Below are 72,089 nucleotides of genomic sequence, written 5' to 3' on the forward strand. Positions count from 1 at the left end.
AACAGCTTCCTTATATATCATCCAGTATATACTCATCAGGTTGTACATTAAGTCCCTAGGGCTTATTTATCTCATAACAGGAGGTTCTTACCTTTTGATTATATTCTTTCAATTCCCCCTCACCCAACCCTCTGTCTCTGATAATCGAAAGTCTTACCTGTTTTTTCTATGAGTTACCTTTTTTGGTTTATGTGATTTTTTTTTCATATTCCATATATAAACGAGACAGTAAGTATCTGTCTTTCTCTGTCTGACGTATTTCACTTGGTGGAATGCTGTCACGGTCCATCCCATGTCTTCTGATACTGAAAGATGAATTCTTCTACCCTGCATAGGGTTTCTCACGTGGCACTAGTGATAAAGAGCCCACTTGCCAATGCAGGAGAGGTAAGACACATGGGTTTGATCCCTGGGTCGGGAAGATCCCCTGAAGGAGGGCATGGCAACCCACTCTAATGTTCTTGCCTGGAGAATCCCATGGATAGAGGAGCCTGGAGGGCTGCAGTCCACGGGGTCACAAGGAGTCAGACACGACTGAACGATTTAGCACACAGCACACTACATGGTCTCTCAATGAATACTCTGTGATGGCTCTCTTAGGTCACAGCTCTTTATTGACATTGTGATAGCAAAAGTGAATTGGTGATTCTATACCTACCTCTTAATACAGTTTGATATGAAATAAGGTTATAGAGGTATGACTGTAAAAAGCTCATGGGGTTCAATAAATTGCATTATGTCTGTCACATTTGAGTGAGAAAACACAGCAGTGGAAGGAAATATGATAGAGCAAAATTGTATCAATGCAAATTTGCTCATATTTTTGTGAAGAAAAGGCTGTGTTTTCACTAGGGTACTGGCACTTCCTGTGTTCAACATGTAACACAAAACCTAATAATCAGGGAATACCATCAAAGTTATTTGCAAGTGTTTCATCTCATGGATACTAACCTAAAAAAGCTAAAGACGGCCCTAGACAATTGCACTATTTTTTTGCCTTTTGATGATGAGATAACTGCCATGATACCACAAGGCTGCCTGGGCATGTCTGAAAAAAACTTTCAATCTGTATTTTTCCCAAGGAGTATAGGTTCATTTCTTATTTTTTGAGTACTTATAAAAACGCTTAAAAGCTCACAACTCTATATTCCTTTGCATGCTTTTATTCATTCATTTCTGCATCCATTACGCCAATTGCACTGTAATAGAATCAGGGACTTCCAGCAATGCAAGAGGAATTGGATAGGTACATACATGAGAAAATTACTGGGCCATTTGTCTTGCATTTGACCAGACATGGTGACTTTTGTTTTGAGCTTTGTAACTCATTTATTTTGGGACCATGATTAGCAACATAAATTAGACTTTTACAGATATAATTTGGAAGAATGATTTTCTTTGACACACTTTTATTGTAGGTTTAAAATATGTTGATAAATTAATCTATTTTCATATATGATACTTCAAGATCAATAAAAATGTTCATTGGGGGAAGTTCCCTGGCAGTTCAGTGGTCAGGACTCCACACTTTCACTGCCATAGCCCTGGGCTAAATTCCTGGTCAGAGAAATAAGATCCTGCAACCCTTGCAGCAAAAAATTAAAAATTAAAAAAGATTCATTGTACACAGTTGAGTAATTCAATAGCTTAGGCTTTAGAAGAACTGGTTCCTGATTCAGACTTTTATATTTTCTTAATATTTCTGTGCTTTGATATATTCCTCTGAAAACTGACTATAATCACAATATGTTTATTTTCTGGATATCTTGAGACTTTGTTGAAGTCACTATTTAAATGTAAAATGACAGTGGTTTTCTTGCTATTATTATGGCTTAAATGGATTATTAAATGTTTTTTATTGACTTTATACTTTCTCTAAAAATTGATGGTTTGGTATGTTTAGCATTCAACTTTTTGGGTTGTCTTTTACTTAATGTAGAATTTCCTGAAATATAAAGTATTAATAAGTCACTGATGGACTTAAACAATGGTACTGGTAACCGAGCAACATACTAATATTTTCCCTTTCAATTTCATTTTTCTTTTGTTACTAAAATAGTTAATATCAATTTATGTATCAAAAAAGAAAAAGAATAATTTTCTTTTATTGATTTCTGGTTTGATTCTACTGTGGTCAGGGAACATACTTTCTATGACTTGTGTCATTGGTTTTATGGCCCAGAATATGATCTTAGTAACTATTCTGTTTGTAATTAAAAGAAATATATATTCTGTTATTACTGGGTGTTGTGTTTTACAGATGTCAATTAGATGTTAATTGACAGTGTTGTTTATATTTTTAAATCTCTGTCTTTGTTTGCTAGAGCTTCAGTAACATTGTACCACAAACTATCTTTTTACTTTAGATGTACACTCAACTAAATTTTAAGTGCACATTACAGTATTATGGACTATAGGTATAAAATTGTAGTTTTTAGTGTACAAGTCTTTCACATCCTAGGTTAAGTTTCTTACCAAGAATTTGATTCTTTTTGATGTTATTGCAAATGGGATTGTCTTTTTAATTTCCTTTTTGTATAGTTTATTGTTAGTGTACAGAAATGCAACTGATTTTTATATGATGGTTTTGTGTCCTGTAACTTTATTGAATTTTTAAATGAACTCTTTAACAATTTGTTTGTGGAGTCTTTAGGATTTTCTACACTTAAGAATGTCATCTGGAAACAGATAATTCTATTTCTTTCTTTACGATCTGTCTGACTTGTTTTGTTTTACTTTAGAGTTGGGCACAACTGAGCGACTTCACTTTCACTTTTCACTTTCATGCATTGGAGAAGGAAATGGCAACCCACTCCAGTGTTCTTGCCTGGAGAATCTCAGGGACGAGGGAGCCTGGTGGGCTGCAGTCTATAGGGTAGCACAGAGTCAGACATGACTGAAGCAACTTAGCAGCAGCAGCCGCAGTATAATTGGAATATATATGGCATATGTATACACTAATAAAACTCTAATTTAAAATTGAATAGAAATGATGAGAGTAGACATCCTTGCCTTGTTCTTGATTTTATGGGAAAAGTTTTCAGTTTTTCATCATTGAGTAGGATGTTAGCTGCGGGCTTTACATATCACCTAATCACCTCCCAAAGGTCCACCTACTAATACTTGATCTCACAGTGTAAGATTTCAGCATATGAATCCAAGGGGGACACAAACTTTCTTTTGTCGTATCTTCCACTTGGAGAGTGCACTGATAAGGCTGAGGACGAGCATCACTCCTGCCTCCTTCTTGCAGGAAAAATCTCAGTTTTGTGCTCTCCCCAAAACTTGCAGAGCCTTCCTGGCTGCAGAAAGATCCCTAGCTGTCCTCGTTGTCTGGACCACACCAGTTCTAAGTACCCTGTGTGAGTTGAGACAGAATGCAACCCTATTGGAAAGCACAGTGAAGGTCTGCAGAGCTGACTCCATCCTCTATTACTCCCCAGAAAGGAGCAGCAATCTCTCAGAGCTGAGTTGGCCAGCTTGGGGGAAGGAATGATGTGGGTAAAGTAAAATTGCTCTTTGTATTTTCTCAGTTGGCTAATCTCATATTGGTACTCATCTGACATTCTGCAACTTCCTAAGTGGATTCTGAACATCTCCTAAAGGGATTGCATCACTTATATTGTTGTTAAATCTGTGTTTCTGTGGGTGAGTGAGGGCTTCCTATCCTATCATCTTGTTGACCTCACTCCCCTTCCCACTCCCCACAACTTCAGTACTCTTCCTAAGCTATGTATAAAGGAATAGATTCAATCAGGGCAACTGTCAATCTAGCATATACAGGCTCCAATTAACCACAAAACCAAGAAGATATTTTAAAATAGCCTTAAAGGGTTGCATGTTTATTCTCTGAGCAGGTTTTTCAAATTAGAAATTAACATTTGAGAGAAAACAAACAGAGGGTTGTGGCAAACCAAGGCTAAAAAATCTCACATTAGCACATGGTCATGTGGATTCTTTTTTCAGGAAAAACATTTGAGATTCCACAGATTGTCAGTGGAAAAACGAAAACAGAATTCCCGTTCATTTCCAAGTAAGGCAAAGTCTGCATAAAACTTATGTGTTTCTGCCCTGTTCTCTCATAAGCCAAAACCGTTTCCCTGGTAAGGCACGCCTAGTGCACAGTAGAGAAGATATGGACAAATCACAGAAATGTTTGATTTTAGCCTCAACACTACCATTACCAGTCCTGGTATCTGGAGCCTCAGTTTCCTCGTCTATAAAATGTGATGATGATAATCCCTTCTCTACTGCTTTCACAGAATTTTTGTGAAGATTAAGTGAGATAATATATGAGAAACTGTAAGATACAAAATATACAAGGAACGTTTATTATTTTAACTTTATTATTTTTGTTCAATTGCTTTTGTCTTGTAAACATCACTTACAAAAATCATAAGCTCAGATGGTAAAGAATCTGCCTGCAGTGCGGGAAACCTGGCTTCAGTCTCTGGATCGGGAAGATCCCCTGGAGAAGGAAATGGCAACCCACTCCAGTATTCTTGGCTGGAAAATCCCATGGACAGAGAAGCCTGGTGGGATACAGTCCATGGGGTCTCAAAGATTAGGACACAACTGAGTGACTAACGTATACAGTATTAAATATGGACAATACCTAGAGGTGTGCTGCTCTGAAGGGAAAAACTACTGACATGTTAGCTTGTATCTCTGGGATAAATACTTCCATTATAGCCAGTCAGTTCACAAAATTCCTGAATATTTAACAGCTGGCTCTTGGGAGTTGGTGGTGAATGGCTCCTGCATAGCACTGGAATATTAAAAAATATTTAACCAGAATAGAGAGAGTTTCGAGAGAAAAAAAGCTCAGCGTTTTACTTACTGTTCTTTGCAGTGGTTCTAGCTTTTTGCTCTCTCCCCTAAACTTTTTTAAAGCTCTCCCTTATCTGCTAAATCAACTATGACTGCCTCCGGCTGTTATGAAATTTAAAAACTGGCTGAGTATTTGTTTAGTGACAGATACGCAAATTCTATAATGTGAATATCAAATGCTGTGACAGTTACACTAGGAATATGAAAATTCATTTCATAAACCACACTAGAAATTAGATAATAAAACAACTTTGTAAAACCCGATGAAAATATATACTGGAAAAGAAAGAAAATTCACATATAATATGCTTCTATTCACCAACAGGTTAGATGTAGTGGCATGCGAATATAATAAGCTTTGTCATCAGAAATTCTATGTTCAAATCTCGCACAGTCACTGTTCAGTATTTCCTAGTGGGCAATTCTCTGAGCTCCCAGGCACAGGTGTGTCGTCTATTCACAGAAGACAACAACATCCATCCTCTTGGAACATGAGTTAGTTTTGAGGCTCACATGGAGCTCAGAAGAAACAAAAGCAACTTTTCAACCCGAGATGACCTCAAGAATCAGACACACCCAGTTTAGTAAGAGTCTCCAAGAGGAACCTTTATTATTTACTCAAGAAGAAAACCTTGAACCTTTTCCAAAAGCTAATAACAAATGTACCTTTGATTTTTATAATCTTGATATCTGTTGATATATAATGATCATTTAAGATATATTAATAATAAGTAAGGAACTTCTTTTTGAGCAATGAAAATAATAGGCAGACTTATTTTAAAAAGGTATTTTTATTGAAATTAGCTGACCTACAATATTACATTGATTTTAGGTGTACTACATAGTGTTTTGACATGTTTTGTTTTTAGACCCTGCATATAAGGGTGAGTACGGAGGAGCTTGGTGCAGGCTACTGTCCATGGGGTTGCAAAGAGTCAGGCACGACTGAGAGACTTCACTTTCACTTTCATACAGAATTTATCTTTTTCTGATTTATTTCACTTAACATATTAATAATAACTGATTATTATTTAACATATTAATAATATTAACTTTAATAATAACATATTAATAACAATCAGATCCAACCATATTGTCACAAAAGGCAAGATTTCATTTTTGAATATGGCAGGGTAAAAGTATATTTATGTATATATATATATATATATATACATCACATTTTCTCTATCTATGGGCATCTAGATTTCTCCTTAGCTATTATAAATAATGCTTCAATGAATATACAAGTACATTATATCTTTTCAAATTTGTATTTCATATTCTTTACTTAAATAGCCAAGATTTAAATTGCTGGATTGTATTTCAATTTTTAATTTTTTGAGGAACCTACAAATTGTTTTTCATAGTGTGATGCTCTAATTTATGTTCTCTAGATCCTCATCAATACTTGTTATTTATTGTCTTTTTGATAATAACCATTCTGACAGGTATGCAGTAACATCTCATGGTGGTTTTGATTTTCATTTACTTGACTAGTGACTTGGGGCAGTTTATCATATGTCTACTGGCCTTCTGTATGTCTTCATTAGAAAATTAGAAAGATGTCGATTCAGGTCTTCTTCTTATCTTGTTATTGTTCAGTCGCTAAATCATGTCTGACTCTGATGAATGGACGAATTTAAATGGAATGGATGAATTTAACTCAGCTGACCATTATATCTACTACTGTGGGCAAGTGTCTGAGAGAAGAAATGGAGTAACCCTCATAATCAGTAAAAGTCTGAAATGCAATACTTGGGTGCAGTCTCAAAAACAACAAAATGATCTCACTTCATTTCTAAGGCAAATCATTCAACATTATAGTAATCCAAGATTATGCCCCAGCCACTGATGCTGAAGAAGCTGCAGTTGACCAGTTCTATGAAGACCTACAAGACCCTCTAAAGTGACACAAAAATATGTCCTTTTCATCATAGGGGATTGGAATGCAAAATAGGAAGTCAAGAGATACCCGAAGTAGCAGGCAAGTTTGGCCTTGGATAGAAAAGAAGTGAAAAGCAAGGAAGAAAAGCAAAGATATACCCAACTGAATGCAGAATTCCAGAGAATATCAAGGAGAGATAAGAAGGCTTTCTGCAATGAACAATGCAGAGAAACAGAGGAAAACAATAGAATGGGAAAGCCTAGAGATGTCTTCAAGAAAATTAGAGATATCAAAGGAACATTTCCTGCAAAAATGGGCAAGATAAAGGACAGAAATGGTAAGGACGTAGCAGAGGCAGAAGAGATTAAGAAGAGGTGGCAAGAGTACACAGAAGAACTGTGCAAAAGTGTCTTAATGATCTGGATAACCACAATGGTGTGGTCACTCACATAGAGCCAGACATTCTGTGGTGTGAAGTCAAGTGAGCCTTAGGAAGCATTACTATAAACAAATCTAGTGGAGGTAACAAAATTCCAGCTGAGCTATTTAAAATCCTAAAAGATGATACTGTTAAAGTGTTGCACTCAATATGTCAGCAAATTTGGAAAACCCAGCAGTGGCCACAGGACTGGAAATGGTCAGTTTTCATCCCAATTCCAAAGGTCAATGCTGAAGAATGTTCAAACTATTGGACATTTGTGGTTACTTCTCATGCTAGTAAGGTTATGCTCAAAAATCTTTCAAGCTAGGCTTCAGCAGTAGTTGAATTGAAAACTTTCAGATGTACAAGCTGGGTTTAGTAAAGGCAGAGGAACCAGAGGTCAAATTGTCAACATTCGTTGGGTCACAGAGAAAGCAAGGGAATTCCAGAAAAATATATACTTATATACTTCTGTTTCATTGACTACACAAAAGCTGTGTAGATCTCAACAAATTGTGGAAAATTCTTAAAGAGATGGGAATATCAGACCACCTTACCTTTCTCTTGAGAAATGTGTATGTGGGTCAAGAAGCAATAGTCAGAACTTTACACGGAACAACTGATTGGTTCAATTTGAAAAGGAGTACGACAAGGTTGTATACTGTCAAAGTTTCCTTAACTTATATGCACAGTACATCATGTGGAATGCTGGGCTGGAAAGAACATAAGCTGGAATCAAAGTTGCCAGGAGAAATATCAATAACCTCAGATATGCAGATGACACCACCCTTATGGCAGAAAGCAAAGAAGAACTAAACAGCCTCTTGATGAAAGTGAAAGAGGAGAGTGAAAAAGTTGGCTTAAAACTCAACATCCAGAAAACTAAGATCATGGCATCTTGTCTCAACACTTCATGGCAAATAGATGGGGAAACAATGGAAACAGTGACAGACTTCATTTTCTTGGGCTCCAAAATCACTGCAGATGGCAACTGCAGCCATGAAATTAAAAGACATTTGCTCCTTGAAAGAAAAGCTATGACCAACCTAGACAGCATATTAAAAGGCAGAGCCATTACTTTGCCAACAAATGTCCATCTAGTCAAAGCTGTCTTTCCCAGTAGTCATATATGGATGTGAGAGTTGGACAATAAAAAAGGCTGAGCCCCAAAGAATAGATGCCTTCGAACTTTGCTGTTGAGAAGACTCTTGAGAGTCTCTTGGACTGCAAGGAGATCAAACCAGTCAACCCTAAGGGAAAATCAATGCTGAATATTCATTGGAAGGACTGATGCTGAAGCTGAAACTCTAATTCTTTAGCCACCTGATGTGAAGAGCCGATTCACTGGAAAAGACCCTGATGCTGAGAAAGATTGAAGGCAGGAGGAGAAAGGTACTACAAAGGATGAGATGGTTGGATGACATCACCAACTCAACGGACATGAGTTTGAGCAAACTCCAGGAAATGGTGAAGGACAGGGAAGCCTGGCATGCTGCAGTCCGTGGGATCACAATGAGTTGGACAAGACTGAGGAACTGAACAACAACAGAACAACATGTGATCTGAAATATATCTGTGAATCTTTAGTGACACTTCCAAATTACTTGTTCTGGGCTTTATAGCAGATGGTATTATAGGAAAATATCATTTTATATTATTAGCAGGTCTTTAGCTCCAAATCCCTTTTTCTTTCCCCTAGTAATTTGCCTTTGTTGATCTCTGTACTTCATTCTGCAAATTCCTAAATCTTGCTGATCACTATCTTCTTCTTCTGTAAAATATAATAATTATTTACCCCTTTACACTGGAGAATCCCAGGGATGGGGAGCCTGGTGGGCTGCCGTCTATGGGGTCGCACAGAGTCGGACACGACTGAAGTGACTTAGCAGCAGCAGCAGCAGTTACCATAATATAAGATGTCAAAAAGAGACCCTATCTCTCTTAAGGCCTCAAGGTGAGCCAACCTACACTCCTCCTCCCTGTGTTTCCTTCTCTGGACCCCGAGTATGGATACATTTAGACTATGAGTGTTTCAATACAAGTAGGTTCTTCCAAGACTTGTTCCATCCAATTAGCTACAAAGAGGTGGAGAAGGAGAGAAAGTCACACAAGGAGTACAATCAAAAAACAGAAAATGGTTTCTCCTCTAAGACCTACATAAAGGTACTCTACTTGGCTTCCCAAGAATGGTAGTGTGTTCTTTCAGCTGCTTAACTTTAGGTCTAATTTTACCAAAAACAGTTAAATGGGATAAAAGAAAGAGAAGAACAAAGGCAGAGGTCACAAGAAAAGATTTCTTTCTTTCTAGTCCTACATATAATCCCTTAGTCCTCCCACTAAAAATTCTATTCCCCATATTAGTATCCCATTTTGAAATATTGAGGATTCTATTTTTTCATACCTCTTTCTCTTAAGGTGTAGAGTGATGAGGGTAGGAAAAAGTAGGGGAAGGGTCTTAAATTTTCCCCATAACTAGTGACCAGCAATCATGATTCATTCCCAGTTTATTTGAAATAAAGGTAAAAAGATATGCAAATTTGTCATAATCTTATTTTCTGACATAGTCAGCAATATGGAATAAATATCTGTAGCATTTTTATGTTAGTATCATTGCACTTATTTAAATTTAAATTTATGCTAAGAGAAATTGCCTAAGAAACCAAAAGTAAAAGCACAGTTTTTAGACTTTTGAGTAATTATTAATATAATCCATAATTTTCAAAAGCATGCAAATGAGATCATACAAATTTCATAATTCAAAGAAAAACAGATATGTTGTAGGGGATGAACATTTAGATGTTAATATTACATAGTGCATAAGACTAATGAGAGAAACATTTTCAAGGAAAAAAGATCAAGCAATCACCTGAAAGATTTCTATATTTTATAATACAGAAATACATACTATATACAAAATATAAATAACTCCTTCACTGTAAGAAAAATGTATATTTGACAAGGAATTGAAAAAAATATTTGCATATTACAGAATATGTAGTTGTTCAGTCACTAAGTTGTATCCAAATCTTTGCAACCCTATGGACTACAGCATTCCAAGCTTCCCTATCCTTCACTATCTCCCAGAATTTATTCAAACTCGTGTCCATTGAGCTGATGATGCCATCCAACCACCTCATCCTGTTTCCCCCTTCTTTTGCCTTCAGTCTTTTTTCCAGCATGAGGGTCTATTCCAGTTAGTCAGCTCTTCACATCAGGCGGTCAAAGTTTTGGAACTTCAAGTTCAACATCAGTCCATGCAATGAATATTCAGGGTTAATTTCCTTTAGGATTAACTGGTTTGATCTCCTTGCAGTTCAAGGGATTCTAAGAGTTTTCTTGAGCACCACAATTTGAAAGCATCAATTCTTTGGCACTCAGCCTTCTTTCTGGTCCACCTCTCACATCCATACATGACAACTGGAAAGAACATACCTTTAACTATATGCAAAATTATGTCTCTGCTTTTTAATATGCTGTCTAGGTTTGTCATAGCTTTTCTTCCAAGGAGCAAACTGCAGTCACTGTCTGCAGTGATTTTGGAGCCCAAGAAAAGAACATCTGTCACTGTTTTCACTTTTTCCCCATTTATTTGCCCTGAAGTGATGGAATCTGATGCCATGATCTTCAATTTTTGAATATTGAGTTTCAAGTCAGCTTTTTCACTCTCCTTTTTCACCCTCATTAAGAGGCTCTTTAATTCCTCTTCGCTTTCTGCCATTAGAGTGGTATCATTTGTATATCTGTGGTTGTTGATATTTCTGCCGGCAATCTTGCTTCCAGCCCTGATTCATTCAGCCCAGCATTTCTTATGATGTACTCTGCACATAAGTTAAATAAGCATAGTGACAATATACAGCCTTGATGTACTCCTTTCCCAATTTTGAACCAGTCCATTGTTCCATATCCATTTCTAATTGCTGCTTCTTGTCCTGCATGGAGGTTTTTCAGGAAACAGGTAAGGTGGTCTGCTTTTCTCATCTCTTAAATAATTTTCCACAGTTTGTTGTGATCCATGCAGTCAAAGCCTTTAATGTAGCAAATGAAGCCAAAGTAGTGTTTTTCTGGAATTCCCTTGCTTTCTCTATGATTCAACGGATGTTGGCAATTTGATCTCCAGTTTCTCTGCCTTTTCTAAAAACAGCTAGTACATCTGGAAGTTCTTGGTTCATGTATTGCTGAAGCCTAGCTTGAAGGATTTTGAGCATTACTTTGCTAGCATGTGAAATGAGAACAACTGTAGGGGAGTTTGAACATTCTTCAGCATTGCCTTTCTTTGGGATTGGAATGAAAACTGACCTTTTCCAGTCCTGTGGCCACTGCTGAGTTCTCCAAATTTTCTGATATATTGAGTGCAACATTTTTGTTAAAACTGCCTCACCATGACATCATCTTTTAGGATTTTAAACAAAGCAGCTGAAATTCTATCACCCTCACTATCTTTGTTCCTAGTAATGCTTCCTAAGGCCCACTTGACTTCACATTTCAGGATGTCTGGCTCTAGGTGAGTGACCACATCATCGTGGTTATCCAGGTCATGAAAACCTTTTGTATAATTCTTCTGTGTATTCTTGTCTCCTCTTCTTAATCTCTTCTGCTTTTCTGTTAGGTCCTTGCTGTTTCTATCTTTTATCATGCCCATTCTTACATGAAATGTTTCCTTGGCATCTGCAGTTTTCTTGAAAAGGTCTCTAGTCTTCCCCATTCTATTGTTTCTTTGCATTGTTCACTTAAGAAGGCTTTCTTATCTTTCCTTTCTATTCTTTGGAACTATGTATTTAGTCAGATATATCTCTTCCTTTTTCCTTTGCTTTTTGCTTTTCTTCTTTTCTTAGTCATTTGTAAGGACTTTTCAGATAACCACTTTATCGTCTTGCATTTCTTTTTCTTTGGGAAAGCCAGTGATACCTGTGCTGAGGAAAACTCAGAAACATCTATGGTAAAGAGCTATTCTTTTGGTAATGAGATTGGTACTTCACTACTCAAGTGGTGTTAGCAAGTAAGTGGAGTCACAGTGAGGCAGTTATGAGCTCAGTTAGAAGAAGCTCTAAAAACAAGTGCTTTCTAATCGTACAATATGGGATTTCCTGAAATAGTAAGGTCATTGTTGGAAGTATTCCATCAGAGGTGGCATGACCACTGTTGACATGCAGATGGCCTGATTTATACATTGGATGGGAAGTTGGGTTAGGTGACCTTCTATGTCAAACTTGTTTCTTGATGTGGTGATTTGGTGCCTCAATGAGGTTATAGCACAATTAACAGTTGAGAACATAATGGTTAATGTCACAACTGACCCACGGAGTCAGTTCTTAGTGATGTATGCATTTCTCCTTTCTTCTCTATTTTCAAGCAATCATGAATGTAGATTTTTCCTACTGCCATTACCAATTTACTGGGCAGAGCTGAGGCTTGTGATGGAAGTGATGTTAGGAAAACAAAAAAAAATAGCAGGAGTGGAGTAGCTGCCTTTGTGTTTCTAGGCACAGAAAAAAAGCGATCCAGACCAGTCAAAAGCAGAGGGAGAGGTGAACTTGGGGACAAAGAACAAATGGAATGTGATGAGGTCACAGAGAAATGGACTCATGAGAAATGCAGCGAAGAAAATGCAAAGAGGGAAGAATGAGACTGTAATGGATGAGAAGGACGAAAAGATATGGGCCTAAGAAAAGAATGAGATAAAATTAGGGGAAGCTAATGGAAAACACAAAGAGGAAATGCAAAGCAAAGGAGGAACAAACACAATTTATTAAGCCACATTTTGGTTTCCATTAAGGGTCTTTTCTGAGTCGGGAACAGAGCAAGGAGTGAACATTTGTTGGTGTGTTGGGGTGTCCCTCCAAAATGTCACAGTGCAGGTTATTCCAGATGGGCTAGGTCCCCAGTAAGCTGCCCCAGTTCAGAGTAGAACCATGTCCCTCTGCTTTCTCAGTGAGAAGGACCAAGAACTTTCTTCAAGTCAAACAAAAATCTTTTTAGTACAAGAATGATTTTTGATGAGTAAATATTTCTTAACCTCTGATTATTCTTCCAGGCCAAGTAGCCTTTCAGCTTCCTCATTAATCACTGGGTTGCACACATGTTCTATTCAACAGAAAGCAAAATAAAAATGAAATATTTATGATTTTGCTTATAATCATGAGCATTCTTTATTTTTTTTAGTTTATCGATTATAGAGAAACCAAGGTAACTACGATTCTGTATCCTTTGGAATTCTTATTAGCCCTTTTTCTGGCCACCCAGATGTAGGGTAGGCCCTTTTCTGTGGCTATTGGCTCCAGACAGTAGACCTCACTAGGACAGAGAATCAGGAAGAACAGCTGCAGCCACCAGCAGGAAATAAAAAATAAATCTGATGGGATATTATCTTAGCCCAAGCAGTAATTTTTTTAAAACACTGAGATTTCTCTGTTGTCTTTCTTGTCTTCATAATTCATTAATGGCATTTTGCTCAGCATTTTGTCTTAAGCCCCTTTGTTCTTTTTTAATCCGCGTATTTTATATATGTCAGAGACTCTGCCACACAGACCTGTGATAAAATGCATCACAGTGCTTGCAACGCTGTATTTATGCGCCCTGAGGTGCTGTCATCTATTACTCTGTAAGTGATATCGCTCCATATCTCACTTTAAAACAGCCCTCCATTATCTTTTACTTCTGGCTCAATATTTACTACTTTCTGTGTTTTTATTTTGAGAGAACAATCGTATTAGATTTTTAAACAAACTCTATGCAAATATTTAGGAATTTTAAGATGCATTTTAAAGTTATGTTCTTTAAAAACATAACTGACAATTTTCATATGTTCAAATAAGATGGATGAAAGTGCATCTATGTGTTCTGAGTTTGCTGCTTTAAAAATTGAACAACTTTATCCTGAGAGTGAAAGAACTCATTTGTGCAACTTACAAAATGTCTTGGCTGCCAGTTTGGGACTAAATGTGAACTTTTGGTGGTTGAAATTCATTTACTTCTGGCAAAATGTGACTTCCTGCTTCTAAGAATAAAAGCTTGAAAAGACTTATTAAAGGGAGTCTCCAAAAAGACTTCTTAAACTTCAAACAGGTCTTACAAAACAACATTCTGATGAGTTAAGTGCACATGAATTAGAAGCATATGTATTAAATTTCCCTCAAAATACACATGGGTTTAAAAACTAAGGGTGGGGAAAAGACTCTTGACAAAAAAAACTATTTTAGGTTTGGCTAAATCCAAACCATTTGAAAAGTAATTCTAACGAATGGGATAAAAGATAGATTAAAATTCTTAAACATCTTTGGGCCTTGAGTATGCTTTATTTATTTGTGACTTAAGTTTACTTGAATAGGAAATGCTGCATTAAAAAATTCTCCTAAAAAAAAAAAAAGAAAACTGCCTGGGAGCAATATCCATATTTTGAAAATTCCAAATGCCTGGGAAAAAGTTTGAAGATCTGGAAAATCTTAAATCAAGACCAGAACTGCCTGGAGGAAAAATAAGGCTTTATTCAAGGGAGTTATAACTTTTGTCCTGATCGCGGCTTATGTTCCATCAGGAGAAGCTGAAAACCTTCCAGGGCATCGTTTCTTCATCTCTCATGTTGGTGACGTCACGTGTTCTTTCTCCTCCAAATACACACACACACACAAGACACTGAGAATTGACTGGATAATGCTTGTCAGAAATATGAATGTAGAGGAAGAAAAGTCAGTCGTAACGTCTTCATTAAATCAGGCATAATGCCACAGTATTCATTTAAATGGAATGACTAAAACATGAATGGTTTCAAAATGATTGACTTGGTTGATGTGAACCTAGAAAAACTGGCCCAGAAAAATGCTTAGTGTGCCCTGTTCTTACGAAAGACAAAGACTCACATTTACAGTTTCTGTACTGTGCTTAGTTGCTCAGTCTTGTCTGACTCTTTGCAACCCCATGGACTATTGCCCGCCAGGCTCCTCTGTCCATGGAATTCTCTGGGCAAGAATACTGCGGTGGGTTGCTGTGCCTTTCTCCAGGAGACCTTCCCCAACCCAGGGATCAAATCCAGTTCTCCTGCATTTAGGCAGATTCTTTGCTATCTGAGCCACCTGGGAAGCCCAAGAATACTGGAGTGGGTAGCTTATCCCTTCTCCAGAGGATCTTCCCAACCCAGGAATCAAACCAGGGTCTCCTGCATTGCAGGTGGATACTTTACCAGCTGAGCTACCAGGGGTAGCTGTAAACTACCCTTACAGTTTCTCCCTGTATCTTGTTCTTGAAATGTTCCTTTTCAATACATATCATGGACTTGGTGTCTATGTAAGCCACAGAAATACCAGGTCATTCAGAATACATTACAATATGACTATTGTGGGAAGGGCATAAAACTAAAGTCATAAACCTAAAAGTGACATAGATTTATGAAAAACATTTTAAAAGAAACTATAGTTCAGAGTACTTGGGACCATAAAAATGTCCTTTTCATCCTTCTAGTTTGTTCTTTGTTTGTTTTGGGTGAAAAGATGAGTAAAATTTAAGCAAAGACAAACCAGAAACAAGGCTTAGATAAAGTACATTAAAGGTCAATTCAATTCAATAAGTATTTATTACACACTGTGTCATTCCCAGCATTATGCCAAATATGTGATTTAAAAGACTAAAAATTGTCTCGACTCTCAAGGTACCAAGAATCTACAGTGGATTTAAATATTTCATCTACCATTAGTACTACCTGTATGAACTTCAACAATTTATATAGATTCTTTAAGCCTTATTTTTCATATCTATAAAATGGAGATACTATTACCTTTCCTGTAGATATATTGGATATTAGTACAATTCTAGATCTTAATATGCAGCCAAAACAATGATTTCTCTGGAAGAACAGAGAAGAGAGAGTGGCTATACTCTGCAGTGGAGGGAGGAGAAGAAATAAAATAGTTTTGAACTAAGCCTTTGAATTAGCCTGTTTTTACTCTGAAACACACCACCTGAAAACATAGTGGCTTAAAATAATGAACCTTTATTGTTTCTTAAAAATCTGTGGTTTAGCTGTGTGGTTCTTCCAGTCTGGGCTGGCTTGACTGGGCATGAATGGCATCGAATTTCCTCACTTTATGTCCGGGACCTTACTTGAGATGTCTAGGGGGCCTGGGACAACTGGAATAGCTGGAACTCCTCTAAGGTGACCGCTCTGCCTCCAACAGGCTAGCCTGGAATCATTCGTGTGGCGAACAGGGTTTCCAGAAGCCAGAGAGGACAAGTTCTAATACACGAGCCCTCTGTATCACATTTGTTATTGATTCATTGGTCAAGGCAAGTCACATAGCCAAGACCAGATTGAAGAAGAAGAGGAATAGAATCTTCTCTTGAGGGAAGAAACGGCAAAGTCATGTGGCAAAGGGAGATACTTACAAGGAGTTCTGAATACACTGGGGCTAATTACTGTAACAATGTACCAAAACCTGAAAAAAGAAAGGTTTTTGCACTTTTGTGTGCATAAAAATCACTAGAGGTGCTAATGTGCCAGACTGATCTTATTATTCACGTATTAGCAAAAATGATAATTAGATCTTGAATGGAGTTATTTTCATTACGTTTGAGTTCAGCATTGAAGAATGCAAAGATCAACTCTGAATTAAGAACCCCGTTCAGGAGGGCGGCTCCTCCATGCTTCCTTTACCTGCTGATACAGGCACATGGAGGTCGTGGCAACAGTCAGCTGTTTGTGTGCCTCAAGGAGCACCAGGTCAAGGAGATCCACAGAATTCCGAGGCATTTGTTACACCCTCCCCCATCACACACACATTCTGAGATAATTAACATAAAGATGCAAAATTTGTCATTGTCAGACCTAACAACCTACATGTAGCAATTACTAGGCATCCCATGTGTGTGGACAGAGTGCAGATATGTATCGGGGGTGGGATCAGAGACATAAGCAATTGCTTACCTGCTGCAGCACAGCACCAGAGTGGAACCAATCATGACATGCACAGAAAATATCTTGTATAGAGGTTTGCTAAAAATAAAAAGTCTTGGGTAAGAACGTACTTTTTTTTTTTTCTAACTTCTGGGATTTATGGAATTCCATAATTATGGAGACATATGGATGGGATAAAACTTGAAGCTGCAAAATTCAGACTGTAAATAGGGACAGTTGTAAATACACGGCCCATTATAGAATAACCTTTACATATTAATTAAATAAAAAGATCTTGCCATAATCTTGGGAGAAATAAAAGTTCAGCTACTTGGTCTCTACTGGAAGCTGTGCATTGAAGGCCTCTACTTATTCAAGTATATAAACCTCAGGATCTAACAAATGCTCTCAATCACTAAAAAACCATTCATGGTTTGTTGTGACTTGGACTGGAATAGATCAATAGCTCTCTAACATGTTCATTATGTTTAATATTTTATGCATGTATAAGATGATTGATCATCTAAATTGTCTGGATGTGATTACTCATCTTAAGTTCTGCTCATGACCTGCTTGTTTGCAAAAGGGCTTTGTTATTAAGAAGCAATAATGAAGTACTCTTAAGTTTATAGGTTTATTTTCAGCCATAAAGATACAGTCCATTCAATTCCCAGGAGTTTTGAAGATGCTGAAGGTAGTAAATATCTATGCTGGTCTATAATAAATGAACTTCTATGCCTGAGATTTTTCAATATAATAGTTTCAGTAACATTCTTATACTCTGTAAGTGTTCACTTGTGGGTCTCTAAAAGACATAAACTAGAGAAATAAATTAAACCTGAATTAAAACCATTTTATTAACAATTGCTTTTATTCCACAAAGAGTTAGACAACATATCTCTTTGGCATAAACCTGCAATATTCGTATTTAATATGGAAATTTGCTCCACAACAATCTTCTACTTCTAACTCCTGTGTTTCAACCTTCAGACATTCTTTCTTTTTTTTTTTTTTATCAGACATCCTTGACTGTATGATTTGGCCATGAGATTTTGGAAGTCATTTAAATGCCTTGTCCCAAGAGGTTGTTGTCTTATCTAAACTGAATTTATCTCCTGATGTCCATAGCTCTGCTGTTTCCTAATTTCCTCAGTCCCCCTGGTTGTTGAATGTGAGGATTTCATTAAAATCTTTCTCATCACTTTGTTCTCCAACAGGTTCCAAGACCTGTGATTTCCATCACTAAAGGATTTGAACATTTACCTTTTTCCTTCAATTTCTGTTGTTGCTAGTCTACTTAAAGTTTTTATTTTATCTCTTTTAGGTAATTGCAGTTTAATACATCCTATGAGTTGTTTTCATTGTGCTCTGTTTTTCCATCTAATATATTTTTCTATTGATTCATACATTTATTCAGTAAACATTTGCTACATGCTGGATTGTTCTCAACAAAGCAGATAAAGCTGTGAGTAACTTGTGAAACACAAACCTCTGCCTTCTTAGAGCTCACATTTTACTAGAGGAGACAGAAAATAAGATAAATACAAAAATATATGGACTGCTATGGTATTAAAAATAAGTGTTAAGGGAAACAATAAAACAGTAAAAGGGACATGAAATAGAGGTGGATAAAATTCTAGGTGGGAGGAATGGAGAAAGTATCACCAGGAGATGAGTTTTTGCGGAAACACTGAAGGAAAGAAGGATATAACTGTAATGTAGCTAGGAAAATTATAGCTGCTATAACATGCTGCTAAGTCACTTCAGTCGTGTCCGACTCTGTGCGACCACATAGATGGCAGCCCACCAGGCTCCCCCGTCCCTGGGATTCTCCAGGCAAGAACACTGGAGTGGGTTGCCATTTCCTTCTCCAATGAATGAAAGTGAAAAGTGAAAGTGAAGTCTCCTTTGATGTGCAGAAGCTTTTAAGGTTAATTAGGTCCCATTTGTTTATTTTTGCTTTTATTTCCAATATTCTGGGAGGTGGGTCATAGAGGATCCTGCTGTGATGTATGTCAGAGAGTGTTTTGCCTATGTTCTCCTCTAGGAGTTTTAGAGTTTCTGGTCTTACGTTTAGATCTTTAATCCATTTTGAGTTTATTTTTGTGTATGGTGTTAGAAAGTGTTCTAGTTTCATTCTTTTACAAGTGGTTGACCAGAGTTCCCAGCACCACTTGTTAAAGAGATTGTCTTTAATCCATTGTATATTCTTGCCTCCTTTGTCAAAGATAAGGTGTCCATATGTGCGTGGATTTATCTCTGGGCTTTCTATTTTGTTCCATTGATCTATATTTCTGTCTTTGTGCCAGTACCATACTGTCTTGATAACTGTGGCTTTGTAGTAGAGCCTGAAGTCAGGTAGGTTGATTCCTCCAGTTCCATTCTTCTTTCTCAAGATCGCTTTGGCTATTTGAGGTTTTTTGTTTTTCCATACAAATTGTGAAATTATTTGTTCTAGCTCTGTGAAGAATGCTGTTGGTAGCTTGATAGGGATTGCGTTGAATCTATAGATTGCTTTGGGTAGTATACTCATTTTCACTATATTGATTCTTCCAATCCATGAACATGGTATATTTCTCCATCTGTTAGTGTCCTCTTTGATTTCTTTCACCAGTGTTTTATAGTTTTCTATATATAGGTCTTTAGATTCTTTAGGTAGATATATTCCTAAGTATTTTATTCTTTCCGTTGCAATGGTGAATGGAATTGTTTCCTTAATTTCTCTTTCTGTTTTCTCATTATTAGTGTATAGGAATGCAAGGGATTTCTGTGTGTTGATTTTATATCCTACAACTTTACTATAGTCATTGATTAGTTCTAGTAATTTTCTGGTGGAGTCTTTAGGGTTTTCTATGTAGAGGATCATGTCATCTGCAAACAGTGAGAGCTTTACTTCTTCTTTTCCAATTTGGATTCCTTTTATTTCTTTTTCTGTTCTGATTGCTGTGGCCAAAACTTCCAAAACTATGTTGAATAGTAATGGTGAAAGTGGGCACCCTTGTCTTGTTCCTGACTTTAGAGGAAATGCTTTCAATTTTTCACCATTGAGGATAATGTTTGCTGTGGGTTTGTCATATATAGCTTTGATTATGTTGAGGTATGTTCCTTCTATTCCTGCTTTCTGAAGAGTTTTTATCATAAACGGATGTTGAATTTTGTCAAAGGCCTTCTCTGCATCTATTGAGATAATCATATGGTTTTTATTTTTCAATTTGTTAATGTGGTGTATTACATTGATTGATTTGCGGATATTGAAGAATCCTTGCATCCCTGGGATAAAGCCCACTTGGTCATGGTGTATGATCTTTTTAATGTGTTGTTGGATTCTGATTGCTAGAATTTTGTTAAGGATTTTTGCATCTATGTTCATCAGTGATATTGGCCTGTAGTTTTCTTTTTTTGTGGGATCTTTGTCAGGTTTTGGTATTAGGGTGATGGTGGCCTCATAGAATGAATTTGGAAGTTTACCATCCTCTGCAATTTTCTGGAAGAGTTTGAGCAGGATAGGTGTTAGCTCTTCTCTAAATTTTTGGTAGAATTTAGCTGTGAAGCCGTCTGGACCTGGGCTTTTGTTTGCTGGAAGATTTTTTATTACAGTTTCAATTTCCGTGCTTGTGATGGGTCTGTTAAGATTTTCTATTTCTTCCTGGTCGAGTTTTGGAAAGTTGTACTTTTCTAAGAATTTGTCCATTTCTTCCTCGTTGTCCATTTTATTGGCATATAATTGTTGATAGTAGTCTCTTATGATCCTTTGTATTTCTGTGTTGTCTGTTGTGATCTCTCCATTTTCATTTCTAATTTTATTGATTTGATTTTTCTCCCTTTGTTTCTTGATGAGTCTGGCTAATGGTTTGTCAATTTTATTTATCCTTTCAAAGAACCAGCTTTTGGTTTTGTTTATTTTTGCTATGGTCTCTTTTGTTTCTTTTGCATTTATTTCTGCTCTAAGTTTTAAGATTTCTTTCCTTCTACTAACCCTGGGGTTCTTCATTTCTTCCTTTTCTAGTTGCTTTAGGTGTAGAGTTATTAGCAAGGTGAAAAGACAGCCTTCAGAATGGGAGAAGATAATAGCAAATGAAGCAACTGACAAACAACTAATCTCAAAAATATACAAGCAACTCCTACAGCTCAACTCCAGAAAAATAAATGACCCAATCAAAAAATGGGCCAAAGAACTAAATAGACATTTCTCCAAAGAAGACATACAGATGGCTAACAAACACATGAAAAGATGCTCAACATCACTCATTATCAGAGAAATGCAAATCAAAACCACTATGAGGTACCATTTCACACCAGTCAGAATGGCTGCGATCCAAAAGTCTACAAGTAATAAATGCTGGAGAGGGTGTGGAGGGAACCCTCTTACACTGTTGGTGGGAATGCAAACTAGTACAGCCACTATGGAGAACAGTGTGGAGATTCCTTAAAAAACTGGAAATAGACCTGCCTTATGATCCAGCAATCCCACTGCTGGGCATACACACTGAGGAAATCAGAAGGGAAAGAGACACGAGTACCCCAGTGTTCATCGCAGCACTGTTTATAATAGCCAGGACATGGAAGCAACCTAGATGTCCATCAGCAGATGAATGGATAAGAAAGCTGTGGTACATATACACAATGGAGTATTATTCAGCCATTAAAAAGAATGCATTTGAATCAGTTCTAATGAGGTGGATGAAACTGGAGCCTATTATACAGAGTGAAGTAAGCCAGAAAGAAAAACACCAATACAGTATACTAACGCATATATATGGAATTTAGAAAGATGGTAACAATAACCCTGTGTACGAGACAGCAAAAGAGACACTGATGTATAGAACAGTCTTATGGACTCTGTGGGAGAGGGAGAGGGTGGGAAGATTTGGGAGAATGGCATTGAAACATGTAAAATATCATGTATGAAATGAGTTGCCAGTCCAGGTTCGATGCACGATACTGGATGCTTGGGGCTGGTGCACTGGGACAACCCAGAGGGATGGAATGGGGAGGGAGGAGGGAGGAGGGTTCAGGATGGGGAACACATGTATACCTGTGGCGGATTCATTTTGATATTTGGCAAAACTAATACAGTTATGTAAAGTTTAAAAATAAAATAAAATTAAAAAAAAAAAAAGATTGCAGGAAGAAATATCAAAAAAAAAAAAAAAGAAAGTGAAGTCTCTCAGTCGTGTCTGACTCTTAGCGACCCCATGGACTGTAGCCCACCAGGCTCCTCCGTCCATGGGATTTTCCAGGCAAGAATGCTGGAGTGGGGTGCCATTGCCTTCTCCATGCTATAACATATAAGTCCCCCAAACTTATGGACTTAATATTCTTAAATGTGCATCTCCCATTCATATAATAGTTCAGTGCAGGGAGGCTCACAGACAGGGAAACTCTAGGACATAGATTTCCTAGAGTCAGATAAAATCTCACAAGTTATGGGCACAGTCTTCCAAGTGACAGCTTTCACTTTAGGTGCCAGCTGCCAGTTCGAGGATCCTCAGGCCACACTTCTGACCAACTGGCTACAAATTCAGGGGTTCCTACTATCCCTTTCAGGTTCCCTGGAACAACTCAAAGTGCACGGGAAAGTGTTACACTTACATGTTCAGTTTTAGTCCAAAAGGATACAAATTTAAGCCAGCTGAAGAGAGAGCAGTATATGGTGAAGTTTTGGAGGATCCTAGAGCATTGAGTCGGACACGACTGAGCAACTTCACTTTCACTTTTCATTTTCATTCATTGGAGAAGAAAGTGGCAACCCACTCCACTATTCTTGCCTGGAGAATCACAGGGATGGGGGGAGCCTGGTGGGCTGCTGTCTATGGGGTCTCACAGAGTCGGACACGACTGAGGCGACTTAGCAGCAGCAGCAGAGCGATGATGAGTGATAACACACAGAACATTGCCAGGCAGGGGTGCTCCCCACTCCAATCTTTGAAGTCCATAGTTTTAGCAGGGAAACATTATATAGGCATGATTGGTTGAACCATTAGCCATGTTACTCAACCTCCAAATTCTCTTTCCTCCTGGGAGGTTAGACCAATATCGCATGGCTCAAAGATCCAGCCAATCACATGTTTAGTTTTCCGGCATGTCCAGCCCCTATCTTCAGTCATCTCCTTAGCACAAACAAGGGTTCCATCATGAATAACAGAGACACTCCTCTTGCTCTGGAAACTCCAAGGTAAAGCTTTAAGTGTTTTATGTTTTTTTATATTAATTCCTCTCACTTCTATCTACTATGTCTACTTTTAATTTAAACATTGAAATCAATATAAATCCTTCTTATGTGCAATGAGTAGGTAAAATCCATGGTATATTGAACAGAATGCTCAGAAAGTTCTGACTTTAAGTGGTGGGGGAGCAATTAGCCCTAAGTAAAACATGACTCTGGTCCCACCTAATAAATCTTGAAGAAAAAAACCTGAAAAGATCAATCTGATTCCAAGTAACTTAACTACATTCTACAACAAAGTGAAAAGCATTCATTTCCCCAGCCCCGTGGGAGCTCCAGGGGCTGTTTCTTCTAATTCTTTCAGGCAGCCCTGTCCCTTGCCTCAGCTATTTCCCCAGTATACATGTCCTGATCCATATTCTGCTGAATATTCAAGGGGGACTTTACAGATCTCCATCATTCTTTCTGTGTGCAGACCTCTGCTCTCCAGGACGCTGCTTCTTTTTGGTTGCTCTGAATTCTCAGCTTTTGTCCCTGCAACTGAAGATGTGTGTCTGGCTCCATATGTGTCACTCTCTGTGCCATGTGCTGGTAGTTCTCTCACAGCATAGTATGCTTGGCTAGTTATAGGAGTCAACTCTTGTTTCCTGTCTTTCCTGGATTATTCTCTTTCATTACCTGATGTTCAATAGGTTGAAAATGGTTATTTCATTTTTTTATCTCTTTTCTCTTGTTGTTTCAGATGGCATGGTGAATCAATTCCCCATTATTTTATCTTGATTGGAAGTGGAAATTGGCCGTGTGTTTTTTATTTATTTTTTTATTTTGCATTTGTGTTCATGTTTTAAAAACATTATACTAAGGCAGTAATTATAATAAATATTTTCTAGAGGAAAAGAATGCTTATGTTTAAGGAGAAGAGAGTTCTAATGTTTTCTAGAGTGGCTGAGAGTTGTCTATTCTCCAAAGGAGTTATTTGCAGAAAGCTAAGCATTTCATTGTGTTCTCTCTATGTGTGTGTGTGTGTGTGTGTGTGTATACACACTGTTCTCTTTGTGTACTTTTTTTGTAGATTTTGACAATTCATTAATTTAAAACTTTATATACTATCACTTTAGTATTTTTTTCTTTCAATAATACTTTAAGGTGTCCTTAAATAAAACTATTTTACTGGGCAAGAATCAAATAAGCAACCAAAGAAAAGCAATCTTATCTTTGCCTTGAAGCAGCTACCCTTCCGATCACTTTATCAAGAGATAGAAAGAATTTGTGGAAGCAGTTTGGAAGAGAATGATCTACAAGTGTGTTTATGTAAGCATATTGTCACTTTAACAAAGGCCATGGGAAGTTGACTGCCCAGAACCTCTATGTTTAGAGACACTCAGAGTATTGAAGATAAGACAACATAGGAATTTGGGGTCTTACCAAACTTCAAGATACTTCATTTAATAAAGTCATCACTTCAGCAACTTTGTTAAAAGAAAATTTTGATTTTGCTCTGTTTACCATCTGGAGTAAAGCTCTACAGACCTTCTGACAAAATAGGTCGTCGTCAAGGAGGGAGATGGAACAAGATTTTGTAGACATTCAGGGAAAAGCTAGTAATATACAAAAGATATGAAGAGCGGTAAGACAAGGTAGTCCAGGACAAACTTTACTGGAAAAAATAAAAAACAACAACCTATAGCCACAGAGGCTGGAAGAGCCAAAACAAACAAAAAGATCTCTAAATTGGCATGCAGCCCAGCCCAGGGAAACAGTTTAAAAATTGAAGTGGAACTTGATCTCGACTCCCAATCTTCAGAGTCCCTCAAGGCCATTGGAAAAGAAATAGAGGGTGAATGTAGAAGACTGGAGGGCATGCTCTTTCTAGTGAGGAGGAAACCCACAATTCTTCCAAGGAACCATGGCTTTTTAAAATATATTAAACCATGATCCTCACCCAGCACCTCATCCAGGGGCTCATTTCTCACATTTTTGTTTTGTACTATTTACTACCACACTGCAGAAGTGTTGAGATCTTTTCCTTCTCAATCTTTGCCTCATTTCCATTCAGCTCTCTACAGTTGGCCTTCTCCCAGTGCATACAATTATCACCTCTCCATTCTAATTAGCTTCCAGGCTGCCTATATGTCGTCCCTACTCTTAGGATATTGACTGCATATATTTTGATCTCTTAATTGGCTTTTGATTCATCCTATTTTACAAACTGTAGCCAAGTGCTTTTTTTTTTTTTTTTTTTGCTTCTATACACTTTTAGGGATGCTTTACAGTGTACTTTTTTCTTTAGCATGTCTTTTTTCAATCTAGTCTCCTACTCAGTATAACTTGAATCTGCTCATGCTGGCAAGATATTAAATCTCTGGGGAAAAAAAAAAAAAAAAACAACCTTTATTGAGTTTTTTTTTTTTTTTTGTCATGGTGCACAAAGCACTGGCAAATCAATTTTTTATTTTTCACTTGATACTCCTGGACTCTGTCAGTGATGACAATCACTTTCTATTGAAGCTGGGAGACGAGGAAACTTCTCCCCTGCAAATCACATTTGTGATAGTTGGTAATGTCTTGAAAACTGTAGGAGGTAGGCATCTGAAAAGTGTGATTTCTTGACAGACTGTTTATGTACTAATGTGTAAAATTTCCCAAAAATCTGCTCTGCCATTTCTGTTGCCCATGGGGTTGAGAAATCCAACAGCTCTGTATGTTGGTAGATGTCTAATTATGTTGCATTGGTTGTCTGCTCCCATTGACTGTCACTGGGTAAAATAGTCCATCAGAGTTTCTAAAAATGTAAAAATAGCTATTTTTCTTATGATTTTATAATATTTTAAAGTTAAATTACTCTTTTCAGTTTGTTACATATATCAAGGATTTATATTGACACATTTCAATATTTAAATAAAAAGTAAATATAGCAGTTAAAAGTGAGAAATATTATGGAATGTGAAACACTTAAAGTATTACCATTAAGATAATAGCTGTTGCAATCTTTAGTTTGTTATAGTTTTATTTTTAACTACCCAAAATTTGAGCTAAATGATTAAAATGAAATGAGTGATTTTGTTTTAAGGTGTCATTAGAAATAACTGTTAACTCACTTGCATGAAGAACATTATAAACTAAAGAAATCTGTGAATCATTTGAAAATTGCAAAGTGTGGATCAACAGTAATCATTTTTTGTCATCATTATTGTTGTTTGTTTAAGTCACTGGCTCTGTCAAACCGTTTAAATATTCTATGCCTCAATTGCCTCATCTGCAAAATAGAGATAATGAAAATCTTTAACTCAAAAGATTGTGGTGAGGATTAGATAAGATGACACATTACAGTGCCTGCCACATGGAAAATACTCAGTAAATGCTAGCTTTAACTATTATTTGACTAAGTAGATTAAATCAAATTATACTTAAGCCTTAAGCAAATACACTGTTTCTAGTACATTGTTGGAAGTTGTATATTAAACTTTTCAGTTTCTGGAGTAACCTTGAATTCTTAAATATGTGTGTGTTTCTGTGTGGTCATATTGGATGAGAAAAGTGGGTTATACCCTAAGTACTTCACCAAGTCTATCTCATCAGACAGGTATAATCATATTAACTTCATCACCCAAGGAATTAAACATAGGAAGGAAGTCCAGGCAAAGCCTTAGGAGGGGTAACGTGTTGGTTCAAGGGGACTTGGTGCTCCCTAGATGTGTCTGGTTAAGAATGGAAGAAAAAGAAGCGGACAGGTGACTGCAAAGTGTTATATGAAAACAGGACAAATTTAGGGACCCGAATGACAAAGCCGATCCACCATTATGCCACATATGACAAATAATCCACATTAGTGAGAATTTTTCTCATGAATAGTTTTATGGTTTAGGAAGAAATCACCAACAAAGCTTCTCTATTTTAGGAGCATCAAGAACTTATTTTTTGAATGCTGAAGAGTTGCCAGACACAATAAATATTACATCTATCATTTTATTTAATTCTTCTAATCTCTTCCATGCAAGAGAGATTCTCATTTCTGTTTGACAGACAAGGAAACTGAGGCTCTGAGAGTTTAAGGAGCTTTCCAAAGTTACAAAACCGATAAGTGGCAGAACTAGTGTTTGAAGAAGACAGACATGTCCAATCCTCATGATCGGTAGACTACGTGATCAGTAGTCTGTGTGCTTCCCATTGTACTCTTTCATAATATTTTAATCTTTTAGCTGCGAGTAGTTGACTTTTGCCTGAGTTGGAAAGTCTCTCACAGTGTGTCAGTTGAGTGGTATGGGATCTCCTGCAGAAAGGAATGGCAACCCAACTCCAGTATTTTTGCTGGGAAACCCCTCGGACGGAGGAGCCTGGCAGGCTACAGTCCATGGGGTCTGTATGACCCCAGAGAGTCATATATGACTGGGTGATTGAGCACACGCATGCACACACATCTACTTCATGGAACTATGGGCTGTTCCAGATACTCTAGGGCTATGTTTGCATTTGTGGTTCCAGTAGTTTTTGAATAGACATGTTTAGAAGAATTTGGGGTGAAGCCATGAGTTTTAGGTACCCAAGTTTTCACATCTTCCCACGGGTCTCTTAGAAGATTTCTACAGACGTTAGAATGCTAACCTTAAGCCAGCAGAGGGTAGCACTCCCTTGTTCACCTCAGAAAAAAGCAGGATGAAGCAAAGGGAGGAAAGGCTGATACATGGAATTTCTGTGTCATGTTTTACAGTCTTGGTCCTCTCAGATAATAAAGACTTAAACACAACATGAACTCAGTGGGTCATTGACACCACAAGTCTCCCAGTGTGAGCAGTCTCCCTGGAGGAAGTCATCTTCATCTGTTTTGTTCCTGTGGAATGTTCATGAACATTGCGGGGACAAGGCTCCTAAAAGAGCCACTAATTAGGAACTGCCAAGACCAGAAGACTGACTCTGGAAACGTTAGGTTATAGGAGATAGAGCAGAGAGGGTCCTCTAACAGCAAGAGTCATAGACAGCTGCTGCACCCGAGGAAAGATCAACAGCTCCCAAGGAAAGTGACTGAGAGGAAGCACCCAAGAGGAGCAATTTCTGGGTGTCTACCAGGAGCTTGCTTCACTTTTAGAGTTAGCCAATGGGAAGACAAGACAGAACATTTGGCTGAGATGGCCATGTCGAGCCTGAAAATAATTACTTTTGTAATACAGTATAAATTACCATATAAGTCTATGTACTTTCAAGAGAGATAAAAATCTTGTTACTTTTTTATTCGTGGCTTCAAGCTGCTACAGGACAAGGCAACTCACAATCAAGTCTTCCTATATAGGTCTCACTGAAGAGAAAGAAGAAATTTTCATCAAGAAAACTGGCATTATTATATCTGTTTTATAAATGAGAAAACAGAGACTCATAAAACTTAAATATATTTTATAATACACAGCAACTGAAGAGCATAGAGCAAGTTAAGTTATTTTCCCAAAGTTACAAAGCTCAAAGTTGATAGTACTGACAGCAAAGCTGTCATAAACGTGTTACCTTTATACACATCTACTTCCCCGTAGGCTACATTTATACCCTTGAGTATGATCGGCTTTATTTTGCAGCCCTATCCCACTTCCTGATGTCTTCAGTTCTTTTTGAGTTACAAGAGTAGCTGCCCTGGACCATGAACCTAAATAGGCCACAATAGTTATGTTGATAACATTTTTAGCATTCTTTTTTTTTTTTTTAACACTGCAGAAATTCAAGTACAAATGGCTCTGCTCAACCCAGAACTTGGAAGTGACTACTGACGCTACCATTATACCAGGGAACTGCTTTTACTGCTTAACTTCCAAATTAATAGCTCCCTGCTTTTCAGGTCTCTTCCTTCAGACCTACTCAGAGCAGCTCCAGATAAGAAAGGCTCAAGTCTGGCACAGCTGAGTGATCTTGGAACTGTACTCCTTCTCTCATCCCAGCAGTCTTATTATTGCACTTTGCAATTTTGTTTAAATTGATTACTTCCCAGGTTTGTCTTCAGACCTGCTGAGTGAACATGTTTCAGATTGCCTCCCCCAAGACTGATTAGCTGCATGTTTCTAAATGGAATCTAATTTTCCTCTTTTCTTCTCATATTTGTAATCTCATTAGATCCATTTGTATTAATTCTTGGTCTCCTGGTGTGTACAACAGCTTCCAAATTTGTAACATCTGCAACTTTTATTAACATGCTGTGTGTTCTGCTTTCACATCATGAATGCTAACCATCAATAATCCAGATGTTAGAGAAGACAGGCGCTTCATGCCGACCCCTGTGGCCCTCACAAGAGACAGCCCTCTGCTCTGAGTGTGGCATTTGTCACACCTTTTATTTATAACTACTCTGCCAAATTGATGTTAATGTGATCACATTTCTCGAAGTCTAATGGTCACTAAAAACAAAAATTTAAAGTTGTAGCTCTTATTTTAAGGACGAGAATGTCACACTCTAAACTTTTGTGTAGAAATTACAATTAAAAATGCTATAGCTGTGAAATTCTTCAAAAAATCCATGCTAAATATTTATGTAGCATTTTCTTATTCCTAACTTTCTAATTACCAGTGAAAGTCATTTTGTAAGTATCCACTGATTTGGATCAAGTGAATCTTTTTTTTTTTTCTTTTTTTGGTTTCGGGAAAGAAAATTAATTAATATTTACTGAGCATTTGTGAAAATATGTGGTTCCTAAATTCAGATGAATGAGAGCTGGGCTTGGATGAAATTGCTAGTTGAATTCACTGAAAGCTACACCTTATTGTTTTCCTACTCATACTCTTATTTACATTTCTCTTTGCAAAAGATATTTAATGAATTGAAAATATTTTATTAGAAGAATTATCCAATTGTTGGTATGATATTTATGATAACATTATTCATAAGGTGATTCTTCTCACTTTAATGAATCTATTTTTAGAGATCATTGTAGTGACTCCCATTTGAGCAATCTATTTATCTTTTTAAAACTTCTATGCTGCCCTATGTTTTTCTCTTTTTTTTCAATTTTATTGTCTTTCTGTTTTATCTCATTTCTAGAATTTATTATTCTGGAGACTTCAGTTCAGTTCAGTTCAGTTCAGTCGCTCAGTAGTGTCCGACTCTTTGCGACACCATGAATCACAGCACGCCAGGCCTCCCTGTCCATCACTAACTCCTGGAGTTCCCTCAAACTCAGGTCCATCGAGTTGGTGATGCCATCCAGCCATCTCATCCTCTGTCGTCCCCTTCTCCTCCTGCCCCCAATCCCTCCCAGCATCAGAGTCTTTTCCAATGAGTCAACTCTTCACATGAGGTGGCCAAAGTACTGGAGTTTCAGCTTTAGCATCAGTCCTTCCAAAGAACACCCAGTACTGATCTCCTTTAGGATGGACTGGTTGGACCTCCTTGCAGTCCAAGGGACTCTTAAGAGTCTTCTCCAGCATCACAGTTCAAAAGCATCAATTCTTTGGCACTCAGCTTTCTTCACAGTCCAACTCTCACATGCATACGTGACTACTGGAATAACCATACCCTTGACTAGACGGACCTTAATTCTGCTTAATTCTAGCATCTTAGAAATCCACCGATTACATTCATAAAGTGTGCCGTGTTCTGAAGGAGTTTTACTCATAATTCATCAAAATTATTTATAGCACATTTGAACAATGTTTGACAAATTTAAAATAGCAGGCAATAGTCAGATCAAACTATTAATGCATTACTAATGATTATATTTTATATGCAAATAGTTCCTTTCTTCTGTATAACTGTACATATTTTAACTCATTTGCACGTGGGGCCTTGACATAGACTACATGTAAGATTGACTAATTCCATTCTAAACGGGAGGAAAATTGGAATAAAAAAAGAATTCTACTTATTTACTCAAAGTCTTGCCTATGAAGTATTGAAGAGAAAGCATCCACAGGTATGCTTGCTCATAGGGAAAGGCCATAACTAAGAGTCACTATGATAAAGCCTATTTTAACTGACTTTTCTCTGTCTGAGGACTAACAATAAAAGATATTGAGGTAAAAATAAAGTCTATATGATTTGGAAATGAAGGCAACATAAACATTACTAAAACTTCTTAATCAAATAAGAGTTGACTTTTCTAGTCTTGGAAATAGGCAATTCCAGACATGGGCTCAAGTAATTAAATAAGAACCCAACTTCCTTCCAACTTCTGGCTCTGTAATCTTTACTGGGAGGGTTTGGTGCTCAGTCACAAGACGGCTGCTGCTATTTCAGGTGTCACCTCTGTATTCTAGACAGAAAGAGGAAAGAACAAAAGGACGAGAGGAGTGGAGCTGAGGCTCTCCTCTTTCATCAGGAAAGCAACAGGTTTTCCCCACGCTTTACCCATATATTCCTGTTTACACCGTGAGAGAATCTGAGAGGTGAATATTTTTAACATCCTTCTGAACTGACACTCTGAGAAGCAAAGAACCCATGCAAACCTCTTTCTGCATAGAATTTGAACCAGCCTTCTTGATTTTCTAACTGAAAACTTAGATCTTTGTAGCTACTTGCATCAAAGTATATGAGGCTCAATTTGTCTAGGAATGGAATACAAAAATCAAGAATTATGCCTCCCTGTTTATTCAGAAAAGCCTCTAAAAATGGACTGAGCTAGTTCCCAAACCCTCACAGGTTCAAGAGGCAGTACTATTCAGGGTGTAGGAGAATGAAGGACTTGGGATAGAAGCCTGACGGCTCTGCCTTTTACTAGTGTCTGAGGTTTTGGCAAGTTAATTAACCTCTGTAACCCTCTATTTCATGACCTCTACTGTGTAATAGGGATAATTCTTACTTTAAGTGTTATTTGCGAAGTAAAAGAGAAACTGTATGCAAAGAGTTTTGGATGAAGGAACTGCTCTATAAATGACAGTAACTGAAAGCAATGTTAGAGTGTGTCTACTGTTCCAGAGTTTGGGGAAGGAGGCTGTCCATGACCACGCCTCACACCTGTCTCTCTGAAGTTCTGAGTGACAGCTTTGTTACTAACAATGCTTAGCTTAAATCGAAGGCTGGCTGTGGGCCAGAAGTGTTGTGTTCATTATATCCAATTCACAATAAATTTAATCAAAGAAGAAACATAGGAAATAGATCGCTAAGTCTATTTTATTGCTATTTAGACTTTAAAAAACTAAGACCATGAAAAAGCAGCAGTTTAAAATGTTCTTGAAAAGTTAGGCTCTCTCAAGATAAAAATCACTGTGGAAGGTGACTGCAGCCATGAAATTAAGACGCTTGCTCCTTGGAAGAAAAGCTATGACCAACCTATACAGCATATTAAAAAGCAGAGACATCACTTTGCCGACAAAGGCCTGTAAAGTCAAAGCTATGGTTTTTGCACTAGTCATGTATGGATGTGAGAGTTGGACCATTAAGAAGGCTAAGCACTGAAGAACTGATGCTTTCAAACGGTGGTGCTGGAGAAGATTCTTGAGAGCTCCTTAGATAGCAAAGATATCAAACCAGTCAAGCCTAAAGAAATCAACCCTGAATATTCATTGGAAAGACTGATGTTGAAGCTCGAATACTTTGGCCACCTGATGGAAAAAGTCAACACCCTGGAAAAAGCCTTGATGCTGGGAAGGATTGAGGGCAAGTGGAGAAGGGATGACAGAAGATGAGATGGTTGGATGGCATCACTGATTCAGTGGATTATGAGTTTGAGCAAACTCGTGGAGTTAGTGAAGGTGTGTTGCTGTTCATGGGATCCAGAGCTGGACACGACTTAGCAACTGAACAACAGGGTAATTATAATTTAGTAGCCTTGCCTAATCAAAGATATCTGAACTGGATGAGTTGAAGTTTCTAGGTCTCTTGAGTGCCACTACTGGAAGATGATGAAGTGATTATTAAAAGGAGGCCAGTCTGTGGATGAACGTCCTTCAATACTCAAATTTTTCTTTGTGTATCTTGCATATTCTAGTTTATTGAATTAATAGCATAGTATTAGCTGAAAATCCAGAAAAAGAGAAAAAATAAGATATTATCAACTGATTAAAAATCCTCTCTTTAATGAAATAAAGTGGACATCAGCTCACAGAGAAACTGATCTCATAAAGGTAATGAGAGCTCCTTGGCCTTTGTGAGATACAGCTTCAGAATATTCTTTGGTGTTTATACTGCTCGCTTGTCAGTCATCTTCATGAGTCTATAAGACACTTAAGTGCAGGGAATGGAACAACATTCTATTTGGATCTCTAGGTTTAGCACAGACTCTCCTTTGTTGTAGGCATTTAACCAATATTTAATTGAATTAATTCATAAGAAACATGTAATGAGAAATAACAGTGACTAGTATTTCAGTGAAAACAAAATGGGCATCTTCAAATAAAGGCTTCTCATTGAATTTCTGATATAATAATAGCTGAGTTTTATCTAATTAAGAAGCTCACTAAAGTGAGTAAGATGAGTGTATACTGTAGAGGTGCTCACACTTAAGGGCTTCCGTTTCTCTGCCTCATCATTTCTGCCACCCAGTCAAAGTCCATGCAAATCATGTCTTCTTCATGAAGTCTTCTCCTTTAACTCCAACAAATGCTGATTTTTCTATCCTGCTTATGTGTATGTGCTTATCAACTCATAGATGATAGTCAGCCCAGAGCTCTTTTAAACTGGATTTTCTTGTTTCCTAATTGTTTCATAAGTCTTGCATTTTTTATTGATTCATTCTTGCATTCACTCAGTAATGATTTTATGTGCTAGGTAGTTGCTGTAGGTGCCTGGAATATATTGAAGAAGAAATCAACCAAGAAGATTTCAAATGCAGAGTCAAGAACGTTCATTTGCCTCTTTATACACAATGCCTGAACCCCCAACTATACGACAATCAATTTTGTTGGGCTGAATCTCATCATTAATTGGGAGAGCATATTCCAAACAGCAGGCACAAGGACTCCCAACATGACTATTCCTTCTTACACCAGTGCCCATTTTGAGGCCTATGTGTGTGTTCTCAGATGCTGTGTCATGATCCACTGTTTGTGACCCCACAGACTGTAGTCTACCAGGCTCTTCTGTCCATGGTATTCTTCAGGCAAGAATACTGGAGTGGGTTGCCATTTCCTCCTCCAGGGGATCTTCCTGACCCAAGGATTGAACCCACATCTCCTGCTTTGCAGGTGGATTCTTTTACCATTGAGTCACTTGGGAAGCCCTTTAAGACCTGTATTTGGCAGCCTATTTGAGGCCTATACTTGGCACCATATTCTCACAGTTGAAGCCTTGGGACTCATACTTTATCTGAGAATCACTCACATGCGTGCCTCAAATAATGGTGAATGGTTCTAGGTATTTCAAGGGGGTGGGAATTATCCTAATTAGGTTTTTGAGGAAGAAGTCCAAACCTAACGATAAGTATATATTTGATGATGGTAATAGAAAACCTAGAAGCTTGAACTTTTTCTCTATTCTTCTGACCAATATGCATAGATGGTGTTTAAATTTAAATTTTCATGCAACTTCCAGCAAACCAGGAAGTCTGGAATCAACAGGTAAAAACACATGCATCATTACAGAGTTTTAGTAGTTATACCAGATGTATCCCCTCAAAACTGGAGTTTTCATTTTTCTTGTGCCCAGTAATAAAATATATAAACTACTACTGGGGAGTCTTCCTCTCAAATATGACTCTGACTAATGTTCATTTGTGTTGATCTGGTCTCATGAAGAAGTAAAAATTAAAAAAAAAGCAACACTTCTAACAGGTTTATCACTGTAACTAAAAGTTAATCAATCTCTTACTTGGCCTTCATATAGTAGAACTAGAATTAAATCTGTCTGATTAATATTTCTACTATGTGACTAATATTAATAATAGAGAAGTTTATCATTCTCAGATGTACTATTCATTTCTCATGATGATCTTGCCATTTCAAAATCATTAATGACCAAAGGTATTTAATTTTGATATGTGTTAGTTGCTCAGTCTTGTGCCCAACTCTTTGCTACCCATGGACTGTAGCCTGCCAGGCTTCTTCATCCATTGGATTCTCCAGGCAAGAATACTGGAGTGGGTTGCCATTTCCTTCTCCAGGGAATCTTCCCAATCTAGGGATCGAACCCAGGTCTCCCACATTGCACTTTGATATATCTTCCTTTATAAGATAGGAAGACAGTCTTAGGCTACCTATTTAGGTGCATGGGACAACAATTAAGGCATAAATTCTAGCTTAAGTGTGATTATTACTCACTCTGAAATGTGTAACGTTTTTCTCTGGTTTTGTTGAGAACATCTTTTGATTACAAGCAAAATGTGATTGCAAGAGTGGTACTCATGAAGTTAATTTGATTTTCAGATAAATTGCAGTCTAGCATTCTCAAGAAAAAATGTCTGAGGATTTTAGGAATAATGGATATTCCATATGTATAGTACATCATAATAAGATTTTCATACTGATAAGAAATGTTATTGCTCTGTTGTTAGTAAAACCATCTGGTTAAGTGTGTGTGGATTTTCCTTTTGAAAAAAAGCATGCATGTAACATGGTGATAGTACTGTCAGAAAAAATTATTTGAAACTTAGAAATAGACAAATGCGATAGATTACTGTGTTCTTTCATTGTTGTTCTTGGATCCGCTTGCTATTGGCTAGACAATGTCTGACATTTTAAGGTCAAAATTGATGCTTTCAAATTGTGGTGCTGGAGAAGACTCTTGAGAGTCCCTTGGACTTCAAGGAGATAAAATCAGTCAATCCTAAAAGGAAATCAACCCTGAATATTCATTGGAAGGATTGATACTGAAGCTACGCTCCAGTACTTTGGCCACCTGATTTGAAGAGTTGACTGATTGGAAAAGACCCTGATGCTGGGAAAGATTGAAGGCAGGAGGAGAAGAGGGAAGCATAGGATGAGATGGTTAGATAGCATCACCAACTCAATGGACATGAATTTGAGCAAACTCTGGGAGACAGGGAAGGACAGGAAAGCCTGCTGTGCTGCAGTGCATGGGTTGCAAAGAATCGGACACGATTCAGTGACTGAACAACAAAATTGACTTGTAGATTTTTTTTTTCAGGAAAGATGCATATAAGATCTGTCCAATGAAATAAATGACCTCAAATGCTTCAGGATTTGGCCCTGTTAGGCAGTAATCTTTTTTTTTTGTCTAATGTAACAAACCTATCCAAACATTCCTTTAACTTGCCTTTATATGCCAGTTTATCAAAATGAAATGATTTTGGACCAGCTTTAACATCTTATTAGTTCCTTTATTAATTACTAAACTAAATAGTCATTGACGTGTTCATTTTATATTTACCTTTTTGAAAATTATCTCTATAATTAGCAAACAAAATGAATAAAAATAGAAACAGGAAAGCTCTTATATCCTTTCATTTATTCCCTTTTCCCAGCAGTTTCTTTTTACTTTCCAAGGCCCTATTATGTTTCTGATTCAGCTCTTTTTTCATTTCTAGCTTGCATGCAATTTATAAAATAATTCATTGTCCAAAAATCATTTTAAAGATTTTACCTAAAAATATTTTTTTCTATTAATAATAAAGATCAACCGATTAACTTATTTCCATTGAGAAATGCAGAGTATTTGAGCAAAAAGGACCATCGGTATTGATGGTACATCATCTAAAGCAAGCAGTACATCTGTTTCTGGGGAAATGGCTGAATTATTATTTATATTTTACTTTGAATTTGTTATTAAGAGTTTTTCAGAGCAGTTTAAAATTAACAGCAATACTGAAGGGATAGTACAGAGATTTCCCATTTGCTTTCTGCCCTTCTCATGCATGGTCACCTCCATTATCAATACCCCATACGGAGTGGTACTTTTGTGACAATCCCTGAAGCTATGGTGACACACCCTAATCACCCAAAGCCCATCGTCTACATGGGAGTTCTTGCGATATTGTTCAATCTATGGGTTTAGACAAATATATTAGGACATGAATCCACCATGATGGTGCCATACAGAGTATTTTCACTGCCCTAAAAATCCTCTGTGCTCTGTCTACTACACCTCCCCCTCTCCCCAACCCAGCAACCATCAGCCTTTTACAGTCTCAGTATTTCCTTCTCTAGACTGTCATATAGTTGGAGTTCTACAATAAGAATCTTTTCAGATTGGCTTCTTTTACTTGTGTGCTGTGCTGTGTCGCTCAATCTAGTCCAACTCTTTGTGACCCCATTTTCTGCAGCCCATCAGGCTCCTCTGTCCATGGGATTATACAGGTAAGAAGACTAGAGTTTACCATTTCCTCCTCTAGGGGATCTTCCTGACCCAAAGGTAGAAACTGCATTTCCTGCATCTCCTGCACTGGCAGGTGGATTTTTTTTTTTTTTTTTTTTTTTACCACTGAGACATCTGGGAAGCCTGTTCCTTTTCTTAGCAATACATATGTAAAGTTCCTCAATGTCTTTTTATGCCTTGATAGCTCATTTCCATTTAGTGCTGAATACTATTCCATCATCTGGATGTACCACAATTTATTTTTTCATTCACTTTCTGAAGGACAACTTGGTTGCTTCCAAGTTTTGGCAATTTAAATAAAGCTGTTATATCATCCATGTGCAGGTTTTGTGTGGACATAAGTTTTCAAGTCCTTTGGGTAAATAAATACCAAGGAACACAATTACTGGGTCATGTAATAAGAGTATGCTTAGTTTTATAAGAAACTGTCTTCCAGTGTGGCTGTACCATTTTGAATTGACTAAGCATTCCTTTTGCTCTACGTAGTTAGGCTAGCTATAAAAGTAGTTGTATATTGAATAGTTTCAATGAATCTAGAATATTTACACGAAAAAGAAATCTATCTGAAGCTTGAGAAGAGCTATAGTTCAGTGTTAGGGACCAAGAAGTGAAAACAACAAAGAAAGAAGCTAAAATGAAGCTGCTGAATTATCCATGAAACCTAGATCTCTGCTAGCTCTTTGTTATTAACCTTCACAGGTGGAATAATTTAATTATTCATAAGAATCTTTCCTATCTAGGACTCTAGAGCCACTCTTATCTCTGGCCTGGAGTGTAGACAAGAGGAGCTCTGGTCAGTATTCCAGTGATTCATGAGCAGGACTGAGCTGCTCCTAACATGAACTTGATACCCAGTTTTATTGAATTTAAACCCTTGCTTTACCTTCGAATTCCTTTGTGACTGTCTTATGCCTTAAATCCTCCTGTTCTATGCTCCAGCTCTGTGGCAACAGGTTCTTACTTCATTTTCTAGTTCTTCAGTGACTTGGTTCTTCCCTATTCTTGTCTCTTCTTTATTTGGAATATAATCTGAAGAGTATCCAGTATCTCTTACTTTTAGTGACTGCACCCTGTCTCTAGATTTCATTTCATTCTTTGATGTCTGACACTGGCCATCTATATGCCTTCCTGTACTACTACTTCTTGCTTGTAGAAATCCATTGGTTTCTGTATCAGTCTAGCCCTCTATATTCTTGACCCCGTTGGATTTCCCACTAGGTTTGAGGCATTTTTAATGTGATGTGCCTTCTTTGTCTTCTTTTATGGCCTACACTTGAACTCATATCCATGTAGCTGCCCTATCCTAAAAGCTGAATTTGTTTGTGTTTTTAGAGTTCTCATTTTTGAAACACAATCTCTTCTCCACCATTTCTCAATATCAGTTATGACATTTTGCCAAGAGTTAAGAAAAAACAACAATTGCTCCATTAAAGAATACTGGTAGAAAGATTTCTCAGAGTTCCAAAGAATAGCAAGGAAAGATAAAGACTTCCTCAGTGATCAATGCAAAGAAATAGATGAAAGCAATAGAATACAAAACACTAGAGATCTCTTCAAGAAAATTAGAGATACAAAGGGAACATTTCATGCAAAGATGGGCATAATAAAGGAAGGTATGGACCTAACAGAAGCAGAAGATATTAAGGAGAGGTGGCAAGAATACACAGAGGAACTATACAAAAGAAATCTTAATGACCCAGATAACCATGACGGTGTGATCACTTCACATTCCAGAACCACACATCCTGGAATGTGAAGTCAAGTGGGCCTTACGAAGCATCACTACAAACAAAGCTAGTGGAGGTGATGGAATTCCAGTTGAGCTCTTTCAAATCCTAAAAGATGATGCTGTGCAAGTGCTGCACTCAATATGCCAGCAAATCTGGAAAACTCAGCAGTGGCCACAGGACTGGAAAAGTTCAGTTTTCATTCCAATCCCAAAGAAAGGCAATGCCAAAGAATGCTCAAACTACCACACAATTGCACTCATCTTAGTTCAGTTCACTCAGTCATGTCCGACTCTTTGCTACCCCATGTACTGCAGCACATCAGGCCTGCCTGTCCATCACCAACTCCTGGAGTTTACCCAAACTCATGTTCATTGAGTTGGTGATGCCACCCAACCATCTCATCCTCTGTCAACTCCTTCTCCTCCTGCCTTCAGCTTTCCCAGCATCAGGGTCTTTTCAAATGAGTCAGTTCTTGGGCATCAGGTGGCCAAAGTATTGGAGTTTCAGCTTTAGCTTCAAACCTTCCAAAGAATATTCAGGACTATTTTCCTTTAGGATGGACTGGGTGGATCTCCTTGCTGATCTCACATGTTGGCAAAGTAATGTTCAAAATTATACAAGCCAGGCTTCAATAATACATGAACCATGAACTTCTAGATGTTCAAGCTTGATTTAGAAAAGGCAGAGGAACCAGAGATCAAATTGCCAACATCTGTTGGATCATAGAAAAAGCAAGAGAGTTCCAGAAAAACATCTACTTCTGCTTCATGGCCTACTCCAAAGCCTTTGACTGTGTGGATCACAAAAAACTGTAGAAAATTTTTAAAGATATGGGAATACCAGACCACCTAACCTGCCTCATAAGAAATCTGTATGTAGGTCAAGAAGCAAGAGTTAGACTAGACATGGAACAACAGACTGGTCCAAATAGGGGAAGAAGTACATCAAGGCTGTATATTGTCACTCTGCTTATTTAACTTATATGCAGAGTACATCATGCGAAATGCCAGCTGGATAAAGCACAAGCTGGAACCAAGATCACTGGGAGAAATATCAATAACCTCAGATACACAGATGACACCACTTTTATGGCAGAAAGCCAAGAAGAACTAAAGAGCCTCTTGATGAAAGTGAAAGAGGAGAGTGAAAACGTTGGCTTAAAACTCAACATTCAGAAAACTAAGATCCTGGCATCTGGGCCCATCACTTCACAGCAAACGAATGGGGAAACAATGGAAACAGTGACAGGCTTTATTTTCTTGGGCTCCAAAATCACTGCAGATGGTGACTGCAGCCATGAAATTAAAAGATGCTTGTTCCTTGGAAGAAAAGCTATGACCAACCTAGACAACATATTAAAAAGCAGAGACATTATTTAGCAACAAAGTTTCGTTTAGTCAAAGCTATGGTTTTTCCAGTAGTCATGTATGGATGTGCGAGTTGAGCTATATAGAAAGCTGATCATCAAAGAATTGATGCTTTTGAACTGTGATGTTGAAGAAGACTCTTGAGAGTCCCTTGGACTGCAAGGAGATCCAACCCAGTCCATCCTAAAGGAAATCCGTCCTGACTATTCATTGGAAGGACTGATGCTGAAGCTGAAACTCCAATACTTTGGCCATCTAGTGCCAAGAACTGACTCATTGGAAAAGATCCTGATGCTGGGAAAGTTTGAAGGCAGGAGGAGAAGGGGACAACAGAGGATGAGATGGTTGGATGGTATCACTGACATGATGTGCATGAGTCTGAGTAGGTTCCAGGAGTTGGTGATGAACAGGGAAGCCTGGTGTGCTGAAGTCCATGAGGTCACAAAGAGTCAGACAAGACTGAGCAAATGAACTGAACTGAAATGAGAAAGATTTCTCACTCTTAAGTCACAATTTATTGCCCAGAGAATTTCAGTTAGCTTACTGGCAAACTCTTATAACTTTATATTTGTAATACAGAAAAGTCTATTTGTTTAATTATTAAACAATTATTATTATTAATATATTAAATAATTAAAAATTATTAAACAATCATATATTACTTGTAACACGGTTTATCAGAAGCTCATTAAATGCATTGGTATTTTCCAAAGTCCTCTTGAGAATCTAATAGACAACCCAGAAAGTTAAGGTGGGTATTTCACATGGTCCATTGCTTTAATAAACTCATCCATGTACATGAAAACATTGCAAACCATGGATATAAGGATATTTTGTTTATTTTATCAAATAAACAACTGGGACTACTCTCACATGCGTTGCAGCTAAATAAGATTTTGTGATGGCATTTCTGAACTTTATTCCTAAATCTTGTCCTTGGGCTCTTTGCCTAATGTATTTTTAGTAGTTATAACAATAATGGACTAATATCTCTAACATTTAATGAATAATGAACTAATATCTACCATTTAATGAGCCAAGATTTGAACTAGGAAATCAAGACTTTCCAATATGAATGAATCACTTCTTCCAGAAGATGCATTTATTACAGTGCACTTAAGAAATTCTAAAACTTAAGACTTTAATAACAACAGCTTATATATTAGGCCTCCTTTTAAGCCCTTTATAAATATTGAATCACATAACCCTCATAAAAACGCTGAGGTTGGTACTATTATTTTTTTTAATTTTATATATGAGAAAACCAAAACAGAGATATTAACCAATGTGCCTAAAATCACACTGCTATAGAAAGCTTGGCTTTCTTTGTCCTGTTTTATTAAAATGAAGAATGAGCAGTATCTCCATTCTGTGCTGTAGAATGTGCTGTGCGTGCACGTTCAGTCACTCGATTATCGTCTCCAACTATTTTATATATAGTAGTGTGAGTGTGCATCAGTCCCAATCTTCCAATTTATCCCTCCCTCCCTATTTGCTAATTTTTAAACTCGTATCTTTATAAGACTGAGAATGGTAATTTAGCTAACTGAATAGCTGGAAAATGGTATAACGCACAGTTCAGTTTTTCCGAAAAAAGAAGACACAAAACCAGTCACTTCTCTGTCTGCATCTGTCTCAGTGGCGCTGACCTCTGTCCTCTTTCCTCATCTTGTTCACCTTCTATTCCCATTTCCTGACTGCATCCTCCCCACCCCCACTCTAAAAACCATCACTTGTGTCCGGAAAGCCTTATGAATTATCTTCCACTGGACAGATTTAGTTTTAGGTCCATTAATACTTTGAGTATTGGCTAACATGTTTGTCTGATCTTTCATTTGAGTGCATTTCCCTAATATCGAATCCCTAAATTGTTTTAAATTCTCCATTAGGATCATTTGGGGTATTTAAAAATGTATGAAGGTTTGATGCCTCTTGATGTGAACCTGTCAGTCACTGCCAGTGACTGCAGTCAGAGGCTCTGGTGATGAGGGTATGAACCACTGCTGGACATAAGTAGAGGACTGTAGAGTCTTCAAGAGCATGAGTGGTATTAACATGTCTCTAATTTAATGCTTTTATCAGCTAATTCTATTCTCTATCCAGACTGTATTGTTTTCTTTAAGGTTAGTGAATTGATGGGATAAAATGAAGAAGCAAGATAAGAAACAAAATTTTCTCAGCATCACTCTATCAACTTCTGAAATGCACACTAGAAATGAGCTTAAACCTTGAAAAAAGGTGTTTAACAAATTAAAAATAAATTACTGAGACAAATTTTTAAAAGACTATTTTTCTTCCAAATAAATCCAGAGTATAGTCTGCTTTTAGGAAACATCCAGAACAACTCAACAAGAAGAGAGGTAGCAGTGATTCAGAAGCATTCAGGTCTATTCTGAAACTCAAATGATGAGCCATGCTGGGCAGTCAGTTACTTCACTCTTATTTTGAGTTATAACCATGGAGAACCAGACTAGACCAATTCAACAAATTGTGACATTTGTAAAATTTTCTCTGGAGGGAAAAGAAAGAAAGAAAAAAAAAGTCTAGGTCTTTCCACTGCAGTTTGAGACCAAAATCTTTGAAGGCTGTTTATTTCTCCCAAAATAAAGCAATTTTGTTGGTAGCAATTTGATGGTCATGATTGCTGAAATAAGTTTACTGATGCAAAGTGTTTGGATTATACTAAAGTCTGAGGCATTTGTTTGGGGATGAATGGTTTCAGGTCACGGCCACAGCCAAAGACATCAACATGTGTGGATCAAGCGAATAATTGTCACACTCAGGAGCACATACATCTAAATTAAATGTATCATATGCTAAAATATATCACTTATTTAGCATTTATATTTCAAGTGGGTATTATTTACGTTAACTTGGGTGGCTTCGGTAGCTGCTACCGTTATGACACCTGTGGACATATTTCTGTGAGTTAATATTATTTTGAAACTTAGATATCACATTTCTTATGTGAGTACAGTGATTCTGTATTACTTTTAAATCAGATGGTGAATTAGAATAATTAAATCAAGGCATTCAAATAATGTGCATGAAAAATGTGCACGTCCTTTTTGCATTATTAATTTTTTCACCCTCAAGAAATTATTTCTGAGATTGTCTTTACCTGATGGATAAACTAAGTTAGGTCAGCTGGGACCTCAGAAGAATTCAATGAGGTCAGACAGGGGAAGACTTCGTGATTCCTGATCCTCACTGATACTGGCCTGCAAAGGACACACCCTCCCTATTTCTCTCATTCTGAGGAGGGAGACTTCAGCGGCCACAATACAGCTCTCAACCATAGGTTCAGGGTATTATACTCCACAGCAGGGCTCCTTTTCATCCTCTAGGAAAATAGGCTTCCATTATAACCCTCAACTCTCTGTGAGAACACAGTTAAGGGCTGAATTAAGCTATTGCCCACAATTGCAAAAAATTGGATACAACGTCTTTTCGTTCCTTTTGAAGACATAATGACAATACACAGGCTTTCTTGAAGTGGAACAAATGTACTCAGCAGGCTGATGGGAGCATAAATCTCTCTGTGGTAACTGTAATAGAGTTACGCAGACTACTGCTTGTTAATCAAGAGTTTAAGTCTTCACTGAATAATCAAATTCTGTTGATTTTTGTTTTTTGAAGATCACATCAAGCTAGTTTTCTCCCACAGATCTGACACTGCTCATCTCCTGTCTCTTTTTTACCTCTCCTCATGTTTGCTCATCTTTAATGTAAATGTACCTTATGGATTGTTGAACTTTCTAGAGACTCCTGCTGTGTTGATTAATTGCTAATGAATGCTAATGAAGGAGTGAGGTGAATCTACACTATGATGTCTTTAAGGGATGATTGATTAGATTTAGCACGAGTTGTCAGGAGAGTACTTACCACAAGAACAACAAGTCCATAAATATGCACAGAATGGTGGGTAGTCTCCCTCTGTGCCTTTGGACTTTCAAGTTCCTGGGTTCATGGAATCAAAGAGAAGACTAATCTTTTAGCTTTTGAGACTGAAATTAGTTTTCTTGTTAAAAAACAGTAATTTTGCTGATGGGTTTTAATGAAAAATTGACAATCAGTAGATATTTAATTGTTAAAATATTTGACAGATTTTTTAAAGGATACAAGTAATCCTAGTGAAAAATGGGCTTTACCAAATATGTTTGGAATTCATGTAGCTAAATAGTAAATTAACTGACTGCAAGAGGACAGTGCTCTGTTATTGTTCGTAATTATTTGTGTCTTGGTTCATCTAGAAAATGTACTGGAGTTCTAAAGTCAGAGTCTATGATTCTAATGAATTTGATTTTAAAAGTCAATTCCTATTCTTCTTCCATTTATGACACAGTTTTACACTTCCTTGATCTACTTGGTGGAAAAAAGTACCTCCTTGAGCCCCTCTCTCCTGCTAAAACAGCCCTGGAACAAACAAAAAATAGTTCAGGAGAGCTGGATAATGTTGGAATTTGGGGAAGGGCAACTGAATTATAATGCACTCCTTTCCTACCAGGTTTGTGAATTAGTTGAGGCACAAGATAAAGCATTTCAGAAGAAAATCCATTTTAAAAAATTTAAAAATTGCTTATATATATATATATATATATATATATATATATCAGTTATTTACCAGCCAAAAAAAATTTTTTTTCTTTCATAAACAGCAAAGGATTGTAACTTGGATAGACAAGGTATAGCAAATGCCATAGACAAGTCCAATAAACTTATTATTCATAAAGCTAATGTTAGAAAATATGATTTAGGTTTGCAGCAGCAATAGGTGTGATAGTATAAGGATCAGATACAGTCTCAGGCTCAGGTAGCTTTGAGGACTCATGGACTTCTCCAAATGGGGCCTATCTTATATTTCTTACATGAGAGAGAAGTCCAGAAGAAAACCTGTTCCCTGTAGGCAGGTATTGCCTGAATAATAAATGGGCAGGAAGGGCTAAGGCACGCATACGCAATTCATCTCCCAAACCCACAAAGAAGTCAGATCCCTCACCCAAGAGAGACTAGAGGAAAATATCAAAAGAAAGAGGAGAGTGAAATTCCCTTCACATAGAAAGGAATATTAGGAGGATATTTTGGGGAAGAATAGTGCTCCCAATTATGAAAAAAGTTGATTTGATCTACCTCAAGTCAACAAAAATCCATTAAAGAATAAAAAGGAACATGTCAAATATTACTATAAGAAGAGAACAGCTTATCATGAAGAATGGTGATGAGATATCAATGGGTATTAGCATAGTATTAGAAGCATGGTATTAGATCAAGCCAGAGTTCAGAAATATATACACTTAAAAATTATTTCTTGAGAAATGTGTCAAGATAAATATTAAAAAATATTAAAAAGTTATAGATTAGTGTTATCTTCTGGAGAAGGAAATGGCAACCCACTCCAGTACTCTTGCCTGGAGAATCCCCTGGACAGAGGAGCCTGGTGGGCTACAGTCCATGGGGTCGCAGAGGGGGACATGACTGAGCGACTGACACATACACACAAGTGCTATCTACATGATGACCATAGATACAGTATATATATTTCTAATTGACTAGATACTAACATTTGGATTCAAACATAGCTCACTGATGCCTTTTCTCATGTGGCTATTTTGGCCTTGTGTTTTGTTGTCTTATACTATCAAATAGTACACAAGAGTAATATTCCATTGTATGTAGGTACCGCAATTTCTGTATCCATTTATCTGTAGATGGACATCTAGGTTGCTTCCATGCCCTAGATATTGTAAAAAGTGTTGCAATGAATATCTGGGTACATGGGTCTCAGTCAATTATGGCTTTCTTGATATAGTATATGCCCAGTGCACATGGAATCTAGAAGGATGGTACTGATGAACCAATTTGCAGGACAACAGTGGAGAGAGACATAAAGAACAGACTTGTAGACACAGTGAGGGAAGGAGAGGCTGGGATAAATGGAAGGAATAACATGGAAACATATATTACCATATGTAAGATGGATACAAGTGGGAATTTGCTGTGTGACACAAGTAACTCAACCTGATTCTCTGTGACAACCTAGAGGGGTGGGAAAGGGTGGGAGATGAGAGGGGTTTCAGGAGGGAGGGGACACGTGTATACTCGTGGCTGATTCATGTTGATATGTGGCAGAAGCCAACCCAGTATTGTAAAGCAATTATCCTACAGTAAAAAAAAAAAAAAAAAAAAAATATATATATATATAGTACACAAGATATGAACATTTCTTGTTAAAAATTAAACAGAGATCATTCAATGTAGAGCTGCATACTATTTTGATGATTAGATTGAGTCAGTTTTAAAATCAAATGTTTCTAAAAGTTTTACCAAGGGAGCATTTCTAAACTTTTTATCATATGAGTTATTGCATATTCTGTACTTAGTTGCTTAATCATGTTGCTTCAAAAGATGTAGAATATAAGTTTTAGCTGTTTCATTTGTTTATCAAGATTATAGAGTTGGATAATAAAACTGAGCTATTGCTTGATGTAAGGAAGATGTGTAAAATAGTAATAACTTTAAGTTCATTTTAAAATCTATATTTCATACTATTTTATTAGAATATATTATTTTATTTCTGCTATTTTCTTTTTCAAGAAGGTCTTTCATATGGCTTGCTTTATTTATCTGTTTTCTAACATTTTTATTCACAGATCATAGAATATGTCTATTCCTCCACAGTACTGCAGAGATGTGAAAATCTAATTGTCTTAATGTTAACATTATGTTGTAGGCAAGCATTTGAATGATAACTGAATATTTCTTTATGGATTATTAATTGAATTATCTTTTCTTAATGTTTTAAAGATTAGATAGGTTGTGCCTTAAGTTAAGGCTTCCTATCCTATCTTATTGAATTGATCAACTTATGTGTGTGTGTGTGTATGTGTTTTACTTTGCCATCTGAGCATGTGTCTATTTTTTAAGATAAATCATTTTACTCTTTTTCTATAGCACTTGTGGAGTAGGACAGCATTAATCAATAGCTAGTTGAATCTTTATCCAGCTCATGTAGTATGGCCTCTTGATTCTGGATGGTTTCAAATAATATGTTCAAAAAGTTTGCACGAACACAATATATTTGCTTTTTAGTCTTCCTTTTCAGACATACGTCTTGAAAAAGTTTAGATACTATACAACTTCACAAATTTAGGATGGCCATACCTTAAAATAAAGAACTATGTAACTAAAACTTTGATTCTCTTTCACTAAGTTAATTACTTTTTCTTGACTAGAGGGAATGCTTTAGTACATCATGCTAGTCTTGTTCTATCATCTTGATGCAGTTTTTCTGCAAATATTCTACTGCAACCCAATAAATGTCTTTCTTTGCTTTAAATTCCTTCTTGGACATTGAAAAAGACTTTGTCTACTATGGAAGAAACCAGTGAAAGCTGTTTGCATCCCTTTACCTCTTAACCTTAAATAGCTTTAATATTTTCTTTTGTCTTGACTTTAGAATTCCATTTGCAATTGCATTGTTCCACCTCTGCAATATTCCTAAATCCACCATGAAACACTAATATGGACAATACTCTCAAGGGAAAAATAAACACTTTCTTGTCAGGTTCTTATCATGTGTGAATATCCCAATTTATTTATTAGTGTAAATTCATGCGTGCCTGCTCAGTTGCTAAGTCATGTCCAACTCTTTGCGACCCCATGGACTGTTGTCTACAAGACTCCTCTGTCCATGGGATTTTACAGGCAAAAATCTTGAAGCAGGTTGCCATTTCCTACTCCAAGGGATCTTCCTGACCCAAGGATCAAAGCCACATGTCCTGCATCTCCTGCATCGGCAGGTGGACTCTTTACCATTGAACCACCTGGGAAGCCCTGTATCTCTAAAAACTTTGGAGTTACATCTGTCAAAGTATATATTAAATAATTGCATAGGGAAAGAGAATTAACAAGTATATGCAACAGTTTCTCTTGGGTGAGAGCTGAAACTCAGAGTTAATGATGTGAAGAAACTCTCAATGGTAGAAATCAAATCACTTAGTTCTAGCAAGAACAGAAAACTGATACTTAATTTTATATTCCAGAACATGACAAGGTGGAATTTAGAGGAGTGCTTTATGAAAGAATTTATTGTAGTTAGAGACAGAGGAGAGAAAGAAGAAAGGGAGCTACTAATTAGTAGTCTCTATCTTTGGCTTTTAAATTTTTTATTATAATGTGTCTCATTGTGGGTCTCTTTGCGTTCATCTTATTTAAAGTGTGTTGAGTTTCTTTGTGTTTTTATTCAGTTATTTTTTAATTAAAAAGCATGTCTCTGCCATATACTTTTGTCTTCAAAGAACTTCATTTCAAAAATGGGGAACTCAAGTTCAGTGATTTTCAGTGACTTGGCCATAGTTTATAACACTAGTGTTGTAAGGAGGTAAAATATACATATTTGAAAGCTTGTTTTGGAGTTATCTACTGGGCCTTATTTTCAAAATCACTGCAGATGGTGACTGCAGCCATGAAATTAAGAGATGTTTGCTTCTTGGAAGGAAAGCTATGATCAACCTAGACAGCCTATTAAAAAGCAGAGACATTACTTTGACAACCAAGGTCCATTTAGTCAAAGCCATGGTTTTTCCAGTAGTCATGTATGGATGTGAGAGTTAGACTATTAAGAAAGTTGAGCACCAAAGAACTGATGCTTTTAAACTGGTGTTGGAGAAGACTCTTGAGAGTCCCTTGGACTGCAAGGAGATCCAGCTAGTCCATCCTAAAGGAAATCAGCCCTGACTATTCATTGGAAGGACTGATGCTGAAGCTGAAACTCCAATACTTTGGCCACCTGATGATGCTGGGACAGATTGAAGGCAGGAGGAGAAGGGGACGACAGAGATGAGATGGTTGGATGGCATCAGTGACTCGATGGACATGAGTTTGAGCAAGCTCCAGGAGTTGGTGATGGACAAGGAAGCCTGGCGTGCTGCAGTCCATGGGGTCACAAAGAGTTGGACTTGACTGAGTGACTGAACCGAACTATTCTCAAAGGCTTTATAATTAATGAGAAAAATGATTAGGGTACAAATTAAAAGAAACATTAGCAAAGATTACAGAAGGACTGCTTGCGTCTGATAGTTTCTCCTCCTGTTGTTGCCGTCACCCAGTTCTGTCTGACTCTGCAATCCCATGGACTACAGCGTGCCAGGCCTCCCTGTCCTTCACCATCTACTTAAGTCTGCCCAAGTTCAAGCCCTTTGCATCAGTGATGCCATCCAGCCATCTCATCCTCTAATGCCCTCTTCTTACATCCTCTTATCCACCTATACACCCTCCCCAAATTAGTATGTGAATAACTACTGAAAAGGATCAGGACTTCTGCTAATCCTATCTGCTATTTCCCTCAGTAAACATAGCTGTCTTAAGGAATTCAAAAGAAATTTAGCCCATTTGTTTTATTTTCAAAAAACTTTTCCTGAAAGTTTTCATTTATCTCATCCAAGATATAACCAAATGTGGTTGATCAAGCATCTTCATAAAATTATTTTGTGTGCAAACTGGAATGACTCATGAAGGATTACATTTTTGTTAAACTTTTATAATCAATTTGAAAGAGCAGTTAAATTTTTTTTTATTTCCTCTTTTCAGGTGGCGTTAGTGGTAAAGAACTGGCCTGCCAATACAGATGTAGAGTCATGGGTTCAATTCCTGGGTCAAGAAGATCCCTGGAGGAGGGCATGGTAACCCACTCCAGAATTCTTGCCTAGAGAATCCCATGAACAGAAGGGGCTGGCGGGCTATAATCCATAGGGTCACAAAGAGTTGGACATGACTGAAGTGACTTAAGCACACACTGACATACATAATCTAGCATTTTAACAATTTTAAGTTTATAGTTCGTGGTATTAAAAAGAATTCTTATTGTTTTACAACCATCACCACCAGAATTTTTTCTTCATCCCCGCTGAAATCCGTACTAGTGAAATACAAACTCTCCATGCACCTGGTAACAACTATTCTTTCTGTCTTTATAAATTTGATTATTCAAAGTATCTCATGGAAGTGAGTTAGTGTAATATCTGACCATTTTTGTATGTCTTATTTCCCATAGCATGATATTTTCAAGGTTCACCTATGTTGGTGGCATGTGTCTGAATTTCACTCCTTTTTAAGACTGAATAATACTCAGTTGTATGCATATACAGCATATTGCTTATTTGTCAATTCATTGGTGGATATTTGGGTTGTTTCCACCTTTTGCTTTCTGCAAATTATGCTGCTATGAATGTGGGTGTACAATTTGACCCCTTTAAAAAATGACATTTCGCTATGGAATTCTCATGTTTCCACCTAAGTTGTCTCTCACTGTATTTTTTTCTTCCTAGGCAATCGATGCATAAATTTTTCCCTTTAGGTCCATCTCTACCCTCTACTTTTGACCTTCTTATCCTGTCTTCCTTGCACCCACCCACACCAAAAATAAACCCCTCCCAGTATCCACCGAACTGAACTGACAGTATCCACTTGACAAGCATGCAAGTCTATCTCACACACAGGTAGGACTTGGGACTTCGTTAGCAGTGAAACTTGGTTAACAAATTTATTTCTTCATTATCCTACTTGTCACCTTCTAGGGTGTTATTGTCCCAGACTTCTCATTAACATCTCATTATTATGCTCCTCCATATATTGTGTTTGTTTTTAGGTTTCTCTGAAATGTCCTGCTAACAAAATATCACTATGTGAATTGCCAAGAACTTTTACTCTGTAGCATTGGAAATACACTTGAGATCTCTTAGAAATGAATAGTTCAGGAGTTAGGGGCCTAAAATGCCAAGTGGAACAAATAAACTGTACTTGAAGAAAAATGACCAATGAGTCCACATTAAATTTATCTTCTTTCTTAGCCTCTTGTTAATCCTTAATTGCTAGCAGACATGTAGGAGGATAAATTTCACAGCTATTGTACTGGCAGAATGCAATTTGAATGACCAATTAATTATTGGTCTGTCATGATATTTAATTTAGATAAAGTAGCTCTTTAGTAAACTGTTGCTTTCCTGACACACGTCAGAAATTACTTGTCTAAAAAAATACACATTTCTGTTGAACCAAGGTCTAGTGCCCCTTTACTCATCAAAATAATGCAGAGCTAAAGAAATATCTGAATTCTTTGTATAGCTTTAAGAATAATGTCCCCAGAGACCAAATAGGAGGATATGAATAGCAAACCCATCTCACATCTTCAACTTGATGATCATCTACTACCCTCCCTCATTTTTACTTATGACAACCTAGAAAAGACAACGCTGGATCCTAACCTGGCCTACTGTTCTAGAGACGACAATAGTGGATTTAAAAAGAAAGGAAATCCACATTTTCTCAATATCTGTATTTTCTGAGAAGTTGCTGCAACACTCGAGTTAAAACTGTCTAAGTCCAGCATTAGATCAGAAAGAGCCATCTACCATAGATACTTTTCACATGCCTTTTCCTGGAGCTTTTGAAGAGTAAAGACCAAGATCATAGCAACACTTGCTCTTCTGCAGCCGGCTGGGCTTTCTGGGAGAAGTGCACTTTAATACTCGAAGCAGCAGTCAAAAAAGATTCCTGCCAGAGCATTCCTAACAGTAGATTGACAGGAGACTTCCTAAGCAATTTTCACACTCCAATCTGCCACCTTTGTCTTTTGTAGATGCATTATAATTGTAGCTTTGAAGCCATTTGGCAGGATTTTATCCCTCAAGAGAAAAAAATAGTTGCTAAAGACCATGTGATTAAAAAGAAATATACCATGGAGGTGGTAATTTGGTCTAGCCTCTCTGATTTCAGGTAGGTCAATGCCTAATATGGAAGACTGCTCTCTTATATCCTGCTTTATAGATTATCCTGTCCTCGTCTCACTGGTGACTGAGTGACCTGTAGAAATCATTCTGCATTTTGAAAATAAGAAAATGAAATTATTTTTATGCCAATTAAGTTGTTTTCATATAGCTTATAAAACTATGGTTTAGACCATTTGCTAAAGGAGAAAGCAGGAAATCCTTTTCAATTATCTTTCCTAAAAGAATTGTGAGAAGAATTATCACAATTCTATTTCCATATCTTTGGTGATGTCTATCAATTTAGGAATTACGTCTTTAATATTTTGTAATATTCGTTATTCTGATAAAATTTACATAACATAAAACATACTGATTTAACCATATTGAATTGTACACTTCATTGACACTAAGCACATTATTATTGTACTTTATTCTGTACATTACTGTGTAACTCTCACCATTATTCATCTCTTGAATTTTTCACCTTTCACGACCCAGATAATTACAATGGTGTGATCACTGACCTAGAGAAAGACATCCTGGAATGTTAAGTCAAGAAGGCCTTAGGAAGCATCACTACGAACAAAGCTAGTGGAGGTGATGGAATTCCAGTTGAGCTATTTCAAATCCTGAAAGATGATGCTGTGAAAGTGCTGCACTCAATATGCCAGCAAATTTGGAAAACTCAGCAGTGGCCACAGGACCAGAAAAGGTCAGTTTTCATTCCAATCCCAAAGAAAGACAATGCCAAAGAATGCTCAAACTACCGCACAGTTGCACTCATCTCACACGCTAGTAAAGTAATGCTCAAAATTCTCCAAGCCAGGCTTCAGCAATAAGTGAACCGTGAACTTTCAGATGTTCAAGCTGGTTTTAAAAAAGGCAGAGGAACCAGAGATCAAATTGCCAACATCTGCTGGATCATAGAAAAAGCAAGAGAGTTCCAGAAAAGCATCTATTTCTGCTTTATTGACTATGCCAAAGCCTTTGACTGTGTGGATCACAATAAACTGTGGAAAATTCTGAAAGAGATGGGAACACCAGACCACCTGACCTGCCTCTTGAGAAATCTGTATGCAGGTCAGGAAGCATCAGTTAGAACTGGACATGGAACAACAGACTGGTTCCAAATAGGAAAAGGAGTACGTCAAGGCTGTATATTGTCACCCTGCTTATTTAACTTCTATGCAGAGTACATCATGAGAAATGCTGGACTTGAAGAAGCACAAGCTGGAACCAAGATGGCCAGGAGAAATATCAACAACCTTAGATATGCAGATGACACCAACCTTATGGCAGAAACTGAAGAGGAACTCAAAAGCCTCTTGATGAAAGTGAAAGTGGAGAGTGAAAAAGTTGGCTTAAAGCTCAACATTCAGAAAACGAAGATCATGGCATCCGGCCCCATCACTTCATGGGAAATAGATGGGGAAACAGTGGAAACAGTGTCAGACTTTATTTTTGGGGGCTCCAAAATCACTGCAGATGGTGACTGCAGCAATGAAATTAAAAGACGCTTACTGCTTGGAAGGAAAGTTATGTCCAACCTAGATAGCATATTCAAAAGCAGAGACATTACTTTGCCAACAAAGGTCTGTCTAGTCAAGCTATGGTTTTTCCTGTGGTCATGTATGGATGTGAGAGTTGGACTGTGAAGAAGGCTGAGTGCTGAAGAATTGATGCTTTTGAGCTGTGGTGTTGGAGAAGACTCCTGAGAGTCCCTAGGACTGCAAGGAGATCCAACCAGTCCATTCTGAAGGAGATCAGCCCTGGGATTTCTTTGGAAGGAATGATGCTAAAGCTGAAACTCCAGTACTTTGGCCACCTCATGCGAAGAGTTGACTCATTGGAAAAGACTCTGATGCTGGGAGGGATTGGGGGCAGGAGGAGAAGGGGATGACAGAGGATGAGATGGCTGGATGGCATCACTGACCCGATGGACGTGAGTCTGAGTGAACTCTGGGAGTTGGTGATGGACAGGGAGGCCTGGCATGCTGCGATTCATGGGGTCACAAAGAGTTGGACACGACTGAGCAACTGAACTGAATTGAACTGAACTGAAACCAAAACTCTGTTCCCATGAAACATTAACTCCATAATACAGTCATTGATAATAGTCTAATAATAATGACTGTATTATTATGCCAAGTTTTATGGCAACCACTTGTACATGTACTTCCTCATTTTTAAGCCATACAAAATTCTAAGGAGCTCCTGAAAATTGAAGGGTTAAAATCTACCCAAGTTCATGAGCACTAAATGGACAAGCAAGATTTGGATGTAAATGACTTGAATTGAGCCTTCTTAACCACTGTGATTTATTGCTGATTAATTCCATACTGCTTCCTGTAAAACAAACAATTTACAGCTATTACAACAGTTTTTGACTCTTTATTAAAAGTGCTACATGCTCTCATGGCTATTTCAGTCATTTTCTACTAAACATTTCTTTCTTTCTGTTGAACCTGTGTGCCTTGTATTTAAAAAAAAAAAAAAAAAAAAACTTTACTTCTTACATCATATTTGTCACCTAGTAAGAGAAGCAAAAAGCAAAGGAGAAAAGGAAAGATATAAACATCTGAATGCAGAGTTCCAAAGAATAGCAAGAAGAGATAAGAAAGCCTTCTTCAACGATCAATGCAAAGAAATAGAGGAAAACAACAGAACAGGAAAGACTAGGGATCTCTTCAAGAAAATCAGAGATACCAAAGGAATATTTCATGCAAAGATGAGCTCGATAAAGGACAGAAATGGTATGGACCTAACAGAAGCAGAAGATATTAAGAAGAGGTGGCAAGAATACACAGAAGAACTGTACAAAAAAGATCTTCACAACCCAGATAATCATGATGGTGTGATCACTGACCTAGAGCCAGACATCCTGGAATGTGAAGTCAAGTGGGCCTTAGAAAGCATCACAACGAACAAAGCTAGTGGAGGTGATGGAATTCCAGTTGAGCTATTCCAAATCCTGAAAGATGATGGTGTGAAAGTGCTGCACTCAATATGCCAGCTAAATTGGAAAACTCAGCAGTGGCCACAGGACTGGAAAAGGTCTGTTGTCATTCCAATCTCAAAGAAAGGCAATACCAAAGAATGCTCAAACTACCGCACAGTTGCACTCATCTCACACGCTAGTAAAGTAATGCTCAAAATTCTCCAAGCCAGGCTTCAGCAATATGTGAACCATGAACTTCCTGATGTTCAAGCTGGTTTTAGAAAAGGCAGAGGAACCAGAGATCAAATTGCCAACATCTGCTGGATCATAGAAAAAGCAAGAGAGTTCCAGAAAAGCATCTATTTCTGATTTATTGACTATGCCAAAGCCTTTGACTGTGTGGATCACAACAAACTGTTGAGTCCTGGCGTGCTGCAGTTCATGGGGTCGCAAAGAGTTGGACATGACTGAGCAACTGATCTGATCTGAAACTCTCCAAAGAAACCAAAGATTTCATATTTTAGAGTTTTATATACCTAATGGCTTCAGAATGTGTAGAACTTCTATTTATAGAATGGGAATGGTATTAGGAGAATAAATTCATGAATTTATGAACACTAATTTTGTTTCATTCAAAATCAATCCATTTTTTTGTGTGAAATCTTTCTCTGTTTTCTTAATAAACTTGAATTGGTGTACTACTTCCACAAGTAAAGCAAAATGGACATTTTTGTAAAGAAGACATGGATGGCCAACAGGCCTGTGAAAAGATGCTCAACATCATAATCATCAGGGAAATACAATCAAAACCAGTGTGATAGCACCTCACACCTGTCGGGATGGCTATTATCAAAAAGACAAAATGCAAGTGTTTGTGAAGAGTAGATAAAAGGGAACCATTGTGTGCTGTTGGTGCAAATATAAATTGGTGCAGTCGCCAAGGAAAATAGTATGCAGGTTCCTCAAAAAATCAAAACCACAACTACCAGCAATTTCACTCCTGCATATTCAACTGAGGAAAATGAAAATGCTAATTTTAAAAGACATATGTGCCCCTGTGTCCACTGCAACATTATTCACAATAGCCAAGATAAGTAAGCAACCTAAGTGTCCACTCATAGGTGAATGAATAAAGAAGATGCGGTATACACACACAATATGGAATATTAGTCAGTCATAAAAACAATGAGCTCTTTTCTTCTGTGTCAACATCGATGGACCTAGAAAGTATTGTGAAAAGCTAAGTGAAATAAGTCAGACAGAGAAAGACAAATACTGGATGGTCTCACTTATACTTGGAATTTAAAAATCAGGACAAATAAATACAAAAACAGAAAAGATTTATAGAAACAGAGAATGAACAGGTGGCTCCCAAAATGGAGGGGAGTGAGAGGACAAATATCTAGGTGAGGCAGATTAAGAGGTACAAAATTCCAGGTATAAAATAAAAAGTCACAGGGATATGAATATAGTCAATAATATAAAAACTTTGCATCATGACAGATGGTAACTGGTCTTATTGTGGTGATCATTTAATAATGTGTAAAAATATTGAATCATAATGTAGCATGTCTAAAATTAATATGATATTGTATGTTAATTATAACAACTAAAAATTGTTGAATTAAAAAAATACTCGCATAGTATCTTAATTCCTCTATTCAAGGGATTGGGGGAGAGATTAGCCAACTCGTGTTTCAGGGTATTAGAAGATCTATTTCATTTCAATATGGACACAGACCTCCAGATATTTATATGCATTATAGGAATATAATCATGCATTGATTTTTTTGTATATATACTTATCCATCATAAATTAATAAAACACAGGTATGTCTATCACATAAGAAAAATTGTTATGTACCTAATTTGTAATTCTCTTAAACACCCATGTTTATTATTCATTAGTACTAGGGTTGTGTTCTAAAATTATTTTTTATTCATCTCTTTAAAAAAATATTGTATTCTATCCTATGTGTATGTGTGTGTGTATATATATATATATATATATATATATATATATATATATATATATCTGGAACTTCCTGACAGAATTTTACTTGATTTTAGCAACAAAGAGCAGAAATGAGTTACAACTCAGGAAACTGAGAATCTAGATCTCAGAGAACGCTGGAATCATTGCACTCAAAGCCAAAATCTGTAAATGGCTTTTATGCTTGTAACTCTTTCTAAAAAATGGATACTGCTTTTGTCCTTCATGAATTTTCAGAAAGAATGACCAGTGTGTTTGTGATAAAAAGCTTGGAATGCTTTGATAATTGTATCAGCCATACTTCTTAATCAAGTTATAAAATGCATGCTGATTTTAATAAAGGCTTTTCCCCCTTTAAGTATTTATAAAATGAAACTTCTGATCCTCTAGTTATTGCAATTCATGTTAGAATTAGGACTACATTGCCACACTTACCAATTCATCCTTTTCGAAAATAAAAACAGTAAGAAATACTGAAATGAAAAAGCAGTATAGGAGGGAAATGCAAATAGTATTATAATATGATATCAAGCTTTTCCTGGTTCTTGGATATTACATTAGCCACTTGAAGATTTTTCCTTTGGTTTTAGCATTTTATTTTTAAATTTTTATCTATTTATTTTTAAATTTTGTACTGGTGGTTTAGTCGCTAAGTCATGTCCGATTCTTGCGACCCCATGGACTATAGCCTGCCAGGAGCCTCAGTCTATGGGATTCTCCAGGCAAGAATACTGGAGTAGGTTGTCATTTCCTTCTCCAGGGGAACTTCCTGACCCAGAAATCAAAACTGGGTGTCCTGCATTGCAGGCAGATTCTTTACCAACTGAGCTAAGAGGGAAGCCCCTATTTTGTATTGGAGGATAGCCAATTAACAAACAATCTTGTGATAATTTCAGGTAAACAGCGAAGGGATTCAGCCATACATATACATGTATCTATTCTCCCCCAAAATACCCTGGCATGCAGGCTGCAACATAACATTAAAATTTTTATCTTTAATAAACTTTATTTAAATATAATTGACATTTAATCAAATGAACCAATTTAAAATATTCAGTTCAACGAGATTTGATAGATGCATACAAATGTGTAACTGCTAGTACAAAGCACGGAAACACCACTCAACTACATTTTCTCAGCCCTTTCTGCAGTTAGTCTCTTTTCTCCACCCTGGTCTCTTGAAATCACTGATATGTTTTCTGTCATTAAAGATTCAGTTCAGTTCACTCAGACACTCAATCCTGTCTGACTGTGACCCCGTGGACTGCAGCACAGCAAACTTCCCTGTCCTTCACCAACTCCCAAGCTTACTCAAACTCATGTCATCGAGTCGGTGATGCCATCCAACCATCTCATCCTCTGTGGTCCCCTTCTCCTCCTGCCTTCACTCTTTCCCAGCATCAGGGTCTTTTCCAATGAGTCAATTCTTTGTATCAGGTGGCCAAAGTATTGGAGTTTCAGCTTTAGCATCAGTCCTTCCAATGAATATTCAGGACTGATCTCCTTTAGGATTGATTGGTTGGATCTCCTTGCAGTCCAGGGGACTCTCAAGAGTCTTCTCCAGTACCACAGTTCAAAAGCATCAGTTCTTCAGTGCTCAGCTTTCTTTATAGTCCAACTCTCACATCCATACATGACTACTGGAAAAACCATAGCTTTGACTAGATGGACCTTTGTTGGCAAAGTAATGTCTCTGCTTTTTAATATGTTGTCTAGGTTGGTCATAACTTTCCTTCTTTTAATTTCATGGCTGCAGTTACCATCTGCAGTGATTTTGGAGGCCAAAAAAATAAAATCAGCCACTGTTTCCACTGTTTCTCCATCTATTTGCCATGAAGTGATGGGACAGATGCCATGATCTTCGTTTTCTGAATGTTGAGTTTTAAACCAACTTTTTCACCCTCCTCTTTCACTTTCATCAAGAGGCTCGTTAGTTCTTCTTTGCTTTCTGCCATAAGGGTAGTGTCATCTGTTTATCTGAGGTTACTGATATTTCTTCTGGCAATCTTTATTCCAGCTTGTGCTTCATGCAGCCCAGCGTTTCTCATGATGTACTCTGCATATAAGTTAAATAAGCAGGGTGACAATATACAGCCTTGACATACTCCTTTCCTGATTTGGAACAAGTCTGTTGTTCCATGTCCAGTTCTAACTGTTGCTTCCTGACCTGCATGCAGATTTCTCAAGAGACAGGTCAGGTGGTCTGGTGTTCCCATCTCTTTCAGAATTTTCCACAGTTTGTGGTGATCCACACAATCAAAGACTTTGGCATAGTCAATAAAGCAGAAATAGACGTTTCTGGAACTCTCTTGCTTTTTCGATGATCCAGCAGATGTTGGCAATTTGATCTCTGGCTCCTCTGCCTTTTCAAAATCCAGCTTGAACATCTGGAAGTTCACGGTTCCTGTATTATTGAAGCCTGGCTTGGAGAATTTTGAGCATTACTTCACTAGCTTGTGCTGCTGCTGCTAAGCCACTTCAGTCATGTCCGACTCTATGCGACCCCATAGAAGGCAGCCCACCAGGCTCCCCATCCCTGGGATTCTCCAGGCAAGAACACTGGAGTGGAGATGAGAGCAGTTGTGCAGTAGTTTGAGCATTCTTTGGCACTGCCTTTCTTTGGGATTGGAATAAAAATTGACCTTTTCCAGTCCTGTGGCCACTGCTGAGTTTTCCATATTTGCTGGCGTATTGAGTGCAGCACTTTCACAGAATCATCTTTTAGGATTTGAAATAGCTCAACTGGAATTCCATCACCTCCACTAGCTTTGTTCGTAGTTGATGTTTCCTAAGGCCCACTTGACTTCACATTCCAGGATGTCTGGCTCTAGGTGAGTGATCACACCATCGTGGTTATCTGGGTCATTAATATCTCTTTTGTACAGTTCTTCTGTGTATTCTTGCCACCTCTTTTTAAATATCTTCTGCTTCTGTTAGGCCCATACAATTTCTGTCCTTTATTGAGCCCATCTTTGCATGAAATGTTCCCTTGAAGAGATCTCTAGTCTTTCCCATTCTATTATTTTCCTCTATTTCTTTGCACTGTAAATTGCTCTGCCAATGGTTGTAATTTGGGTGCGCCTGTGGGAGGAGGTGCGCTCATCATCTTTGTCCTCTTGCATCATGGGTATGAAGTCACCTTCGTCATGTTTTTTCAATTCAGTTTACCAGTGCTGATCCTTCCCTTCTGATTAACCCAATTACTAGTGTGCTTAAGCGGTGTCATTTCTTAAACAGAGACTGGACCCTGAATCCTTCAAATTTTATTTTTAAATCCTTACTGTCTAATTCTTCATTAATTTCTCAGCATTCAGCCTCAGGTGTTTCCTTCCTCTGCCATGGGACTGCCTGATTGTGCAGACAATGTATTCTTAAATATTAAAAGGTTACAGTTTTGTTATGCTGAATGATAGAGGTTTAGAAAATGAAGCACAAGAGCTTTAGGCCTGTAACATCAGTCTCCATTGTGGCTGGCTTCACAGATGAGGGTCTGAATGTGGAAATAGGTGATGCCTATTTCCCTGTCCTTAGGTTTTTCTTAACACTGTACTCTGGGGGCACCACTATGAAACTATCACTCCCAATGATTTTTCTGCAGTACAAGGACCCAGGAATAATCAATATGATCAAAACCTTGACCTCTAGCCTATCTTCTTTGTGTGTTCCAGATTGGACACAGGAAAAAAATGTTATGGGCCTAATAACAACCAAATGCTAAGTGTCTCTAAATCAAAAGATGAAAAGTTTCTCTAGCTTAACCCTTTTCCATCTAGCTTCTATAGATATAAAACTAAAGTGCCCCTGAATTTTTATTGCATCTGTAATGACTTTAATAAATAATCAATGCTGACCTGTTTGAATATAAAGGTCGACTATCTTTTTCTAAGCATGTGTTCAGAAATTCAAGTTTTTATTTTCATGGTATTCAACTGATCTAACTCAAGAAGAAGAATGAGGAAACTAACCTCTCCTCTATTAAATATCCACCATCTGCAAGGCCTCTGTTATGACTTTTATTTATGCTGTCTCATTTATATCTTTAAATATTCCTATGTGATAATTAACAATATTTTGACTTTCAATAATAGCTACATACATAATTAGTAGAAAAATTGAGGTTTGAACCCATGTTTGTCCAGCTGCAAACCCACACCACTTTCAATTGTGATTTCTGTTGTTAATGACCTTGAATAAAAATTTGAAATTTATATTTTATGGAGTCATTTGTCCCATGGAAGTGAGTGTTCTCTTCTTTTTATTGGGAAATAATTGCAAATGTAAAAGGGAGATAAAGGGTAAGGAACAGTTTTCTGCATCTTGATCCTGCTAACTATTTTAGCTATTTTTCATGATGCATGTCAACTCATTCAACTTTTCTCCATCTTGGTTTCTCATCTGTAAAATAAATATATCATCACTTAGCTACTTAAATTGACTATGATAATCTGAATACATTTAAACTATAAAGTACTACATATGTTCACATTGTTTTAACTTTTAATAGGTATATCAGTTTCCTAGGGTTGCCATAACAAAGTATGAAAAACCGGGTGAGTGAAAACAATGAAAATTTATTGCCCCATAGCTCTGGAAGTTGGAAATCTGAAATCAAGATACCCCCGGGATATTTTCTCTGATATCTCTAGTGGAGAATCTTTCCTTGGTGGCTCTGTTCTGGCACTCACTGGCAAGCCTTGACATTCTTTAGCTTGCATGTACAGTTGTCCCTTGGTATCCAAGGAGGATTGTTTCCAAGAGTCATGGGTATACCAAAATCCAGCAGAAAATAAATAAACAAATAAAAACTGAATCTGTGGTTCTGCATCTGCAGATTCAGCCAACCACTGAAAGTGGAGCACTGCGTGTATTTATTGAAAGAAATCCACATATAAGCGGACCTACCCAGTTCAAAACTGTGTGGTTCAAGAGTCAACTGTACCTCATTTCACTCATGTGGCTGTCTTCTCCCTGTATTTTTCACATTGTCTTCTCTCTGTGTGTGCTTGTCTCTGTGTCCACATAGCCCTGTTTTATAAGGATTCAGTTCAGTTCAATTCAGTTCAGTCGCTCAGTCGTGTCCGACTCTTCGCTACCCCATGAATCACAGCATGCCAGGCCTCGCTGTCCATCACCAACTCCCGGACTTCACTCAGACTCACGTCCATTGAGTCAGTGATGCCACCCAGCCATCTCATCCTCTGTCGTCCCCTTCTCCTCCTGCCCCCAATCCCTCCCAGCATCAGAGTCTTTTCCAATGAGTCAACTCTTCCCATGAGGTGGCCAAAGTATTGGAGTTTCAGCTTTAGCATCATTCCTTCCAAAGAAATCCCAGGGCTGATCTCCTTCAGAATGGACTGGTTGGATCTCCTTGCAGTCCAAGGAACTCTCAAGAGTCTTCTCCAACACCACAGTTCAAAAGCATCAATTCTTCAGTGCTCAGCCTTCTTCACAGTCCAACTCTCACATCCATACATGACCACAGGAAAAACCACAGCCTTGACTAGACTAACCTTTGTTGGCAAAGTAATGTCTCTGCTTTTGAATATGCTATCTAGGTTGGTCATAAGTTTCCTTCCAAGGAGTAAGCGTCTTTTAATTTCATGGCTGCAGTCACCATCTGCAGTGATTTTGGAGCCCAAAAAAATAAAGTCTGATACTGTTTCCACTGTTTCCCCATCTATTTCCCATGAAGTGATGGGACCAGATACCATGATCTTCGTTTTCTGAATGTTGAGCTTTAAGCCAACTTTTTCACTCTCCTCTTTCACTTTCATCAAGAGGCTTTTGAGTTCCTGCAGTTTCTGCCATAAGGGTGGTGTCATCTGAATATCTGAGGTTATTGTTATAAGGATTAGCACCCAACGTAATGACCTCACATTAACTTATTTCTGTAAAGATCTTATTTTCAAATACATCACATTCTGCCTTAATGGATGTTAGGACTTCTACATATCTTTTTGGAAGGGTGCAATTCAATCCATAAAAGTTGAATCATTTTGAAAGTAATGGTTAGTGAAGAGAATACAAAAGAAATAAAAATGCAATAAAGACTAAGTCATATCTACTCATATATATATATATATATATATATATATATATATATATATATCAGAAAAGTAAAGAAAAATCCCTGTATGACAAACCTCCTTGGTGATCAGTATTCCTGATGCCAGAATATCTTTTATGTTCCTGGAAGCTGTCAGGATCATCAGGCTGAGTGATCACAAGATGAGGAGTTTGAGGCCTCTCAAGATCCCATAGTTCTTGCAGATGGATCACAAAGTTACTTAGATTATATGATTTTACCTTTGGACCCAAAATAAAGGTCTCCTTGGTAAATGAGACAGATTATTCAATTGGACCTGGGCCTCCAATAACTTATCCCTATAATTTAAGTTAGTGGTTTTCAAAGTATGTTTCACAAACCATTGTTGTCAGAATCACCTGGGAATTTAGAAATGCATATTCTCAGGTCTCACCCCAGATCCTCTGAATCAGAAAATTCTGGATCTAGGGCTGAAAACTCTAAGTCTAATTATCCATGTGCTTCTGATGAATCACAGAATTAAGTGCTTTTTAATCAGTTATGAACAACTGATGAATCTGTAGATTTTTATAAAATATAAATTTGTCCTTTTCTCTGTCCTAGAGCTTCTGAATTAGAGGGACTGAGATGGCACTTGTGAACTGGTTTAAAAAGCTTCATATGTGATAAACACTTCTAGTTTAGAACTGTTCAAGGCCTGCAGAATTGTACCAGAAAGTGGAAGTGAAGTTGCTCAGTCATGTCCAACTCTTTGGGATCCCTTGGCCTGTAGTCTACCAGGCTTCTCTGTCCATGGGATTTTCCAGGCAAGAGTACTGGAGTGGGTTGCCATTTCCTTCTCCAGGGGATCTTTCTTACCCAGGGATCAAACCCAGGTCTCCTGCATTGCAGGCAGATGCTTTAGCCTCTGAGCCACCAGGGAAACCCAAGTCAAGCCCAACTCAGTAATTTTGAATGGATTAGAATGAAGTCAAAACAGTTCTTTGAGGTCAAAGAACTTGGTGCTGTCCTTGGTGCTAATCTATCTCCACCTGATGCTTTTGGCTCAAAAGTTTCCCAGTTTATGGAGTCTGTTAAATGCTGGGCTATGAATTAAACTGTTTGCGGACATTTACCATGACACTTCCCTGACCATGAGATTTAAGTTTAAGCATTTATCTTGCCCCATCTTACTGAGTTAAGTCTGGATGATACTTATCACAGAAGAGAATCGAAACTAAGTATACTGTAATGACAAGACAGTACAGTTAATAAGTTGCTCAGTTACAGTATACAGAACCTGAGTATAAGCAGATGAATAGTGGGACATATAAGAATCATGGTAAGTAAGTAATGACAATTAGACACCTGGGCCACAACATAGGGGCTGGGACTAAGGGAGATGTGGCTTCAAAAGTCCAGTGGATAATTTTTATTGTGCACCACCAGTTAAGAATTACTGTCTTAAAAGGTGCTGAGTGGCGAATATAGGTCAAGGTTTCCTGGAATTTGATATTAGTCTCTTCAATGGCAGAATTCATGTAGGTTCACCTGAGAGTTTTTCAACAGAGAGATGCATACACACTGTTCCTTTCTCTTCTCTTTTCTGGCATTTATTTTTGATTAGCAATTTGACAGATAAATAGATTTAGTTCATGCTGATGGATTATTAGAGATAAGAAGGACTGAAAGCAGCTGAAAAATCTACTAATTCAGAAAAGAACAATTATCTCTACACAACCCTCAGCTTCCCTTTGCTTTCAGGCAAGGACTCACCTATCGTCTTATTTTTGGAGCAAAAAGTCAACAATAGTCATAAAATTAAATATTATATCTTTGTATATTAAACCACACAGCTTTGTCACTAATGAATATAACAAACATCAATGCATTGTAAATCTAAGGCTTAAACCTCAAATCCCAAAGCTCTTTTTATTAGTTGCAGAGCATTGGAACTGGGATGTGTCCTTGGATGCCTTGGAGATAAGAAATGGCTTGAACCTTTTAATATTTATCCACTGGAACCTCTGTTAAACTGAGTAAATAGTTGCAGACACAGTAGGAAGCTTAACTTCTCTCAAAATATTTCAGATTATCACCATACAACCTAATAGACCTATTTGCAGTTTTACAAAGACCTAGAGCTGCAGCTGCATTGAATTTAACAAGGTGTCTCTTTCCAGGAACATCAGCCCCAGTAACTTGCATTAATTGAAAGCAGAAGAGAGGGAGTGCTATTAACAACGTAGCTCTGAATGCCTGAAAAGTCAGGCTGTAAAAGGTACTGGAGCCATCGACAGTGTCCAGATTCTGAAATTCCAGTTACTTCTCAGTTTCAGGAATACAAGAATATGATATTACCCCCTGCCTTTGAAAAGCCATCTAAAAATAATCCCCTTACATTCCAAACACAATGAGCTCTAACTATGGTATTGCCTCAAGGCATTTGAAGTTGTGGAGGAATTGAATCTTGTCAGTTGTTATAAATTCTACCAAGCTGTTAGAACAGATGTTTATGCCTTACTATCTTTCAACTCCTCCACTGTTACCTGAGTTTTAAACTTATGCAAACATACTTTAAACTATTAGCCAAACTGGGCTTTAGGAAAAGCCTAGTATTTGATGCAATACTTTCAAATGGATTCAGTATATAATAAATGAGAATTACTTAGGTGCAAAATTGGTATTTTGGCATAATCTTATCAAATTACTTGTTTTGCATGCTTTATCTGTACAGACCATGATTTCAGAATGGTTAGATAAGAGAAGTGTAACTTTATCATTCAAGGGGGTCTTGTAAATCTGTCATATATTATTGGACTACAAACCTATAATTCAATAGCTAAAGTGACCTGAGTAATATTTTTTCCTATCCCCTTTCCTCCAAAAAAGTAGGAGAAAAAATAAAAGAACATGGTGAAATACAGTCCTTTCTCCTCTCTCTTATTACCTGAATCTGGTAAGGTGCTCAAAACATTTCTATTTAGTTATTTTTGAAATCCATTTCTTTTAATTCAAACCAGCTGTATTCTCTGAAGAACAGGCTGGAAAAAATATTGTTTGAATAATCCTTTCCCAAGCCTATACATTCTTGGAGTTAGAGCTAGCTAAACCCATGAATGATTTACATTCCTGTATATTGTAAGAGCTTTATAGTTTCCCGTCAGTCTCCTCCCCAGATCCCAAAGGGTTTCCCAAGCAACAGCACATTCACTAAGAACACAGCTAATTTAATCACATTTTTACTAATAGACATTTGGGGGGATAGAAAAGTTTTTGTTAGAATCTCAGTTTTAGATAAAATTAGGCCAATAAAACTGAAGGGGAGCTTTTCTCTATTACATGTATTGCTTGTTTTTCTGTTACGTTTAATTGTTCAAATCGCTTCTCTTAGAGTGAATCTAATCTCATAATTATAAATAATTAATGTTTCTCTAGAGCAATACTAAATCGAGCCATCTTATGAAGGATACAAACACGTAGTAGCACCCAGTAAAACACGCACCTTAATATTACTACAAAATCAAAGCCAAAGTGAAATCTCCAGAGGATTCAAGCCTTTGGAAGATACACGATACGAGTGACTTGATTCAAAAGAAGGAAGGATAGATGGAATTTTTTACTGTATGGATGTCTACATGGGACTATTGCAAATTTCTCCATTTATGTAGCAAAGCCAACATCTACATGACCATCACAATTTTTATTTAAATAGGTAGCATATCCCATATGACTTTTGTAACTGACAGTAATTTGCATGTAAAAATCTTAATTTAATTATATACTTCATATTCAACTTAGATATGTTTCCAAAGGCAATCTATATAAAATTAATACAACAACACGTGTTCTTGCCTAAAGAGGCCCTTCCTCAATATCTAGTGTCTAGTCTGCACTTTTCATCCTGAAATACTGATTAATGTATGGAAAGAACAACAAAGTCATGATCCTAACTTCTAGATCTTGAAAATGCATACTTAGTGAAGAGCAAATTACTGGCATGTTTTCTGGTTAAATCAAACCCTGGATAGCTAGAGTTGTGAAAAGGGTAATAAAGTTTTTATAACAAGCAATAAATACAAATCTCTGTTAGGACTGATGGAAGAAGGTAGTTCATCGTCTATATTTGGCTTATTTCTGGTCCCCCATCTCCTCCTTGCAATTACATGCAGAAGATGCTTTCCTTTGTATTCAAAATTGTGGAGGGCAATTCTATTAGAGGGTCGTTGCTATGTGAGAATTCTTCGGATGCAGCTTTATTTTGTAGAATGGGTTGGAGGGAGATTTTAAAGCTTTTGTGTAGTTGCTAAACCTCCCATTTCTTTAGTACCCCACAGCAAGTAGGTAAGTACAGATGAAAGATGCTTTTCAAGAACTTAATGCTTAAGTCATTCATCTATTCATCCATCTGTGTCATCCATTCATACATCCATATATGCATCTATTCTTAGTATGTGTGAGACATACTTAGTTTTAGGAAAATTCTACACAATGGTAATAGGAATTGAATAAAATAAGAATTTTTTTCTGATGACTTCTAAATGTGAATGTATGCTAACTTCTTTCTCACTGTTGGCAGCAGCAGGATGGTCCATCTGTATGTCTACTCTCCCTTTTGTTCCTATCTTGAACGATATTACTACTGAAAACCTGGACATCGAGTGCCTCCTAAGGCAAAGCAGGGTCTACTAAAGATGGCAGCCATTTCTGCTATAGAATAGCAAGCCTTGTTTAGGTCCAGACAGTCAATGATTTTTCTTACTCGGCATATTTTGACAGTAAGCCAAGACACTAGAAGATGCTTGCTTAAAACTCCTTCAGAGCTCTATAAAGTGCCATGAAAATCGAAAATATCAGTTTTAAAATGTTGAGATACTCTTTTTTTTTTTTTTTGCAATTTTATTTTATTTTTTTATTTTTTTTTAATTTTATTTTATTTTCAAACTTTACATAATTGTATTAGTTTTGCCAAACATCAAAATGAATCCACCACAGGTATACATGTGTTCCCCATCCTGAACCCTTCTCCCTCCTCCCTCCCCATACCATCCCTCTGGGTCGTCCCAGTGTACCAGCCCCAAGCATCCAGTATCGTGCATCAAACCTGGACTGGCAACTCGTTTCATACATGATATTCTACATGTTTCAATGCCATTCTCCCAAATCTTCCCACCCTCTCCCTCTCCCACAAAGTCCATAAGACTGTTCTATACATCAGTGTCTCTTTCTTATAATAAATACATGTAGGTATTACATTTAAGATTTCTAAATTTTAGAACTTAAACTAGAAGGGTAAGGTTGCATATTTCTAATATATTGTTAGATTTGATTTCAGAATAGTTTCTTCCTCAATTGGATACCCAGTTTTCTTGCCCCATTATGTCATTTTTGATACAGGAAACATGTATGTCTTGGTTGGAAATTACTTGACTTCAAAGAAAAACCCACTGAAACAATGTTGAACAACAACAACAACAAAACTGCACAGAAGTATGTTGCAAAGATATAAGAAAATCATATAGAATCTAGGTGGCAGACATTTGACCCAGTATATAGAAAGTAATCAGCAACTAAGCTAGCTGTTCTTCCTGGTCTTTTCTGGTGTCGCAGGATCCTTGTTTCCGTCTGGATGTCTGCAACCACTTTCTCTCTTTAGACTAACTTTCTCTTCTTGGTCATATACTTGGAACACAAAGGACCACCCTGTACCTTTACTAGTCCTCTCAACTTTAGCACTTCTGATTAGCTGAAGTGTGTCTTTGTATGCTGCTGCTAAGTCGCTTCAGTAGTGTCTGACTCTGTGTGACCCCATAGATGGCAGCCCACCAGGCTCCCCCATCCCTGGCAAGAACACTGGTGTGGGTTGCCATTTCCTTCTCCAGTGCATGAACGTGAAAAGTGAAAGTGAAGTTGCTCAGTCGTGTCCAACACTTCACGACCCCATGGACTGTAGCCCACCAGGCTCCTCTGCCCATGGGATTTTCCAGGCAAGAGTACCGGAGTGGGGTGCCATTGCCTTCTCCTGTGTCTTTGTACACCAATTTCAATTTCCTAGTTAAGAGACTCTGATTGACTTGGTTTAGCCAAGTGATTGGACTTGCCTGAATCAGATACTATCCTAGCTATAATGTTTAGAGTCTGGACATCTTTTCTTAGGGTTGTGAAATCCACAGACTCATTTTCACAGAAACACTTCAAAGGAAAATAACTGTGGAGTTCCATTTCTTCCTTTGAACTTTCTTTCTATAGGGAAACTTTTATTTTTATGTAGATGCTTTTCCCCTATGAATTTATGCAAAATATGTTCTAAGTGAAAAAGAAAGATTAAGTTTTAAAATAACAAAAGTCTGCTGAGTCGATGCTAATACATTACTTTGAGCAATGTTTTTTCCCTGCTGAAATGAAGCATTTTGTTATTATCTACCACCTCATTATCCTGTGAACATCTTTAATGATGAATTATAATAACACATTCAATTTAATGTATTTTTTTATCTAGAGATTTTCCCTTTTAACTGTTTTCATTAGCTTTAATTAATTGGCTTTTATTAATTAATTTTAAACTTTTGATCAAATAATTTTAAGCTCTCACATGATATCATGTTCCCTGAAATCAGTCAAGCGGTCAAGGAGTCTGAATAAATAATTATTCTATTGCATACAGATTAGGTTCATAAATTATCTGATCTCAGTCCTCTTATCCTATTATTGGATTTTGTAATTTTCTCTTTACCTGGTCTTATTTAACTCCAGTTTAGCCTCCACAGTTCAGACAGTATTGTTTTAAAATAAAATATCTGCTTATGATATTCCTTCTCTCTCCCGCCACCCCCCGCCCCCACCAAATCAACTCTTTTTTTATATAATAAAGCTGAAAAACCTTCTTAGCTTGGCACCAAGGCCCTTTAAAGACTCTTTCCAAACTAAACCTAATCTTATCTCCTATTGTTTCTTTCCTCAAGTTTGTAATACAGCCAGGCTCTTATTTCCCAAACAGTTCATATGCCCCAAACAGCCCTCCTTCAAGCCTAACTAATCTGGTGAACATACTCCTCGCCCACCTCCATTCCTTCTCACCACCTCCTTTACCTTCAGAACCTATGATAGATCTCAGTTCTTTGAGCAGCATGTCCTGATTCCCTCGGGTAGAGTTATTCACCACCCTATTAAAGTGACAGTAACTTTGTATCATAATTGGTTATATGCCTGGGACACTGTCCACCCCAATTGTGATTTGCCTTGAGGCTAGTGATCTAGTTGGAAGCATTTCATCTCCAGTATCTAGCACAGAGTTCACATGTGCTCAGTAAATGTTAACCCAAGTGTGCATATAAACAGATAAATGAATAGAATAAATGAGTGAATGAGTCTATTATAAATCACTTGGTGTGCTTTGTCAAGTCATCTGGATTTTTTGGAGGGTTTTAATTTCTAATGAGTAAAGAGGTTATTCAGAGAAGACAATGGCACCCAACTGCAGTACTCTTGCCTGGAGAATCCCATGGATGGAGGGGCCTGATGGGCTGCAGTCCATGGGGTCACTGGGAGTTGGACACGACTGAGTGACTTCACTTTCACTTTTCACTTTCATGCATTGGAAAAGGAAATGGCAACCCACTCCAATGTTCTTCCCTGGAGAATCCCAGGGATGGGGGAGCCTGGTGGGCTGCCATCTATGGGGTCACACAGAGTCAGACATGACTGAAGTGACTTAGCAGCAGCAGCAGCAAAGAGGTTATTATTCTATTCTTACTGCTATTTCTGCAATATAGCCCTTGATCATCCATATTTTTCTAGTATAGTCAATAGGATAAACTTTTCAACTTCTTTGTTGATTTCCCAGTTAATTATTTGGTTTGCCATTTTGTCTTCTTTATCATAATTGAAAGGAGACTGGGCTTCCCTGATAGCTCAGTTGGCAAAGAATCTGCCTGCAATGCAGGAGACCACATTTCAATCCCTGGGTTGGGAAGATCCACTGGAGAAGGGATAGGCTCCCCACTCCAGTATTCTTGGGCTTCCCTTGTGGCTCAGCTGGTAAAGAATCCACCTGCAAATGCAGGAGACCTGGGTTTGCTCCCTGGGTTGGGAAGATCCTCTGGAGAAGGAAAAGGCTACCCACTCCAGTGTTCTGGCCTGGAGAATTCCATGGGGTCGCAAAGAGTCAGACAGGACTGAGCAACTTTCACTTTCACTGAGTTACTTTAGTCTGAATACATTCCATAAATTATTATTTGTATCCTGATGCATAAAAATTCACAAGTAGTCTCATTGTAAAATTTTGCTAGTTTAAAAAATTAATAGTCCTCAGACTTACTCTAATGTTTAACACTAGACTGATTTCTTGATTATTTAAACAATAAACAGAAAACTTCACCACATTCCCAAAATTATCCATGAAAATGTATTCTTGTATCTTCATTGTTAGTGCATTCTCACCTTGGGACATTATAAGCTGGTGGCCTTTCCAATGCTCCAAGTCACAGTATAGTTCAGTATTAATGCCAATTACACAGCCAGCTGGATAGTTTTGCAGTGTATACAGGTGTCCATGATGACCCAATGACCTAATTAGTTCATTCATTTCAGCAGGTGACTATAATTTCACATGGTGATATTTCAAAATATTATCTCAAGTCATCCACAATACCTCTGATTATCAAGAATAAATATGGAACGTTTCTAACCTAAAATGTATTTCATCAGTTTACAGCTCCTTTTTATTCAGCTTCTAGTTTTCACTGGGACCTGCAAATCTTGACTAACTGGACTTTTAATATATTTAAGGAATTATTCATATCATTTCTTCCTGCTCTGACTAAATTTTTGTGCCAAAATTTTAATGAAAAAAATTATGCATCATTCCCATTCTGGAGAACATAAGCAAAGATGTTAGTTACAAGTGGTCGACAT

The sequence above is a fragment of the Bubalus kerabau genome, chromosome 14 (genome assembly GCF_029407905.1).
Source record: "Bubalus kerabau isolate K-KA32 ecotype Philippines breed swamp buffalo chromosome 14, PCC_UOA_SB_1v2, whole genome shotgun sequence".
NCBI lineage: Eukaryota > Metazoa > Chordata > Mammalia > Artiodactyla > Bovidae > Bubalus > Bubalus kerabau.